The sequence below is a fragment of the Balaenoptera ricei genome, chromosome X (assembly GCF_028023285.1).
Source record: "Balaenoptera ricei isolate mBalRic1 chromosome X, mBalRic1.hap2, whole genome shotgun sequence".
Taxonomy (NCBI): domain Eukaryota; kingdom Metazoa; phylum Chordata; class Mammalia; order Artiodactyla; family Balaenopteridae; genus Balaenoptera; species Balaenoptera ricei.
In genome coordinates, this window is record NC_082660.1 from 41522657 (window position 1) to 41594745 (window position 72089).

A 72089-nucleotide genomic window follows, 5' to 3' on the forward strand; every position below is an offset into this window, starting at 1 on the left:
TAGTTGTGGCTCATGGGCTCTAGAGTGCAGGCTCAGTAGCTGTGGTGCACGGGTTTTTAGTTGCTCCGCGGCATGTGGGATCTTCCCAGACCAGGGCTTGAACCCGTGTCCCGTGCATTGGCAGGCGGATTCTTAACCACTGCGCCACCAGGGAAGCCCTGGAATAATTTTAGACTGACAAAAAGTTCCCAAATTGTATACAGAGTTCCTCCATCCAACTTCCCCTAACGTTAACATCTTACATAACCATAGTACAATTGCTGCAGCTAAGAAATTAACATTGATAAAATACTACATACTGATCTAATAGACCTTATTGGAATTTCAACAGTTGTCCCACTGAGAAAGAGAAACGTGGACCACTGTAGCTGGGAACTGGCCTGGCATCGTCAGGCCTTCCTCTTGGTGTTGCTCAGAGCTGGCCTGGGTCTCACAGCTGGGCCTTTGTGTTCTCCTTGAACCTAAACAATTTCTCAGATCACTAACGCTAAACAAGGCCACTCTGTGACCACGATGAATCAAGACAAAAGAAGTCTACTAAGGTCTGAACACAAACAATGACATGAACATTGTTTAAACAAAAATGACCAAACATCCCCCTATCCTGGCTACTGTGAGTGACTGCTGCTTTCCTAACTATGGCATTACCCTGCTTCATTCCTCCTGCTTTATAGATAAGATTTATTGAGATGTGCAATCATGGATTTACCCCTCTTCCTGATAGCATTCAATCTAGAGCAAAGCCCTGCTTCCTTGAACCCTCCCTCAAATCACCTAAAGAGCCCCAATCTTCTACGCAGTCCTTTCTAACCCCCTCTTACTGAGACACCTCATGTTGCTCCATGATGTGCACTCTCCCTTGTTTTGATGAGCAATAACTCCATCTTGTCCAACTACAGCAGTGTTGCTGGTGAGTTTGGGCTGGTGGGTATCAACACCACTGATATCCTTTTTCTGCTCCAGGATCCAACTGAAGACCCCACATTGTATGTGGTTCTCACGTCTCCTTAGTCTCCTCTGATCTGTGACAATTCCTTAGTCTTTCTTGGTCTCTCATGGCTAGTGGTAGGTTGTCCCTCAATATGTCTGATGTTATCTCATGATTCAATTGAGGTTTTGCCTTTGGGGCAAGAATACCACCAAAGTGATGCGGTGCCCTTCTCAGTGCATCATATCAGAGGGTACCTGATGTCTATGTGACTTATGACTAGTGACGTTGACCTTGATCACTTGGTAGAAGTTATGTCTGCCAGGTGTCTTCAGCATAAATTTACTATTTTTCCCTTTGTAATTATGAGTGTGTTGTGGCGAGATAACTTTCAGATGATGCAAACATCCTGCTTCTCATACTATGATCTACTAGTTTTAGCCTCACTGGTGATACTTGCCTGCAAGAATTATTACTGTAGTGTCTGCCAAGTGGTGATTTTCCATTCCCATCATTTCTTCTACATTTAGTAATTAGAATTCTACCATAAGGAAGAGCTCTTGCCTCCTCCATTTATTTACTTATCTGTTTATTTATTTATATCAGTATGGTCTCGTAAGAATTGATTTTATTCTATGTGTTATCACTATCATTATTTATTTGATACACAAATTGTCCCAAATTTGCCTCCTGGGAGCCCCTTCCTTTCTGGCAACACAAGAGTATTCCAGGCTCATCTTGTACTTTCCCTGTCTAGTCTTGGAACCAGCCATTTCTCCAAAGAGCTCTGGTTTCTTTTACTGAAGAAACCAAGACCCAGGCACTAGGTACTGGGGTGTCACTGCTTATAGACCCTCTCAGAGACAGAGCTAAGAAATATATTTCTGTACACTCGCATCTTAGTGATGTGAGTGGTGGGATGGAAACATACATCCGGATGAGTTGATGAGCTCCAAGACTGACTAAGTCCACCAGTGTGCACCCGGACAAACTTCTCTTTTGAGCACGAAGTGCTATTTGGGCATTTTGCCGATTGGTTCTGATGTCTGTCTGCCATTGAGGACCGTTTGTGAGCACTGACTGCTATTTGAGCATTGTGCATATATATGAGAAATCCTTAGAGAGTGTCATACAGAGTGAAGTAAGTCAGAAAGAGAAAAGCAAATATCGTATAATAACGCATATATGTGGAATCTAGAAAAATGGTATAGATGATCTTAGTTGCAAAGCAGAAATAGAGACACAGACGTAGAGAACAAATGTATGGATACCGAGGGGGGAAGGGGTGGGGTGGGAGGAATTGGGAGACTGGGATTGACACATATACATTATTGGTACCATGTATAAAATAGACAACTGAGCGGAACATGCTGTATAGCACAGGGAACTCACTTAGTGCCCTGTGGTAACCTAAATGCGAGGGAAGTCCAAAGGGAGGGGATATCTGTATGTGTATGGCTGAATCATTTTGCTGTACAGTAGAAACTAACACAGCGTTGTAAAGCAGCTATACTCCAATAAAAATTAAAAACAAAAAAAAAGAAAGCCTGAGTTCATAGTGATACCTCCAGTTCCAGTCTAACATCACAGACTTCAAAATTGGAAGGAACACAAAATTCCCTCTTTCTTGACTTGTAACTCCTTTCTCGAGCCATGAGAAGCCCGTCTCTCACCATCCACAACATATTTACTTACTTGCTCAAAACTTAAAGTCGTTTCGGAATTGCTAACCCAGATCCTCATGAGAAAAATATTTACTAACTAGAGCACAGATTTTGTGGATGGTTCTTTTTTTCCTCTCTCTTTTAAAATTGAGGTAAAATTCACATACCATAAAATTAACCGTTTTAAAGCGTGTGTACACTTCTTGTTGTTTTTCGTCTTATACTATGTAGTCAAAAGGCTTAGTTTCCAAGTTACTTAAGTTAGTTCCTCTGTGTAGTTATTTTATTCATTTGTAATACAGTTGGGTCCATCTGTTATTCTTTGTATTTCATTTTAGTTCAACCCACCTCCTGGTTGATCTTAACTATTTATTTGTGGGTTGTGTGAGGTATTCCCATGGTTCTAAGAGTCAGAGTTATACAGAAAGGCATGCTCAGAAAAGTTTCACTCCCTCCTCATCCGTGCTGCCCCACTCCCATTCCTCTCTTCTTTCCACCGCATTGACACCCACCCCCTGTAGGGAACCAATCTCCTTAGCTTCTGGTTTATTCTTTAGATCTATGTATCTATATACCCACACATGCATATACACACACACATACGTATGTGTGTATGTGTGTGTGTATATCTTTTTTTGCATCACAGGTGAACGGATACATAAGTGTTTTCTTATATCTTCTTCTTTCTTACATGAAAGGTAGCATCCTATAAATACCCTTGTGCGCTTTTTTTTTTCCCTCATGTCATACTATATCTTGCAAATCATCCCATATCAGTTCCTAGAGACCTTCCTTATTCATTTGTAGAACTGCATAGCACTCCTTTGTGTGGATGTGCTGCAGTTTATTCAACCACTCTCCCACGTACGGGCACTGAAGTTGTTTTCTGTATTTGCAATGACAAACAACGCTGCAATCAATAACTTTGACGTACTAATTTTGGTGAGAGGGGCTGGCACAGGATCTGAAAGCAGACGAGTCTGCTTCCAGAGCCGCTGCTCTCTCTGCGCTGCCACAGACAGCTCAGGCCTGAGACGATGCCCTGCTCACCCTAGTGGACTGGGGGTACTCCCTCTCCTTGTCTGCTTCTACAAAGAGCTCCAATGGGCGGGCCACTGGTTGCTCAGCTCCCCTTTGCTGGCCTATTCCTCTCATTTGCCTTCTTGGAGGGTCATTGCATCTGCAAATTCAGGGCCCTCAGCCTGGGTGTTGACCATCCCGCACAGCCCGCAGATGCAACCATTTTTTAAAAATGACACGAAGAGCTGCGGACCCATCTGACTATACTTGTGTGCACGTGAGCTCAGCCGTGCCAATATATGTGAGCAACAGGCCTGAAGTGGGCAGGAAAGCCACATCACCACGCACGGGCAGCGAGCTGTGAGCTTTCAATGGGCCAAGAGGGATACACGAACCCCTCGGATACTAAGCGCGGGTGGACTTCCCAAGGATCCCAACGTTACCTGCTCAAGGAGGATTCCCTCCTGAGCCTGGTGGAGACCTAGGCTGTGGAGGCGAGTCTAGTGGCTGCCCGGCTGCCATTCATGATCAACCCGGAGTCTGGAGAAGCGGGAGGGAAGAAAAATGGCCCCAGTCAGACTGTCCGGCAGCCTGCGGCACCCTGGTGGTTCCTTCGGTCTGGAGCAGAGCCTTGGGGCAGAGATCAGCGTCCCTCCGAAGAGGCTGCAGCACTCACCTTGGCTGTGTGAGGAGCCCCTTCGGCCAGGAAACCCTCTGTTCTTGCCCTACATTTACCATGAAATATAGAACGCCCGTATGTGCCAGGCTCTTGAGAAACAGTGTATTATTTAAATAGGATAATAACCCTGCAAGGGTAAATCTTTTTCTCATCTTTTTATGAGTGAGGCTCAGAGAGACTCAGAGAGGTCAAGCAGCTTGCCCAAGGTTACACAGTAACCAGCAGAGTCATGATTTGAAGCCAGGTCTGGCTGATTCCAGGGCTCTAGACCTTTTCAAAATGAATGCAAATCCAACAAAGTATTTATTTTAGCTCTAGAGGAAACATTCAGGCTCATGCAATCACTTATAGGCAGAAGTTAGATGCTACAGGGGAGGACTAGGAAAGCAGGAGACCTCAAAATGGTCACTTTGAGCAGATCGCTTGAATCAGTTTCCTTGTTTGAAAAGTAGGACTTGCCCGCAGGGCTGTGGGGACGCCGAGCTGATAGCTGAAGCCAGTGGAGCCTGTTCTCCTATGTCAGTCCCTTTGCCATGATGGTTATTAAATATTTTATACCACCTCTGGCTCCACAGCTACTCCCCTTGCTTGTGGAGATCAAGTGAGACCCCAGTAAACCCCAAGAGCCCTCTACACAGAGGTTAATTAGTATTCTCAGGCACCCAGGGCTGGCTTCGTGGGCATCAACATACAGTCGTACGGGGCCTGCACTCAGGTTAACACTCTGCTGGCCCCATCTTGCAATTCTCAGTGACAGGAGGCCCCGCGTTTTCCTTTTGCAGGGGGTCCCACAAATTATGCAGCCGGTCCTGCAGGCAAAAAGACAGTGGCTGGCAAAACGCAGAAAAAATAATGCCTCCAATCAGATTGCAGGGGGCTGAGAACATAGTACGATGATTTTGTTCTGGCTAAGTCTCTTGAGTGTTGACTCACTTGTCTCCTGGCTCTTGAGGGGAAAGAGCTGTTCTCGAGGACGTGGCTGCGGCTTGCATATGTTCAGCACGGTGTCTTTGTCCGTTTGGGCTGCTATGACAATACCACAGACTGGGTGACTTATAAGCAGCAATTATTTCTCCCAGTTCCGGTGGTTAGGAAGTCCAAGATCATGGGGCTGGCAGACTCAGTGTCTGGTGAGAGCAAGCTTCTTGGTTCATAGCCAGGACCTTCTTGCTGTGTCCTCACATGGCGGAAGGAGTGAGGGAGCTGTCTGGGGTCTCTTTTATGAGGGCATTCATGAGGGCTCCACCCCCATGACCTCCAAATACCATCACATTGGGGGTTAAGATCTCAACCTATGAATTTTTGCGGGGGACACAAAAAAATCAGTCCAGAGCACATGGTGTATGAAAAGCACAGAACAAAAAGGATTGAAGAACACATCATTGTTCTCAGCAAGAATATTTTCCGAGCACGTGCTCTGTGCCTAGCCCTGTGCTGGCTGCTACGGGGAGTACAGAGAACTCTGTGCCACCAGCATCTTCAGGGAGCTCCCAGCTGGATGGGAAGGAGGAGCACAGATGTCTCTGGAATACCCTTGAGGTTAGCCTCAAATGGGTGCGGGCCTGGGGTTCAGGGGTACAGAGGTAGGATTCAGAAAAGGCTCGCTGGGAGCTGGGCTGTCAGCAAAAGCTTTGGGTCAGGGTAGGACTCAGGGTCTTAAATGATGCCCAGGACTTAGTCAGTGGAGGAACGGAACCGTGCAAGCCCCAGCCCTGGTTATGGACACATAACACACTCTTTCCTGGCGGGTCTGGCTTTTGAATCCATCACAATAGACTGGAGTTGCGGAGCATTGCAAGTTGGGTTCTCTGGAAGCAGACACTAAGAGTTCGGGGTATGTGTTTGTTTCCTGTGGCTACTGTAACAAATGACTCCACAGTGCGGACTTAAAACAATAGAAATTTATCCTCTCCGAGTTCTGAAGGCCAGAAGTCTAAGATCAGTTTCACTGGGCTAAAAAAGCAAGGTGTTGGGAAGGGTGGTCAATCCTCACTCTCCAGACCAAGCCAGGAAGCAACTGTCTCAAAGACTCTCAGGCAGCCCAAGCCTGCCCTCCCAGAAGCTCGGCCCGGCATCCTCACTGTTACGGTTGCCCCAGACATAGTGCCTGGAGCAGTCAAAAGGGAACTCCCAACCGCACCGCAGGGTACCACAGAACAGGACTTTTCTTGGCTTCTCTTTAAATGTGAGTGAAGGGACCAGAATTGGGCAGGACAGAGGCTGAAGGGGAAGGCAAGAGGAGTCTGGACTCGTAGTAGGAGTTCTGGAACTATCCCAGCAAGTCACTCTTCCTCCCTGGGCCTCAGTTTCCCCGTCTGCGGCGTGAAGCCTATTAAGCCAGGCATTCTGACCTTAAAGGTGGTGATTCAGAGGTAGAAAAGAGGAGGCCGACTGAGAGGTCCCTGGGGGGTGGAGGGCTGGCAGGGAGGCTGGGCAAAGGTCCAAGGAAGCCCCACTAATGTTTGAGGGGCCCGGGCAGGAGTATACACGGAGACCCACATACCACGTGGCTAAACATTTTAAAGATATAAAGCAAACTGCTGAATAAAATATATTCCGTTGGCTGACCTTGAAAAAATATTTTTAGAATGACCTGTAAGGCCATGTTTGAATGAAAATTCTCAGACTCTTTAGAGTCCTGCCCTGGAGGCCACGGTGTGGAGAGAGCTGGCCCTGGTCCCCGGCTGTGGCTACAATGAGAATCTTCTAACTCACAGACCTTCGGCTCCAGGGAGCAGAACTGGCTAAGTGCCCTGCGCTGTGCTTTGAAATCCATCTTTGCGGTTGGGCTGAGGCCACGCTTCCCATGGGCTGTTCCCTGCCACAGGAATATAAGGGCTCTCCATTCTTGCGAAGCTCCTCTGACGGCTGGCTTTGCCTCGAGGTCGCCCTGACGGTCTCGCTGAACCTTCTTTCGGTTGCGCAGATGGCAGTCTGGGATGCCCCAAGCTGACCTTCTTGCCCTCACTTGGGGGAGGGAGGGGTCAACCTTACAGCGCGGCCTGATGGCTCTCCCAGCCGTCTCCGGCTCCCTCCTCCTTTCCCTCCCCCCAGGCATCTTCCTTAATATTGATACAATCCTTGCCCATTTAATCCCGTCTTGACACCTGGTTCTCAGAGGACCTAGACAAACACATTGGCCCCCAGCCCAGCCCTCTTCTCTTCTTACCCTGGCTCCTTCCCACACCATGAAGTGCCTCTCTGGACACTTCTGGGACAGAAGGGCCTTCTGTCCACGTGTCCCCTTGTCCTGCAGTCTCCTCACCCTGTGGCAGTGTGGGGAGCGTGGCAGGAGGGCTATAGGGCAGGGGTACAGTCTTCCTTCCGTGCCAGCCTTTTGACCTCCACGGCTCTGTCACATTTGCCCTGGCCGTGCATGCTTCTGGAACATTCTTTGTAACCACCTGGGCTGGGGGGAGAGAGCACGTGTCCCTGGCCCTTCATATCTCTGTCTTTTTGCACTAACTCAAGAGTCTGGCGGAGAAGAGAGAAAAATGAGGCTCAAAGAGGCCGAGTGAGTGTCCACATCTGGTTCTTCCGATGCCCACCCTTGGGCTCTTCCACGATGACCCAGCCGGCGGGGGCAATCATGCCACCCGATGACATGACTGCCCTCTGATGGTTGGCATGTTCCTTTCTCCCTGGGAAACAAAGGTACCTTTCTCCCAGTGTCTAAAAGGGAGCAGCTTCTTTCAACCGTGCAGCAAGCGAGCGGGCAGCGGAAGGTCCAAGGATGTGGTCCCCGGAGGCCAGCAAGGCTCCAGCCCCTCAGAACTTATCATTATACTTGCAGTCTGGGTAGCGGTAGGCAAATCTGGGGTCACAGGTTCTCAGGGGCCTCAAGATGTCCTTCAGCCGGCTGGCGGCTTGGAGGACCTCGGGGTCTGGCCGGGTTGCCTCCCCACAGCGAGCGAGCTCGGCGTCTATCTCCTCCTGCACCGGGGACGGGAACTTGGCCCGGAGAAGTGGGGGCAGCACCTGGCCACACACCAGTACCAGGTTCTGCTTCTCAGGGATGGTGTCGCAGGAGGGCAGCTCGGTCTGGCAGCCAGAGACCAGGCAGCTGAAGATGTCTTTATTCTCTCCTGCCCTGGAGGCCGCTTGGCTGCCTACAAGAGACATGGAAGACATCACACACCCTACAACCTGTTCTCCTTGCGGGGAGGCGTCACTAATGAGAATTGCTGGGCAAAGTGGTTCAGACTCCTAGCATCTCCTGTCACCAGGAGATTTAGGGCTCAGGGACACGATGGCCCCCGTTGAGAACCTGGGGGGAACTCTCTCGGCTACAATAAGGTGAGGCCTGGGACTTCCCTGGTGGTCCAGTGGTTAAGACTCCGTGCTTCCACTGCAGGGGGCGCGGGTTTGATCCCTCATCGGGGAACTAAGATCCTGCATGCCACGTGGCGTGCCCAAAAAATTAAAAAAAAAAAAAAAAAAAAGATGAGGCCTGGGGATGGAAAACGCACTTCTTCCTACCAGAACTTGGGCTTCTAATTGTAAGGCTCCCATGCATATCGTGATTCTCCCATTATTATGACTGAATTAGGGAACTCAGGAAATCCCCAGCGCCGGTTTCATGTGCCCTCTTTAAATACAAAGTCGGGAGAAAGAACAGGTAATCCAGAATATGCCTTCAACGGGTTGTAGTGGGACTGATATTCAGTGGTTCACATATCCCGAATATTCTGGAATCAGCCCCACTTCTTCTCATTTGATTCTTCTTTTTTTTTTTTTTTTTTTTTTTTTATTTATTTATTTATTTATTTATTTATTTTTTTGGCTGTATTGGGTCTTCGGTTCGTGCGAGGGCTTTCTCTAGTTGCGGCAAGCGGGGGCCACTCTTCATCGCGGTGCGGGGACCGCTCTTCATCGCGGTGCGCGGGCCTTTCACTATCGCGGCCCCTCCCGTTGCGGGGCACAGGCTCCAGACGCGCAGGCTCAGTAGTTGTGGCTCACGGGCCCAGCTGCTCCGTGGCATGTGGGATCTTCCCAGACCAGGGCTCGAACCCGTGTCCCCTGCATTAGCAGGCAGATTCTCAACCACTGCGCCACCAGGGAAGCCCTCATTTGATTCTTCTTAATAAAGGCAAATCAGGAAATGAGTAAGCGTGGTTTAATTGGTCTATCTTTGTAGGCCTTCTCATATAAACAAAATCAGAAATTGGAAATTAAAATCCTCTGTCCTACTATTGGGCTCAGAATATCTAGTCACCATCACAGACTGCGATGTTCAAAGCATCTGATGAGAAAGGCTCTGAGGGGGAGATGGATCCAGGGGCTTGTATGTGTGTGAGCAGGGGCGGGGCAGGTCCCCGCGCCACACAGACCCAGTCGGACAACGGCAGTGCCCTCAGAGGGTGAAGCTGGGGCCATAGCACAGTGCAAATCTCCTCCTCCTGCACTGACAAGGTCAAGTCCGGTTCCCCTTTGGAGCTGGAGCAGAGACTTAAAACGGGGAGAGGGACTCTCTCCCGTCCCAAACTTGAGCTGCTCTCACTATGACACAGGGAGACCCCACCCCCGGGCCCTGTCACCCCTCCCTAGCGCCTGTCACCCTGCCTTCCCCTCTGACAGCTGCTCAGCCAGGCCCATGCTGGGTACCTTCCTGCCTGTCGATGACGCCCAGTGCGCTGGCATCCCGGATGAACAGATGCCCGTTGTTGAAGATGCCAAACATGTCCACATCCACGTGGGTGAAGTAGAAGAAGTAGTTCAAATCGTTGCTCCTCAGAGACTCCAGGACACCCAGGAGCTGGTAGGCCAGGTCGGCCGCCTGGTCTGCGGGTGCACCATAGAATTCCTGCAGTGGGCTGGTGCTGGTACTGACCAGAAATCTGCCGCAGGAGCCCAGGTACTTGGGCAGTGGCCATCCCTCGGCGCCCGGGAAGATCTGCCAAGCGAGAGGAGGAGGCATTAGAGGATTAGAGAGAAAAACCTCCTGAGACAGTTCCCTCCCTCCCTTTCTCCCCCTCCCTCTCCCCCTCCCTCCCTCTCTCTCTCTCTCTCCCCCTCCCTCCCTCCATCCCTCCCTCCCTCTCTCTCTCTCTCATTTTCTCTCTCCCTCTCTCCCCCTCCATCCCTCCCTCCCTCTCTCTCTCTCTCTCTCTCATTTTCTTTCTCCCCCTCCCTCCCTCCATCCCTCCCTCCCTCTCTCTCTCTCTCTCATTCTCTCTCTCTCTCTCCCCAAGAGCAGACAGAAAGATCAGCCTTACTCAGGTACCCAACGTCTCAAGACACGTTAGCAAAGCATCCCTTAACCTTGTTTATACCTTTTGGAACATGGCAATACCTTGCTCCCCCCGTCCCTCCCCCCACCACTTTTTTATTCCATTGTTGATGGAGGGATTCAGAAAAGGGAGCTCTTCTTTCCATATTGTAGATTGCATTTCAACAAAGTTGCCCCAAGCGAGGTAAGAGAATGCCGATGCCTTTGCTACAATTTTAGAGGGTATTCAGGCTTCAGGGGAATGTGTTTATTTGAAGAGTTGTAGAGTTGAAAAAATATGACTAGCATTTCAGATTTCACAGATATCACGGCTTAGGAAGAGACTATGGGGGAAAAAAAAGAGGGTCAACTTAAGGTTGATTTAAAGAAAATATTTAAAAAAATAACAGTGCAGGCAGTAGGTTCTGGGATAGGGCAAAAATTATGAAGGTGACCCTTGGGTGACTCAAGTTTTGGGAACTGCTGCACTGGCCCTGGGCGTGGCCCTGGGCGAATCTGCCTGGCTGGGGTAATTACACACTCACAGAGACTCCCCAACTGACTGGAACGTTCTGACAGCCTAACTCTGGTCTAGGCAAGCACACAGCTCTACCCAGTTTCCCCTGTCTCCTTGTAAGAGCTCCAGGAGTTTTGGATTAATATATACACACTACTATATGTAAAATAGATAACCAACAAGGACCTACTGTACAGCACAGGAAACTCTACTCAATATTTTGTAATAACCTATAAGGGAAAAGGATCTGAAAAGAATATATATATATATATATATATATATATATATATAAAACTGAACCACTTTGCTGTATACTTGAAACTAACACAATGTTGTAAATTAACTATATCTCAATTTAAAAAAAAAGAGTGGAGGGACTATCCTAGCTTTTTTTTTTTTTTGACTATTTATTGAGGCAGCTATATCTGGAATGGTGTTTCTTTATGGGAGAAATGACAGAAACTATAAATATTAACACTTTTTTTCCCCTCATTTTCCTTCTTAAAAGAACAAAGTCATCCCCCTTTCTGATGATTTTCTGTGGACTTCTGCCATTTTAACCCACTCGCCATGCTGTGAAGAACCTTTTCTTGTCCCCCCCCCTGCCCACTGGGACCTCTCCACTGTGTGCCATGGAGAGAGGCCCCCGGCTCCCTGGCGATGTCTAAATGTGCGGGCACGAGTCATCCCTGGGTTGGGGGCAGATCGACGCCATGCCCTTCCTGGGCAGAGCTCAGGGTGGATGGAGAGTTCCAGCCCAGACCTCTCAGGAGCCAGGGCTGGAAGTAGCCAGGTCACCTGCCTTGGCCACTAAGTGTAGGACAATTGGAGAAGAAGGCCTCTGAGTGTGCAGGGCAACCAGCAATTCCTTCTTCTCCTCTAGGATTTCAAATGCCAACGTTAGTAGGCAGATTTTAGCAGGAAGAGCGTGGACCCTGAAGTCAGACAGCTCTGGGTTTGGGTTCCACCGCTGACACTGGCTAAGGGACTGTGGCCCAGTCACTTCACAGCTCTGAGCTCCACTTACCTCATCTGGAAGAGGGGACAATAATAATATTCCCGTGGGGTTGTCGAGTTGTGAGCATTAAATGAGATAATGATGTAAAACATTTAACACAGTGCCTGGCACATAGCTAGTGCTCAAGAAATGAGTTGTTATTATGTACTTAGCCATCCTGCCTTTGGCCAGTAATATATCATTAATATATTATATATAAAAATAATATGTAATTATATATTATATAATATCTCATAAATAATTTCAATACTATAAATAATTAGAATTAAATATATTATAAATAATTAGAACAAAATAATATATTATAAATAATATTAAAATAATAATTATACTATAAATAATATAATTATAAATAATTATATGTATATTTATTTATAAAGAAACATCATATAATAACTAATATAATTATTAATTAGAATTATTACTATTAACACAATACTATAAATAATTAAAATATAATCTCGATATAATTATTATAGTTATTAAAGTCGATACAATATAATTATAATATAATATAATTAATAACAACGCTAATTATTATTAACTGCTGTGGGGCTGCCTCCTCCTCCACCCCCTCCTCTTCCTGCACCTTCTCCTTCTCCTCTTTCTCCTCCCTCTCTTCCTCTCCCGCCTCCCCTTATTCCTCTTCCTCCTGCTTCTCCTCCTCTCTCTTCCACCCTCCTTTTTCTGCTCCTCCCTCTCACTTCCTAGTTTCCTTTGTGCCCATTAAGTAAGCGTCCTGACTCTTGGGATCCGGGAGAAATGGGTGTGATGGGGCCCCGCGAGTTAGCTGACTTGTTAAGGGGCTGTCTCTACCACTGGAGTGGAAGCTGCATGAAGGCAGGGGCCAGCGCGCCTGTCTCGTGGACCAGTGTTCCAGAACATCCTTACCTATTTGACCATCCCCTTTTTGATGGACATTTAGGTGACTTCCATTTTTTTCTCCTTTCCAAGCACAGCTGCAGAGCACCTCTCCGGGTGGGTCATTCTTTGTTTTTTTCCCCACCTCCTGAGCTTGCTCAGCTCATATCGTACTGATCTTTGAGACACCTGGTCAAAGCTGCCCTCCTCCACAAAGCCCTTCCGGGCTGCCTCTGGCCGCGAAAGTGGCCATTCCCCGCCGCCCCTCCTCCCCAGCTCCCACACCTCTTTCCTCTGCAGTAACCACAGCACTTCCCCACTGCAGAAGCCAACACATATTTACTGAATGCCACAAAGGTGCTAACGTGGGCTGGTGGCCCCAAGGTGTGCAGTGATGGCAGAGAGAGCTCAACCCAGGGCCTGCTCCCTCGGAGCCGGAAGTGAACCCGCTCCCTGGACGGGCTTTCCCGGGGTGGGGGTGGGGGGGGGTCCCTGCATACCTGTAGGAGGATGGGATGGGCGTTGACAGCTAGCGTGTAGAGGAGACGCAGCTTGTCGCGGTCCGTGAAGTGGTCCATGAAGATGCTGCCAGCGTCGGCCACCTCCGCATAGCGCCGGACCACGCGATCCAGGAGTCGCTGTGACGGGCAGCGCAGGAGGGGGCTGGGCAGGCCCTGCAGCGGGTGGGAGAGATTCCGGGAGGCGGAAAGCGTGCTGAGTGCTCGTGGGCGATGGCAGGCCCGGCACGGGCAGGCCCTGCTATTGGGGGAGATCGCGGGGTTGCGGGCGACCAAGTAGGCCCTGAGGGGGTCGGGGGGGGGGGTTATGGAGCACAGTACCCCTGGGGGGCGTGGTGGGAGGGGCCTGAGCAGGCTATGTGGGGGAGGGCGGGAGTCGAGAAGGGACTGAGCGGTCCTGGGGTCAGGGTAGGCGGGCACTGGGCAGGCAGTAGCAGCTGGAGCCTTGGAGACCCTGTGTCTCCACCCGCATTTTGCAACTGAGGAACTGGAAGTCTGCAGAGTGTAGGTAAGTGTTGGGAGGGCTGGATTCAGGATTTGAACCTGATATGAGCTGCATGTTTGCCCTCCCCCCACCCCACCCCATTCATATGTTGAAACCCTAATCCCCAATGTGATGGTATTAGGAGGTGGGGCCTTTGGGAGGTCACTAGGTCATGAGAGATTGAGTTCCCCAAGTCACACATACCTAGTATTTGTACTAAGGCAGTACACCAGGTGAGAAGTAGGTAGGTGGAGCCAGACAGGACCTGCATCCTTATCTTTACTGGGGTTGTAACCCTGTAGCTGGGTGAGCTCAGCGCACTCATTCATTCGTTCACCCACCAACGTTTGCAGGGAGTCTACCAAAGACCAGACTGTATTTGAGGCACTGCAGATGCAAAGGGGACCACAATCGACACTGCCCTCCCAGGCCTGTCGGGCGGGGGAGACCATCAAATGCCCAGCAGTTACGACGTGGTGCAGAGGGAGCTATGACTGGTGTGAGGTCAGGGAGCTATGGGAGCCCACAGGAGCAGGGCCACACCAGAACTTTTGGAGGCGCTGGCACCTCCAAAATCCTTTGCCTTCATGGGCCCCTTCCTCCATAAAAAATATTAAAAATGATATTTTACAACTGCATTGGTACAAAAACAAATACCTTAATATTATATATTCAAACATGTTCTTGGATCTAAAAGATCGATTTTTTTCTTCTGATTTTAAAAGAAATCAAAACATATTTGTGGGCCCCTCAAAGGCTTCTTGGAAGACAGTGAAGTCTAAGCGGAGGCCTGAAGCAAGGGTAGAGTGAGCGTGCAAAGAGGGTGGGAGGGTATCTGTGCAGAGGGAACAAGCTGTACAAAAACCTTAGTGACGCACATGACTGCCCAGAATAAAGATTCCATTCTCAGCTTCCTTTGCAGCTAGGTGTGGTAACGTGACTAAGTGCTGGTCAATGAGATATAAGTAGAAATTTCTGAGAAAGGTCCTTAAAGGGAGCGGGTGTATCCTTCTTTACTCCTTCTTCCTTCCTGACTGGAATGTGGAAGTGATGGCTGGTGCTTGGGCAGCCATCTTGGACCAGGGCATGCTAAGGGTTGTGGAGCAGAAAAATGAAAGTAGCCTGGATCCCTGACAATCACAGAGTCACTATATCAGCCCTGGACAGCTATGTATCAGTTTCTTTTATATAAAAGAAAAGTATATTTTGATCTTGCTTAAGCCACTGTTACTTGGATTTTTTTGTCACATGCAGCTGAACCAAATCCTAAATATCACAGAAGAAAAGAATGGAGGCAGGAAGGTCAGTTAAGAAGATGCAATGGTCCAGGTGTGAGATGAGAGAATGAAAAGATATGAGGGTAGTAGAATCTACAAGTCTTGGTGATTGGCTGAATGGGGGAGGGGGGCCAAGGAAAAAGGAGGTGTCAGAGCTAGTACCCAACATGAGTGTGGACACCAGAGGTATCATTTGTGGAGGTGATTTTAAAACATGTTCACAAACTCCTTGACACTCCTCCCATCGAGGGTGGAGTCTAATTCACCTCCCCTGGAGTATGGAGTGGCTTTGGTGACTCACTTCTAGTGACTGGAATGCTTACGGGAGTGATGCTGTATGAATTCTGAGCCTTGGCCATAAAAGGAGATACAGCTTCTACTTGGCTCTCTCTTGTACCCAGCCACCGTGCTGTAAAGAAACCCAGGCTACATGGAGGGAAAGCAAGACCCTTAGCTCTCACCCAGCTGAGTGCCTAGTTGACAGCCAACCCCCAACTTGCCAGACACACGACTCGGCCATTTTGGGAATGGGTCCTCCGGTGCTGTATTGAACCACCCCAGCTGATGCCATGTGGAGCCTCCTACCAAGCCCTGCCCAAATTGAATATTTGTGAGCAAAACTGATGATTCCTGTTGTTTTAAGCCCCTAGTTTTGAAGTGGTTTGTTACTCAGCGATAAATAACTGGTATATTTGCTGAGGAGGTTCTGGGCCATCTCTAGAACTATAGCCGGAAGAGGCTCTAAACCCATCTTGTACCCCAATCTCCCTTTATGGTGGAGGCAGCTGCTTCCCAAGGTCCCACTCACAGAGTGGGGCTGCACCTACTCCTGTTTGGTTTGTGCTGGCCAAGTGCAAGCCCACAGTGATATTGGCCAATGGCAAACGGAATTAGGAAACCAAACGTGTCCAATAAAATAATGATTCATTATTTTATTGGAAATACACACTTTCTGGGGCTTGCCCATTGCTTTGGAGTTTCCAAATCACTACTCCCTTCTCTATACATGGGCAATAGGGCTAACTCACCATTTTCCAATGAAAGGCAAAAGGAAAACCAAACACTGGCCTTCTGTTGCCCCTCCCCCTCTCATGCCCGGTTTCCTCATCCTTGCATTTCCTGTCTGGTGCCAGACCTAGGGAACCAGCCAGTGGGTCAAGGTCTTCACGGTGTGGTGCAAGTGACCGGGCTTTTGCTCTGCTGCACTGTCACCTCACAGGGGGCTTCAGTGCAGGGTGGTACTGAGAGCAATTGTCACGCCTCTCCACCTCAATCTCCAATAGTTTATAAAACAGTCAATGAAATGTAATGGGTACATCATTGTGATGGTCAGTTTTATGTGTCAACTTGGCTAGGCTATGGTGCCCTGTTCAATCAAACACTAATCTAGGTGTTGCTGTGAAGGTATTTTGTAGAGGTGGTTAACATCTACAGTCAGTTGACTTTAAGTAAAGGAGATTATCTTTGATAATGTGGATGGGCCCAATCCAAGAAGTTGAAAGGCCTTAAGAGCAAAACTGAGGTTTCCCTGAGGAGGAAGAAATTCCACCTGTGCACTATAACATCAGGTCCTGCACAAGGTTCTGCAGCCTGCTGGCCTGTCCTATGGATTTTGGACTTGCCAGTCCCCCAATCTCATAAGCCAATTCCTTGAAATAAATCTGTTTTTTATATATATATATATATGCATATATATATGCACACATATATATCATATAATATTATATGTTATATATAATTATATTATAGTGTATATTATTATTTTATATAAAATTTATTATATTAACATTTATACTATATTTATTAATATTGGTTAATAAATTAATAATATTGCATATTTTGTGTAATATATTATCATAACACAATATGTACATTACATATATATACTATATACACACACATACACTGGTGCCAAGGGAAAAGCACTTGTTCTGTGCGGAAACAACAGCAACTGAGATGGAAATCTAGATTTGCTTTCACTTTTGAAGCTTCTAGTGTAATCTGAGTACACGAGAAGTAACTTCCCCAATGAGCTGTTTGACCTTCGGTTGGCTTTTATCCACATCCTGTCATGTGTTTGCTCAAAAAAAATCACCAGCAATCAGCGGTGTCCCCATTTAAAGGGTTCTTACCGGGACAGAAGCATGAAAGTTAAATTGTCTAGACAAATGATTCTGTGACTCTGATGGAGAAAGCCGTGCTTGTTGTTCCTCCGTAGAAGCCAGAGATAAGAGAGTTCAAGAGAGCAGGAGGGGGCTTTCCTCAGAGCAGACCACAACTTAGAAGATGTGGATCTTCAATAACCTACCCAGAATTGCCCTAGTCCTTCTCAAGTTCCATGCCATGGGTGAGATCTGCCCAGCTTGAGGGTCCCGTTGGAAGTGGAAGATGGCAGCAGGGGGACAACATCTCGGTTGGGGTTTGACCGCCTGCCATCACAGAACGTGGGGCACACGCAGCCCATTCCCAGTGGTCCTGTGTGTTGGTGAATTCCGCAGGGCGGCAAGGGAGCTGCATGTGGAGGGCTGACGCAGAAGCCTCTGTGGTGATCACTATTTGAAACCATGGTTGGCAGGACACAGTTGGGGAAAGGAGGGTAACATTTTCTGGAAGTTCTAAGTTTCAGGCCATATGGCGAGCCTTTCACAGACATTATCCCGGCATACACAGGGACTTTTAGCTTTTAGTTTTCTCTTGCCCTGTGACTCTCCTGGAAATTTAAAGTGATTGATTTTAAAAAAGCTTAAACAGTTTGTGGAAAATGCAGTGACATTAAATTTCGCAGCTCGTGCTGGCCAATGCAAATGGTAGACTGCATTATCAAGTGATCTAGTAAAATGCTCCCATTTTCCGGATGAGAATACTAAGGTAGGGACCAGGAAAGGGAGGTGGCTTGTTAAAGATCATGCTGCTTATTGGTGCACATTATCCTCAAGTTCATTTTCCATATTAATGATCCCACTTGGTTCTGGATGACTTTTAGCTGTTTCTGCAAAGCAAATGCTACTCGAAAGGCAAAGATTTATGAAGTAACCTAAATGTCCATCAACAGATGAATGGATAAAGAAGTGGTATATATATATATACATACACACACACACACACACACACACACACACACACACACACACACAGAGAGACAATGGATTACTGCTCAGCCATAAAAAAGAAAGAAATTTTGCCATTTGCAGCAACATGGATGAACTTGGAGGGCATTATGCTAGTGAAATAAGTCAAACAGAGAAAGACAAATATTATATGATTTATCACTTATATGTGGAATCTAAAAAAACACAACAAACTAGTGAATATAACAAAAAAGGAGACTCACAGATATAGAGAACAAACTAGCAGTTACCAGTGGGGAGAGGGAAGGAGGGAGGGGCAATATAGGGGTAGGGGATTAAGAGGTACAAACTATTAGGTATAAAATAAGCTACAAGGGTACATTGCACACCACAGGGAATATAGCCTATATTATTTAAGAAAAGCAAAGCAAAGATTTACCACCACTGAATACACTTTTTCTGATGGAAATAAATGTGTAGAAGAAAGAACACTAGCTGCTCTTAGAAAGAGAAATCTAAGACAAGAAGTTGACTTTCCTTTAAGATTGGAAGTCAGCAAGCTGAGGTCACAGTGCTAACTGAAGGCACGGTTTGGTTCAGGAATCTGACCTTCTTTCCAAGGACATATCCAACTAATGGAGAGCTTCATGCTGAAATGAGAATTAATTTTCACTTCTCAGATAGAATCTGTTCTTTTGTTCTAAGGCTTTAAAGAACATAAAAACTAGGCAAATAAAAATTATGTTTGCAAATTATGGCACACCTCTAAAGAGAGCAGATGTGCTAACTCCAGTAACTTTATTCCCTTCCTTACCCTTTCCAAGGGCTACCACCATCTTCCCCATCAGCGGATCAGGACACAGGCGGTGCCCACACTGACTGTAGAGAATGGTTAGCCCGTGTACTTTTTTCCATGCACCGAGAGGATAGACGTTTCCAAAGTTGGCCATCGTGGGCGTGTTCATTGTGAGATATTCAAATACTATGGAACTGTACAGTGTGAAAGTAAAAAAAAAAAGTTCATGTTGCTGCCCACAGAGGCCACCATTGTTCTATGTGGGGATGTACGAATACACACACGTAGTGATGCCAGAAGAAAAAAAAGATTGGAAGTTAGCTTTTCCACTAAGAAGGTTGCCCTGGCCAGCTCAATTTGGAAAGCTGAGGGAAATCTTGAACAAATGAGTTTTTACTTTTAGTGAATTTACTTTTATCAAGCTCTCCTAGCACCCAGGGAGAAGAGAAAGTTCTAGTGCTAATAAACCTGTGAGTTGTCTTTCTGGTTGCACACCTCAACACTTTTCATATGATTTAGTTGTTAAATATGCTTGTGAAGCAGGGTTTAGGTTAATTATGTATCCTAGTTAATCAGTGTGTCCAGGGTTTAGGTTAATTATGTGTCCTAGTTAATCAATGTGTCCTAATTAGAACAATGACAATTCAGTAACTGTATCCGTTGTGGATAATTAACCCAAAAGTTCCCAAATATTTCTTCAAGCTGCATTGTATTCAAAACCATGAAAATCCCTGTTTGGTTTATGTTATTAAGAGAAACAGCTCACGGTTCTTTTCCAACTTCAGTAGATGGATTTTTTCCCCCCTCTTTTATTAAAGTTCTGTTTTGTTTTTTTTTTTTAATCTGAAACCCAGACTCAGTGTGGTTTGTTAACTTTTCATTCTACAAATGCTGGCCACCACAGTGATTATTTTGGAGAAACCATCTGGATGATTTTCAAAGTTCAGACATCCAAAAATGTCCTCATAAATCTCAGTCTTTTATGTTACTTTATGACGCAGCTAATCTCAGCCGCTGTTACGAGGTACCATAAGATACTGTAGCCTTATGACAGGCCCCTTGCCCCACTGGGAAGTTTCTCTCTGGTACCGTTCGCCTCGGCTGAGCAATTTAGGTTCCCTGCAACTTAGTCTCTGATGGAAAGTTAGTCACAAAGGGTAGAAGCAAGGACAGGAAGTCAGCCAAGAGTGGGTCCAGAATTTGGAGTTTGCCTTGGATCATCTCAGAGTGGATAACATACCCTGCAGCGTTGACTAGATGTTAAAACAACATTAAATCAAAAACTAAACAGATTTGGTTGGGCGGGGTGAGGGATATAAAATGTCTCCCTCGCACCGGAAGGCCTGTCTCTGACAGAGCTCCCATTTCCACATGAAACAGAGCCTCTAGCTCTGTGACATCCTTTCTTTGGGCGGGGTTTCTGTTTGTTTAGATTCTTGATACTCCGCAGAGTTTCTGGGTTGAGCCCTGATAGAATGTTCGAGAAGTTCTGTTTAAATCGATGGGGAGGTCTCCCAGGAGAGAAGTACTGAAGATCCCCCGTGAACGGGTGGAGTTATGTGGTTTATCCTTTCTCCTGCCTCTACCAGCGCCTCCTGGTGGATCTTCTTCACGTCTAACCTCTCCAGGCCACTGCCTGCCTCCATTCCATCTTGGAATCCACTGGCCTGGGGTGGGGTCTTTGCCTGGATAGGTGGGCAGCCTTCACCCCCCCCGCCCCAGCTGCAAAGGTGAAAAATTGGATTCAATACCAACTTCGAGAGGCAGTATGACAAAGTAGTTACAAGCCTGTCCTTTGGAGGCAAGCTACCTGGGTTCAAATCCCAGCTCTGTCACTTAACAACAGCCTGACCTGGGGCAAGCTCTTCAATTGATCGGTGCCTTAGTTTCCTCGTGTGTAACTGAGGGATAATAACGAAGGGGAGACTCTGTGACTTATCTTCTAAACCTGGATAGTTTTGAGAGTGAAAGGGATGATATTAATAATTAAATCAGGACAGCTGGCATATGCTGGAACTGTCTCAAGCAAACTTGAATGTATGGTTACCCTAATAATTGTGGTACCCACCTCATCAGGGTGTTGGGAGGGTCAAATCTGCGGGAAAAGTGTCTGGTACATTGTTGGGGAGGCTAGTAAAGTAGTCTTATTCAGGCTTCAGAGGTGGCGCTAGGCCAGCAGGGGTGGCGCCGGCACACACTGTAAACCGTTAGATAAGACAGGGAGTAAGTCACGGGACTTCTTGCACCTTGAGGACCTGGCCAGCCCCCAGGGATCAAGAACATTCCAAGACTTACGAGTTAAGACCAAGGCATTTACGACAACAACCAGAGCTACAGACTTGCACGTAGGCTGATTGTTATCACCGTGTGGCCTGGTGCTAAAAGCTGGGCTCCTTCGAGTGACAAACGGAAGTCTCACCCGTGGGGTCGACGCACCACCGGGGACCTTCCCAACTGTGACTCCAGATTGCTGTTCAAGGCACTTCCCAGTGCTTCTTGGATCTGGATGTAGGTGCTTCCCCAATTCGGTGATGTATGAACCTCTGTCTTTACTATTCTTTCTTAGTTAGTTATACTATTCTTAATTAGTATACTGTAATCTTTGTTAATTCAATAAACTCTCTCTAAATTCTTGTTTAACTGAGTGTAGAGTGATTATTTTGCCAACGAATCCTACGAACCTTGAAACCTAAAGTAAGGCTTTCGGCAAAACATACATGGGAAGGGCTCTATGAGTATTTGCTATTATTTGCCCTAAAGCTAGCACCTTTCCCAATTTTCCCACTTCTGTAAGTGATCTTACTATTCTCCTAGTCTTCCAGGTTAGAATATCTGGAGCTGTTTTCAACTTCCTTATCTTAATGGCTGATCTCTCTCGTCTTTGATTCCCTGTGTCAAGTTGTGCTGTCATCATTGTGATCTCTAGCATTGTGTTGTGTCCGTTTGTGTCATCAGTCACCTCTCCCCCAGCTTGTGCTCCCTCTGGGCTTAGCTGACCTGGAGGTGTGCCTTTAGGCAAGTCCCTTTCCCTTTCTGAGGCCGTTTCCTCATCTCTCACGTGGGCATTATGGTAGATGGTTGGTTTACACCAGGTATGTCACTCGGTTGCCCGGCTCTAGCTGGCTCTCTGGACATTGTAGGTACCTGATACTACTTTCCTGGATGCACGATAAACAACTCACTGTGCTTTACACACTGTGGAGTGCTTTGTGAACACAAGGTAGTGTTGTCAGTTCCAAGGGTCAATGGGGGTCAATGGTAATATGCCCCCTCCCCAAATTTCACAATAAAATGGATCTCTGAGTAGGAAACAAGGTTGCCTTTGGAGGATCAAACAAGTGTACTCCCCATCATGACTATGTTGACCCAGGACTGTCTTTAAATTTGGAAAAAAACAGTTGGGAACCCCAGGAAACCCTAGTCAGGGAGCTCAGTAACTTCAGAGAGAAGGGTTGGGGAATGAGTGTTATCGTCTTGTCCCCTATTTGGAGTGGCCAGGTAGACATAGGGGTTGGTAAGACTGGGCACCCAGACAGGAAAATCCGAGGGTCAGGAGTTGGCTTTGGGGTCTGGGGAAAAGGGCACCCAGCCCGTGGTCTCCAGCAGCCCGTGGGCAGGTGGCCAGGCCACTGAGGATCGCTTGGTTGACTTCCCTCTCGGATCAGCGCTCACCCAACAGGCTTCTGACTACGACTTGTCTTCCACTGAGGAACCCTCCTTAGTGGTGGAGCCAGGATTTGAACCCAGGCCTGAGTCCCAGGCCAGACTGTACTGCTTTCTTGCATTGAAACTCAGCCTCTCCTCCCTACTTTCTTCACCAGTAGCTGTGTTTTGGGGGGCCCTGTCCTACTTTTGTTACACAGCTTCGCTGACCTCACTCCCTTGCCCATCCACCCTGCATACCACTTTTAGGTCCCATTTGTGGAAAGATCCACAGTCTTCAAATCACTTTTCTTTAGAAATGTAAATTCTCAGACTCTGCCTCAGACCTGCACAGTCAGAAGCTCTGGGGCTGCGACTCAGCAATTCCAGTGTTAACCAGCCCTCCAGGGAATTCTGATGCCCGCTCAAGTGTGAGAACCACTGTCTTATAGAATAAAATTTAGCCCCCCACCCCCCTGCCCCAGTCCTACTATTGCAACATCTATCCACTGCTCTCGACCCATACTATAATCAGGGGGCATGACACTTGCCACTTCCCACAATTACATCTTATTCTCATTTTCATGGCTTTGCCCAGGACACTCTTCTTTTATTCCCTGGAAGATATGCCCTGGTCAGGGCTACCTCCCCTTTTCTACCTGTGCCCCTTACTGTCAAACCTTTAGAAGCCAGAGGCTCACTTGGTGGCGATCCTGGCCCCTTCTTCCATGGGGTAGTCAACATCTTGGGTGACCCTGCTGGTGGAAGTGGCAGCTAGCTTTCTCCTCCTATTGGAGTCTATCTCTTTCTTCCCACCTCGTCCGTCATCCATCTTCCTCCATTCAGGGGCCCCAGAGGCTTTGCCATTGAAGCATTTGTGGGCTGCTCCAAGATTTTCACTGCGGCAGATGAAATAATCATTGTGGCAGGTAATTCAGCTGACAGTTGGGACAGGCAGGGCAGCTGACACAGAGTAAGACACGTTATTTCATGGTCTGTCATTTTGATTCAGGTATGCCAAGGTTGGTCATAATTCTCCACTGGGCCATTTCATTTTATAGGCTGCTGTTTTTTTTTTTTTTCTCTCTTTGTTTCTTTTTAAATCAAAAGACAGGAAGCCAAGTGCTTCTGACAACTCATTTGTGCATGCAAAGTTGCAGAAACTTCCAATGAAACTCAGTAGCTTCTGCAAAGGTCCTGTGGTCCAGGAGGCTCAGAACGAATCCTGATTGTCAGGAAAACCTTCAAACCAGCCCCGAGTTTGCCTGGGGGGAGGGACTACCAGGCTTCTTTTTATCCCCACCCCCTCTCTTGAGGTTGTACCACCTGTATCAGTCACGGTTCAATCAGAGAAGCAGAATCACTAGATTTTTTTCAAAAACAGGATTTGAACTCATACAATTGTACAAGCAGGTTAAGTAGTCTCTGTAAGGCTGTTGATCTCCCATACGATGCTGGAGCTTGAAGTCCATAGGCAGGCAGTTGAGAAGGGAAGACAGATGCAAAATGGGGGAAGATCAAGGACAACATGGAACCCACAAGCACAAGATGGAGCTCATGACAATGGACTGAAGCCCATGTCAGTTCTTATTGCCTCTGAGCGTGATGGTGTGGAGACCTGCAGAAGCTGGGGCCCTTTGGCATGAAGCTAACCCTAGCCTGGGAACCAGAGAAGCTGAAGGAGGAGCCAAGGGGAAGGCAGAGCAGACATGCAATACCGTGTGTGAGCCACAAAATGGCCACTGTTGCCCTTCCGCCCTCCCAAACTCCCAACAGAATCTCTCTGTGGCCTTCTCTAACCGGAAACGTAAGGGAAGGGAAGTCTGGGAAATGTAGTTCAGCCTGGTCACGTTGACACATTCCAAACCTACCACATCACCTTTGGCTCCTTTGCTTCTCTCTTGGTGACTTTTCTGCAACCTGACTGAAGTATCTCACTGGACCCCAACCACCCTAAGTATGTATTTGGGGAGTGGCGGTTTGTCGTTCTGAGGAAAGGCTGGATAGAGGCGCAGGCTCGGATAGGCAGCTCTGGGCCAGGGTTGTGGGTGAGGAGCTCTCTGTCAGATGGCTGTCGCCAACCCCAACCCCTATTTCCCCCACCTTTAGTGCCCTCACTCCCCTGCACCCTGGGTATCTTCACAGGGTACCGTCTACCAGGTCCTTTCTGGGATGGAGGGTAGGGTTAGGAGAGAGAGGAAAGCAGCCACTTCCTAGAGAATGGGTATGAGAAAGTAGAACAAGAGGCTCTGGAGAGAGAGGCTGCAAAGCCCAGAATGGCCAGAGCTGAGTGTTTATCCTGACAAGGAAGGACCAACTAAGGTCGGTCACTAGACTCAATGGTTCTTTGGACTGCATTGCAGGGAGAACCAAAAGGAATTTGGGGAGTCTTCCCCCAGCTCAAATATACTGTCGTAACCACTCATGTGGGTTAGGAAACTTGTCAAACTCCCCCGAGGCAAGGATATCTCATAGGTTGTGAAGATTAACTGTGACAAATGTGTATGAAATGCACCTGGCCCATAGAAAGTAGTCAGTATGTGGTAGTTTTGAAAAGGAAACTTGTCTCAAGAATATAATATAAAGTTCAGGCAAAGATGTTGCAGAAAGATGGTCATCAAAGTATTATTTATAATAATGACATCAAATGATATAAACACTAGTCAATAACATTATGGTATACCCATGTGATGAAATGGGGCTTATAAAGAACTTTAATGATATGGGGAATAGTATGTGATATAACATTAAGCCATAGAGAAATATGCAACATGAAACATACAACTTATTTTTTCTTAAGTTAAATCTGACTAGAAAAAAGACTAGAAGTAAAAACACCAGTGTGTTAACGGTGATTGCCTCCGGGTGGTGGCTTATAAGCAATTTTTCCCCCTACTTCCTTTAGAGTTTTTAAAAAATATACTTTATAAATTTTTATAATAAGTATATGTTATTTAATAATAAAAAGAAGGGAATTCCCTGGTGGTCCAGTGGTTAGGACTTGGTGCTTTCACTGCCAGGTCCCGGGTTCAATCCCTGGTTGGGGAACTAAGATCCCACAAGCCGCGAGGCATGCCCACCCCCCCCCCCCCAAAAAAAAGTTAAACATTGAACTGGGAAGGGAAAGATCTGTTTTTTGAGAGTGTCGCAGGTGGCCAGGTTGAGGATGTGTCTGAGAAAGGAAAAGTGCGAGGCAAGGAGACAATTGATGGGAAGAGTTGAGGGTGCTGCGTAGGAGAAGGACTTGGTTGGAGGTGTTCTCTGTGCACAGCCAGGAGGTCTGTGTCAAGGGAAGGAGGTCTGTCATGGGGGAACTCTTGCAGGAAAAAGTGCTCAGGCAATATGATGGCCTCCTGAGCTGTGAGGGCTTGAGGTATTAAGGTGAAACAGTCAGCTAAAAGGGGAAGCCCTAGATTGTTCACCACTGAGTAATGGGCAGGACTTCAAGGAGGACAGAGAGATCAGATGGACCCAAGAATGATGAATATCAAGAATGAGGTAAGCCCCATGACTGTAGATGTCTGATCCTATAAAAATCAGATAGCTTCACATATAGGGTTCTTTAGACCCAGAACTGTGAGGAAAGGACTATAGTTTTAGGGTGAAAAGAAGGTGCCAATCTCAAGATGCTAGAAGGCAGTTATATTGGTTGGTTAATTAAAAAGTCATTTGTAGGGAATTCCCTGGTGGTCCAGTGGTTAGGACTCGGCGCTTTCACTGCTGGAGCCCGGGTTCAATCCCTAGCCGGGGAAGTAATATCCCACAAGCCGTGCGGAGTGGCCAAAAAAAAAAAAAAAAGAAGAAAAAAGTCATTTATATTCTAGGGGCACCCCCCAAAAACAATGGCATATATACTGTCCACTGTCTTGTCCCCAGAACTGGAAAGTGCCACAGGTAAATAACCACCTACTGAATCTGAATACATGATGTTGTACAGAAAGTCTCCACCACAGCCAATGCCATTTGGGAGGCCCTAGATGCCGGGTTAGCCTGAATCACTGACCTTCCCAGAAGCCTCTTGGTCGGAGGCAGTGCTTACCTAGAGAAAGTGGTGGAGGGGCAATTGGTTCTTGCTTTTCACCTTTCCTTTTGGTGTCTTATCTTCCCTTTGAGGTGCTGTGCTCAGAAGTGCTTGGGCCAGCTTACCAGGCAAGCCCTTGGAGGAATCACCCCTCCTCCTCCTGAGCAAGAGACCCCCCCCCCCCCCCCATCTATTTCTTCCTCCCCTGCCCTGGGTCAAAATGCCTCAGCCGTCTCTCTTCCAAGATAACTATGGAGAGATCAAGCTCTGGAGAAGCTAATGGATAACTGTGTCACCATCCCTCTCACCCAAATTAGGTAGACATTTCTGGTATCAAGAGTCATATTCCAAGGATTAGAAACCATGGGACTTTCAAGCTTGTTAACACCTGAGTCATGCCAGTAAAGATGCTCTCTTGGGGAAAGACGGGACTTTCAAAGACTCTGAAATCTGACAGCCTCCAGAGATGACCGGAGAGTTAGCACAGATGTGGATCAAGAGTCACCCTGAAGCCATGAATAGTGAGTGGTGAATGATGTCCTCTTCATTCACTCATTCGATCACTCCTTCATTTCCCAAAGATTTACGAAGTGTCTACACCATGTCAGACATGTGCGAGGGAAGACATTGATGAATAAGATGCAGTGCCTCCCCTCAAGTAGCTCCCTGTCTGGTTGGAGAGTCAAAAACAGAAAGAGAGAGGGAGGAGAGAGAGGGAGAGAGAGCAGAGAAAGGGAGAGAGAGAGGAAGGAAGAAAGAAAGGAAGGAAAGAAAGAAAGGAAGGAAAGAAAGAAAGAAGGAAGGAAGGAGGAAGGGAGGGAGGAGGGAAGGAAGGAGAGAAGGAAAGAAAGAAAAAGAAAGAAAGGAAGGAAAGAAAGAAAGAAAACAATGCCATGTACTCTATAGAAAGTGCTTTTCTGGTCTGCTGTAAGTGTGTTATTAAGTCAGATTCTCCTCTGGCTCTCATGCCAGGCTTGATTCCTTTCATATGTGCTGGGCTGAAAGCCACAGGTATTCCCCACACTTTCTTCAGCCTTGAAATAGTATCCAAAATGCCAAAGCCTTTTAGAATGAGGTGAGAGTTTCAAAAGCAAGAAAGATGGCTTTCATAGCTATATTGAGGATTTGCATATATGAATGCAATAGCACCACTTCTTTTCTCTCCTGGACAGTAGATCATTTTGAGATTTCTAGTGCTGGCCATAACAGAGTAACTGGTATCAGGCTTACCCTTCTGATGCAAATAGCTATAAACCCACACAAAACATATAAAACAACTGTTTGTGGGCATTGGACCACCACCCACATAGGGCAACAATCCTTGAGAGAAAGGATGTGCATGAGCTGAGCCCCATATTCACACTGTCTTTTCCCCCAAGGACATTTTCCAAGCTGCAGTGCAGGGTCTTGCTGGGTAGAGGAAACAGCAGTTAGGATTTGGGGCTGCCTGAGTAGCTGGGATTTGGAGGGCAGGGTCCTATAAAGGAAAAGCCACAGAGAAGGAGAGCCCAAAACATATGTGAAAGTTTCCCTCAGATCTTTGGCCAACTCCTAAGCTGCATAAGAGCAGGGTGGGACTCTAGAGCCCTAGCAGAGAACCACGTTAGAAGGCTATATCACTGAGCAGAGATTTCAGAGGCCACATAGCACTGGAGAGATGGGAGTCTGGGCTAGACATCTTAGTGAGCACCCTGGGCTTGTGATTGGACCTCAGAAAGTCCACATTCCAGTGGTAAGGCTCATGTCCTACCAGCAAGGACCATGTCCTGGGAGTAAGGGCAAAACTGAAAGAGACCTGCACTAACAAAGTCTTAATCCCAGCCTCAACAGGATTAAGGCAGTGGTTCTAGACTGGGGGCAATTTTGCTCCCCAGAGGACATTTTGGACAACATCTGGAAACAGTTTGGGTTGTCACAGTTGGAGGTTGTAATGCTACTGGCATCTAGTGGGTGAGGGCTGGGGCATGCTGCTAAGCGTCTTAACAAATGCACAGGACAGCCCCCATCCCAATCCCCTAACAAAGAATGATCCAGCCGCAAATGTCAATAGTCACGAGACTGAGAAACCCTGGATTTAGGTGAGCCATTTCGTTGGCTGCTAGAGCAAAGCTCAACCGTCTTTAGGAGAAGATAATGTAATTTCAGACCTCTACCATGTGTTATCCTTAAAATCCAGCATACAGTTAAAAATTACCAAAAAATGTGCAGAAGCAAGAAAAAACTAATTGATAATCAAGAAAAAAGAAAACAACCAACAAAAGCAGAAGTAGAATCAGAGATAATTTGGATTTTAGAATTAGCAAGTATAGAATTCAAAGTAATTGTGATTAAGATTTCAAGAGAATAGAAGAAAAGACAGGCAAAATTAATGAAAGGGAGAGAATTTCAACAGAGAATTGGAATCCACACAAAAAATTAAGTTGACATTTAGAAATACAAAATGCAATATCTGAAATTAAGAAGTTACTACTGGATTTAACACCAAACTGGGCACAGCAGAACATAAGATTAATGAGCTATGTATGAGAGAGAATACATGAAAGCTTCTAGAAGTAAACAGGGGGATACCTTTGTGACCATGGGATAATCGGGATATTTAAAAGAAAATAATTAATAAACTGGACTTCATTGAAATTAAGAATGTCAGTTTATCAAAAGATACCATTAAGACAGTGAAAGGGCAAGCCATGGGCTGGGAGAAGATATTTGTAATACATATATTCAACAAAGAACTCATATCCAGAATATAAATGAAACTTTTACAAATCAGTGAGACAGACAACCCAATAAAAAATGGACAAACAGGTTATGCCAGCACTTTACAAAAGATAAAATCAAAACAGCCAATAAATATATGAAAAGGGCCCTTATATTGTAAATTATGAGAAAAATACAAATTCAAACCACACAATGAGATATTGCTAGACACCCACCAAGATGACTAAAATGAAAGACTAAATATCAAGTGTTGATGAAAATGTGGAACAACAGAACCCTCTCTTCTGTTGCTTATAGGAGGAAATCAGTACAACTACTTTGGAAAACTGTTTGGCAGTATTGACTAAATCTGTCCATAAGTACAGTTATGACCTAGAAACTTCACTTCTGCATGCTTACGTTCACCAACTGACATAAATAAGAATGTTTGTTCATCAATGGTAGGATGAATAAATTGTGACATCATCATACACATCAGTGGAATATTCTACTGCAATGAAAAAACAAACTACTGATCATGCAACAACATGGTTAAATAGCATAACATGTTGAGGACATACTGTGTGATTCCATTTAAATGCAGTTCAAAACCAAGTAAAAGTAATTTATGGTGATTTAGGTCGAAATGGTGGTTACCATTGGGAGGGGGTGAGGTGATCAACTCTTCCAGCTTGCCTGGGACTGAGGGGTTTCCCAGGATGTGGGACTTTCAGTGCTAAAACAAGGATAGTCTCAAGAAAATCAGATGGTTGGTCACCCTAGAGGCGGTCTTTTTAGGGAGGGCACATGAAAGAGCCTTCTGAAGGGCCGGAAATGTTCAGTATCTTGATGTGGATGGTGGTTACATGAATGAATACATGTATAAAAATTTATCTAGCTCTGCATGTTAGATTTGTGCATTTAAGTATGTAACTTATACTTTGAAAAACTTTGAAAAGAACTCTATTTTACAAAGAATAGAGTGAAAAGAAACTAAAGACGTTTTGAGTAGGGCCATGGGGAGAATCTTGGTGGGTAACAAAATGAAGGCCCAATTTTCATTCTTAATGTTTGCTTGTCTTCTTTGACAGGTATTGGGAGTTTGATCTGAAAAGGGTGGAGCAAAACGGTGGTGAACAGGTATGGGAAGCCAGAACGCGTAAAGGAAGCTTCCATTGTTTGGAATGAGTTTTCCCACCTGGAAGATTCACAGAGACCTTGCAAACAATATCACTGAATCTTGGGCAGTGAAAGCAGAGAACAGAAAAGGCATGAAAATCCATTTCTGATATTCAAAGGAGCAAAAGGGTAGATTTTACAAATTACTGGATCATAGGAAATATTCTAAGACAGGGTATTAATAGGATGATTTGTGCACCTCTAGAAGAGGAAGTGATATCTTTAGTTACTGAGGATTCATTTAACTGAATCATTCTAGACTAACTTTTTTTCTTTGACATGGTTATTTGATTTTTAACCATAGAAATGCAATAGACTTAGAATATATAGACTTTAGTGAGGAATTCAATGGTAAGTCTTAATGATAACTCTTTTTTTTTTTTTGGTCTGGATTGGGTCTCCATTGCTGTGCGCGGGCTTTTCTCTAGTTTCAGTGAGCGGGGGCTACTCTTCATTGCAGTGCGCAGGCTTCTCATTGCGGTGGCTTCTCTTGTGGAGCACGGGTTCTAAGCGCGCGGGCTTCAGTAGCTGTGGCATGTGGGCTCAGTAGTTGTGGATCGAGGGCTCTAGAGCGCAGACTCAGTAGTTGTGGCACACGGGCTTAGTTGCTCCGTGGCATGTGGGATCTTCCTGGCCCAGGGATCAAACCGTGTCCCCTGCATTGGCAGGCGGATTCTTAACCACTAGGAAGTGGTTATCAGGGAAGTCCCTCATGATAACTCTTAAAGGAGGTGGTGAATTAAGATTTTGATGGCATAGAAAATTAAGATGATTAGTAATTGGTTAACAGAGTTTACCTAACAGTGAATAGATTCATCCACATAGAGTAAGAAGGCTTTCTTTTTGGCCCTGTTCTATTTAATATTTTTATTAATGACTAGGACCTAGATAAAAGTCGTGTTCATCAAAATTGAAGGTGATATGTAGTTGGGTTGGTAGTGACTCTAAGTAACACAATCAAGGTGACAGGCTGGAGTAATGGATTTAATCTGAGAAGATCATATTTAACGGGATAAATAAAAGGTTCTGTTCTTGAAAACTAAAATCTAGCTGCAGAAGGGGTTTTGGCTGACACAACTTTTCACACGTACCAGTAGGAGGGGAATGACCAAGATAGCAAAGAGAATTGGGAATGTTTAGATTGGGAAACCAGGATTTAGGAGGTGAATGTATGGGAGGGGGAAGTGTTACATTTAACTCCAAGGAGTAGAAATAACTTAATAGTTGAAATGAGTGAAAGCTACAAGAAGACAGATTTGAGATGCACTTCCTAATGATCCGTTTGATTCAAAGAAGGAACAGGTTGTTTCTGAAGGTAGTGAGTTTCCTGTCACTGTATGGTAAGACAAAGGATGCAAATAGTTTGAGAATTTGAATTGGTGGGCTTTCGAGGTTCTGTCAACTCCAAGAATCTATGACATATGTGTGGTTCAGTGGGTAGAAATCTATTTTGATCTTTAACAAATTGACCTATTGCTCTGTGGTCTGCTGTCTCATGTTAGGACCAAATTGACATGCAGCTCCCCATTTTTATGTCTTTTTGTCTTATTCTTCCCCGTTAATGACCAAATTTGTATTGATAGCTGCCTGACACAACACTGGATTGGTTTTCAGTTATCCTCTGAGCAGTGATTTGGCAAAGCAAATCACAGACTGGGGATACGTAGAGTTTTTAATCATTGTTATTTTCTTTTTTGTGTGTGTGTGTGTTAGTTTCTGCTTTATAACAAAGCGACATTGTTATTTTCTTGATACGATTACTATTTCAGTTTTTTGCTCTGTGGTTCAAAAGATAATGTTTTTAAATGCCAGGTTTGGTAGGTTTTGGGGCTTCCCTGTTTTATTATTGTTTATGTCTGATTTTATTGCCTTTTAATCAGAGAAAAAAAGCCTTCGGTATTTCTACTTTTTAAAATGTATTGAATGTTTTTGTGGCCTAATAAACAGTTTTTAGAATGTGATCAATATATCAATTATTTCTATCATTAATTTTTTCAAGTGAATATCTTTATAGACATATATACCATATAGTTTAACCTCTGCTTACTGCATATTACATGGACACACGTAGAGGCGTAGCCAAACCCCATGACTCCGAGCCAAGTCACGCTATAGCAAAAGCATTTGTCCCAGAGTACATCACAATAGGGATAGCGAGAGAGCAAGGAAAGAAATCATAGAACAAAGGATGGCTTGATTTATTTAAGAAGGCGCTTGGTTGGTTAACATCTAAATTCAGGGGAAAGTGGAGAGTCCTGTGAAGACAAAGTCTGCTCGGGATGGTCCATCTTGGTGACTGCCCAGGCTTCAGTAATGCTTTGGCTGGGAGCTGCCTCTCTTCTGCATTTGAGACTCATTGGGAAGGAACCACTGGCAACTCATCTCATGTATACCTTCCCTGAGACTTCTCTTGCCTCCTTTTTCTTTTCCAACTTGTCTGTGTCAAGGCTGGGGAAACCTTTCATTGCCTCCTTTTCACTCGTGAGATCCACCAAGAATAATTTAGGAGTCATTTTCGAGGACAGGCTGGGTGATCTATGAGTCATTTTTCTATGAGCCTATGATACAATGGAGACCTGGAGATTAATAATTTAGTCACTGCCCTCTTCCAAAGAATCCCTTTGCCACAAATGCTGAGGCGACGAAGTCTCGGTGGTTTTAACTCTAAACATATCCCGTGATTCAAAGTCTTATTTGTTGCAACTCTCAACGATTATATGATGGAAAGGAGAAAGTGGACTATGGGTGGGTGGGTTGGCTCCAGAAACTCGCATGGGCAACAAAAGAGAAGCACCGTTACTACATCCCCACGGTCGCGGAGAACAAAGTCTCGTGATCTCATAGTCACAAAGGGGCCCTGCTTTCCGAAGACCGTTCAGCCAGAGAGTGTGCACTGATTTCCTGGGAATATTGCTCTGTGTGAGGGCACTTTTAGTTGCTTAACTTTCCTCTTCCATTTCAGCTTTGATTTCCATTTCAGTTAGATAAGTATGAAAATGGTACATCTACCCATCAGCTGTTTTCCTTTCGGCATCAATATAGCCATGTAATTAAAAAAAAAAAATGAATGCAACTTTTTGGAAGGGTCTTTGACCTGGTAGTTTGTGAAGGATTAAAATATTTATAGTCTGAAAACTAGCTGTGACTTCAATATAAAATTTCCATCTTCATTCAAACACTTTATCATAACCTGTCTTGTATCAGAACTAATCAAATATGGTCTGTCTCCCCCACTGGGGTGTCATCTCTCAGAGCGCAGGGACCTTGTCTTGACAGCCTTATACCCTCCTAGGGCATAGCATATGTCCTGCAAATACCCCTTAAATATTTTTGAATTAAATTCAAACCAAAGGGGAATTTGATTATTCGTTTAGCAGTTACCTCTAAAACTATATTCTGATTAAATGGTTAGCGTGCATTTTGGTTACTTTGCTTATTTCCCTTATTGTATTTATGTGAATGAGACCAAGGAAGTAAAATTGCCAGGCATCCTGGTTTAAACAAAGCTCCCTGAACACTCTATACCACCATCTAGTGGGAGGAAAATCTCCATGGTCAGCAAGCCTGTTCCCACTTGAGGAAGAAACAGGATCTGTGTATAGAACAATGTCAATAGCAGCTGGCAGTTGAGGGGATGGGAGGGGTTCTATTTGTGGGCTAGTAATTTAGGCTGTGAGATATTCCCATCAGAACAATGCAGCTTTTAGAGGAGAAAAGTCATGGTTTTATTAGGGTAAGTGTTCACACACACACACACACACACATGCACACACACTGCATTGTTTCACCCTCTTGCTGACTCCTGGTCCTGTCCCACTTCCTTGGCGGCCCTTTGCTACAGTGTATTGCCTGTGGCTCAAGAGAGTGTCCTTAATACAAAGCTGCACTTGGCCCTGCAAAAGGGGAGCCATGGTCTGGCTGGCTCAGCTTCTGATGGTGATCACTGGGGCTTCTCATCCAAGTTGACTTTCTTTATTCATAGGCAGGACCGACAGTCAACGTTCTGAGGCCCCTGCACCAGTCTGATCCCTCCTTCCTTCAACTTTCTTTTATTTTTTTTTGATTGTTTCTCCTTCCTTCCCTGCCTGGCCAGTTCTCTGAGCCAACCTGTGAGCTCCGTGTGGCCCCTTTTGCCTCTTCCAGGCACACATCAGCACATCCACACTCAAATACGCACACTTGAGGGCCCTGGCCTCGATCCCTGTTGGAAAGTGGCTCTTGAGAAAATCAGAGAAAGCTCACTTAAGCCACTCGCCAGAGAGGATCCCCAGGGCTGGCCCAGCTGGTAGGCGGAGTTGACATCGGGCCATTTGTTATGAGTTGAAGGATGAGGCGACTCTGCGTACCATCCAGCCTACAATCTCTCTCCACTTGGATCCTGAAACTCCCATATGAAAAGAGAAATATCATAATTTCCGAATTAAAAATCAGGACTTCATGGCTGACAAGTGATCAGAAAAACAGGGCAGAGCTATTTGGCCAAATCTGGAATGAATCTTCACTCAAATAGATCCCACCTCACAGTTCAGCTGAAATCACGGCGGAGGCTGCTTGCTTGGAACACTGTTGAGAAGGATTCTGGGGCCACATCTGGGTTTCGTCGGGGAATAATGCAGGGATGTATTAGGAAGGTCTGAGATAGTCATGGGATGGGCTAGTGGGAGCATTACAAATATTGGCTTTACACACAAATGGGTTCTCGGAGGGCTACCAGTGAAATGCTATTAGCTGTTGTTAACATGCTTACATGAATTAAATTATTAGATCAGCTGCCTGTCACCTCTCAGGGCTTTAAGGGAATGGAGTCACAGGATTGATGAAGTTTTTTTTTAATGACTTATTCTTCCCTTTTTTTTTTATTAAGGTAAAATTTACATCACACAGAATTCACCATTTGGACCATTTTAAGGTGAACAATTCAGTGGCTTTTAGTACACGCACAAGGTTGTACAACTATCACCATTATCTAATTCCAGAATTTTTTCATCACCCCAAAAGATACCCTGTCTCCATTAAACAGTCACTCTTAATTCTCCCCTCCCCTCAGCCCCTGGCAACCACTCATCTGCCTTTTGTCTCTGTGGATTTGCCTATCCTGGATATTTCCTATAAATGGAATCACACAATATTTGTCCTTTTGCATCTGGCTTCTTTCACTCAGCACAATGTTTTCAAGGTTCATCCATGTTGTAGCATGTATCATTTCTTTTAATGGCTCAATAGTATTCCACTGTATAAATATAACGCATTATGTGTGTTCATTCATCAGTTGATGGACATTTGGGATTTTCACCTTTTGGCTATTATGAATAATAATGCTATAAACATTGACATACAAGTTTTTGTTTGAGCACTTGTTTTCATCTCTCTTGATTGGATGGGTGACTTTTTTTTCTCCCCACCTTTGGTGATGATGGGTCCATTTGAAAGCATTTGACAGGTGAGTTTTGCTAAGAAGAAAAGAGCAGGAGTTTGGGTACTGCCTGGATAAGGTCTGGGAGGGAAAGGATACAGAGCACGTTGTGCTTGCTGTGGGATCCTAAGGGCAAAGGGTCTCTGGAAAGGACAGGAGAGTGAAGAGACGGTGCCATAATTGGATGGCAGTGACCTTGAGCTTGGTGGATGAAAGAAGCATGGGTTTGTCCAGAGTTTATAAAATGGCTGCTGATATTTTTCTGGATTTTATAAGGAAAGGAAAACTCTCTGGTGGGGATGAAAAGATGGGCTAAGAGAGCCCCCCCTCAAAAAAATGAGAAGAAAGAAAATGGTTATGACTTTGGCTGTGTCTAAACAAGGTGCTGTTAATGGATGCCTTTTTAGCAGAAAAAAGGAAAAGGAGGACCCTCAAGATGGTGGAAGAGTAAGACGCGGAGATCACCTTCCTCCCCACAAATACATCAGAAATACATCTACATGTGGAACAACTCCTACAGAACACCTACTGAACGCTGGCAGAAGACCTCAGACCTCCCAAAAGGCAAGAAACTCCTCACGTACTTGGGTAGGGCAAAAGAAAAAAGAAAAAACAGAGACAAAAGAATAGGGACGGGACCTGCACCAGTGGGAGGGAGCCGTGAAGGAGGAGAGGTTTCCACGCACTAGGAAGCCCCTTCGCGGGCGGAGACTGCGGGTGGCGGAGGGGGGAAGCTTCGGAGCCATGGAGGAGAGCGCAGCCACAGGGATGCGGAGGGCAAAGCGAAGAGATTCCCGCACAGAGGCTCGGTGCCAACCAGCACTCACCCGCCCGAGAGGCTTGTTTGCTCACCCGCCGGGGCGGGCGGGGCTGGGAGCTGAGGCTCGGGCTTTGGTCGGATCCCAGGGAGAGGGCTGGGGTTGGCGGCGTGAACACAGTCTGAAGGGGCTAGTGCACCACAGCTAGCCGGGAGGGAGTCCGGGAAAAGTCTGGAGCTGCCGAAGAGGCCAGAGACTTTTTCTTGCCTCTTTGTTTCCTGGTGCGCGAGGAGAGGGGATTCAGGGCGCCGCTTAAACGAGCTCCAGAGATGGGCGCGAGCCGCGGCTATCAGCACGGGCCCCAGAGACGGGCATGAGACGCTAAGGCTGCTGCTGCTGCCACCAAGAAGCCTGTGTGCGAGCACAGGTCACTCTCCACACCTCCCCTCCTGGGAGCTGGTGCAACCCGCCACTGCCAAGGTCCCGTGATCCAGGGACACTTACCCGGGAGAACACACAGCGCGCCTCAGGCTGGTGCAACGTCATGCTGGCCTCTGCTGCCGCAGGCTCACCCTGCATTCCAATTATAACTACAATACCCCTCCCTTCCCCCGGCCTGAATGAGCAAGAGCCCCCTAATCAGCTGCTGCTTTAACCCCGTCCTGTCTGGGCAGGAACAGATGCCTGAGGGCGACCTACACGCAGAGGCGGGGCCAAAACCAAAGCTGAACCCCAGGAGCTGGGCAAACAAAGAAGAGAAAGGGAAACTTCTCCATGCAGCCTCAGGAGCAGCAGATTAAATTCCACAATCAATCTGATGTACCTGCATCTGTGGAATACCTGACTAGACAACGAATCATCCCAAAATTGAGGCGGTGGACTTTGGGAGCAACTGTAGACTTGGGGTTTGCTGTCTGTGACTGATTTGTTTCTGATTTTTAAATTTATCTTAGTTTAGTGTTTAGTGCTTGTTATCATTGGTGGATTTGTTTATTGGATTCGTTGCTCTCTTCTTTTTTTATTATTATTTTTATTTTAATAATTTTTTTAATTAAAAAAATTTTTTTAATTTATTATTATTATTTTTTTCTTTCTTTTTTTCTTGTTTTTCTTCTGAGCTGTGTGGCTGACAAGGTCTTGGTACTCCGGCCTTGTGTCAGGCATGAGCCTCTGAGGTGGGAGAGCCGAGTTCAGGACATTGGACCACCAGAGACCTCCCGGCCCCATGTAATATCAGTCGGCAAGAGCTCTACCAGAGATCTCCATCTCAACGCTAAGACCCAGCTCCACCCAACAGCCAGCAAGCTCCAGTGCTGGATGCCCCATGCCCAACAACTAGCAAGACAGGAACACAACCCCACCCATTAGCAGAGAGGTTGCCTAAAATCATAACAAGGTCACAGACACCCCAAAACACACCAATGGACATGGTCCTGCCCACCAGAAAGACAAGTTCCAGTGTCACCCACCAGAACACAGGCACCAGTCCCCTCCACCAGGAAGCCTACACAAGCCACCGAACCAACCTCACCCACTGGGGCAGACACCAAAAACAATGGGAAGTACAAAACTGCAGCCTGCGAAAAGCAGACCCCAAACACAGTAAGTTAAACAAAATGAGAAGACAGATATACACAGCAGATGAAGGAGCAAGGTAAAAAACCACCAGACCAAACAAATGAAGAGGAAATAGGCAGTCTACCTGAAAAAGAATTCAGAGTAATGATAGTAAAGATGAGCCAAAATCTTGGAAATAGAATAAAGAAAATACAAGAAACGTTTAACAAGGAACTAGAAGAACTAAAGAGCAAACAAACAGTGATGAACAACACAATAAATGAAATTAAAAATTCTCTAGAAGGGATCAATAGCAGAATAACTGAGGCAGAAGGATGGATAAGTGACCTGGAAGATAAAACAGTGGAAATAACTACAGCAGAGCACAATAAAGAAAAAAGAATGAAAAGAATTGAGGACAGTCTCGGAGACCTCTGGGGCAATATTAAATGCACCAACATTCGAATTATAGGGGTCCCAGAAGAAGAAGAGAAAAAGAAACGGTCTGAGAAAATATTTGAAGAGATTATAGTTGAAAATTTCCCTAACATGAGAAAGGAAATAGTCAATCAAGTCCAGGAAGCCCAGAGAGTCCCATACAGGATAAACCCAAGGAGAAAAATGCCAAGACACATATTAATCAAACTATCAAAAATTAAATACAAAGAAAAAATATTAAAAGCAGCAAGGGAAAAACAACAAATAACATACAAGGGAATCTCCATAAGGTTAACAGCTGATCTTTCAGCAGAAACTCTGCAAGCCAGAAGGGAGTGGCGGGACATATTTAAAGTGATGAAAGGGAAAAACCTACAACCAAGATTACTCTACCCAGCAAGGATCTCATTCAGATTCGATGAAGAAATTAAAACCTTTACAGAAAGCAAAAGTTAAGAGATTTCAGTACCACCAAACCAGCTTTACAACAAATGCTAAAGGAACTTCTCTAGTCAGGAAACACAAGAGAAGGAGAAGACGTAGAAAAACAAACCCAAAACAATTAGGAAAATGGTAATAGGAACATACATATCGATAATTAGCTTAAATGTAAATGGATTAAATGCTCCAACCAAAAGACATAGACTGGGTGAACAGATACAAAAACAAGACCTGTATATATGCTGTCTACAAGAGACCCACTTCAGACCTAGGGACACATACAGACTGAAAATAAGGGGATAGAAAAAGATACTTCATGCAAATGGAAATCAAAGAAAGCTGGAGTAACAATTCTCATATCACACAGAATAGACGTTAAAATAGAGACTATTACAAGAGGCAAAGAAGGACACTACATAATGATCAAGGGATTAATCCAAGAAGAAGATATAACAATTGTAAATATTTATGCATCCAACATAGGAGCACCTCAACACATAAGGCAATGGCTAACGGCCATAAAAGGAGAAATCAACAGTAACACAGTCATAATAGGAGACTTTAACACCCCACTTTCACCAATGGACAGATCATCCAAAATGAAAATAAATAAGGAAACACAAGCTGTAAATGATACATTAAACAAGATGGACTTAATTGATATTTATAGGACATTCCATCCAAAAACAACAGAATACTCTTTCTTCTCAAGTGCTCATGGAACATTCTTCAGGAGAGATCATATCTTGGGTCACAAATGAAGCCTTGGGAAATTTAAGGAAATTGAAATCGTTTCAAGTATCTTTTCGGACCAGAACGCTATGAGACTAGATATCAATTACAGGAAAAAATCTGTAAGAAATACAAACACATGGAGGCTAAACATACACTACTTAATAACCAAGAGATCACTGAAGAAATCAAAGAGGAAATCAAAAAATACCTAGAAACAAATGACAATGAAACCACAATGACCCAAAACCTATGGGAAGCTACAAAAGCAGTTCTAAGAGGGAAGTTTATAGCAATACAATCCTGCCTCAAGAAAGAAGAAACATCTCAAATAAACAACCTAATTTTACACCTAAAGCAATTAGAGAAAGAAGAACAAAAAAATCCCAAAGTTAGCAGAAGGAAAGAAATCATAAAGATCAGATCAGAAATAAATGAAAAAGAAACGAATGAAACAATAGCAAAGATCAATAAAACTAAAAGCTGGTTCTTTGAGAAGATAAACAAAATTGATAAACCATTAGCCAGACTCATCAAGAAAAAAAGGGAGAAGACTCAAATCAATAGAATTAGAAATGAAAAAGGAGAAGTAACAACGACACTGCAGAAATACAAAGGATCATGAGAGATTACTACAAGTAACTATATGGCAATAAAATGGACAACCTGGAAGAAATGGACAAATTCTTAGAAAAGCACAATGTTCTGAGACTGAACCAGAAAGAAATATAAAATATAAACAGAGCAATCACAAGCACTGAAATTGAAACTGTGATTAAAAATCTTCCAACAAACAAAAACCCAGGACCAGATGGCTCCACAGGTGAATTCTATCAAACATTTAGAGAAGAGCTAACACATATCCTTCTCAAACTCCTCCAGAATAGAGCAGAGGGAGGAACACTCCCAAACTCATTCTACGAGGCCACCATCACCCTGATACCAAAACCAGACGAAGATGTCACAAAAAAAGAAAACTACAGGTCAATATCACTGATGAACATAAGTGCAAAATTCCTCAACAAAATACTAGCAAAGAGAATCCAACAGCACATTAAAAGGATCATACACCATGATCAAGTGGGGTTTATCCCAGGAATGCAAGGATTCTTCAATATACAGAAATCAATCAATGTGATACACCATATTAACAAATGGAAGGAGAAAAACCATTTGATAATCTCAATAGATGCAGAAAAAGCTTTTGACAAAATTCAACACTCATGTATGATTAAAAAAAAAAAGGTTCTGAAGAACCTATGGGCAGAACAGGAATAAAGACACAGACGTAGAGAATGGACTTGAGGACACGGGGAGGGGGAAGGGTAAGCTGGGACAAAGTGAGAGAGTGGCATGGACATATATACACTACCAAATGTAAAATAGAAAGCTAGTGGGAAGCAACTGCATAGCACAGGGAGATCAGCTCGGTGCTTTGTGACCACCTAGAAGGGGGGGATAGGAAGGGTGGGAGGGAGACGCAAGTGGGAGGGGATATGGAGATATATGTATACATATAGCAGATTCACTTTGTTATACAGCAGAAACTAACACAACATTGTAAAGCAATTATACTCTAATAAAGATGTTAAAAAAAGAAAAGGAAAGCTTTTTTAGCTGTATGTTAATGCACGTTGACAAAATTGGTAGAGCAAGTTTTAGCACAAGAAATTGAAGAAGGGGACCCACTTATTACAACAACACTGACATACTTCTATGGTGATGGACTTTTTCTAAAATATCTTCATATCTATAAGCTCACTAGGATGAATGAATCCGGTAAAGCAGGCACTATTTGCTGCCTTTTGAGAAACAGGGAATCAAGGCACCCAGCACAGTGTCTGGTGATAGTAGGCATTCAATTAGGATTTCTTATCTAAGTGAAGTAGAGTCATGTGAAATCAAAGAATATCAGAACTGGGAGGGCCTTTGAGATCATCCAGACACCTCCCCCCAGCACAGTTTTGGAGGAGGAATGTCAGAGCAGAGTGGGGAAGTCCTAGACTTAAATGCAAGGTCAACTGGTCAGTGAGTGAAGGATCCAAGTCAATAGTCTGTCCTTTGTCCCCATACAGGCTGTTATCATAACATCCACTACAACACTTTGTGGTGGTTTGTGTTCTTGTTTGTCCTCACCATTGGGCCACATGATCCTGGGGGGCAGAGCTTGTGTCTGATTCATCTTTGTCGCATGGATGAACAGGAACTAGAAGCTCTCTGCTCTTCCTGGGTCTCTGAGCTCCTTCGTGTTCTGCCACAGCTGTTAGTGGCAGAGTTAGGACTCAACCACAGTTTCCAGACCCCAGGGATCTTTTGCCCCTACCACAACGTCTATACTCATCAAGGTAGGTGGCATTAGATGTACTGGGCAGGTTGCTTTGGACTTCCTAGGCCTCCTGGGATAATCCCCACTGTATTATGGAAGTGTCTAGAAAATGAGGGAAAGAAGGAGTCTTCCTTAGTTCAAAGCCCAAGGCCAGTTTAGCCACTTTCTGTGAATCTCAAGTGTATCTTGTGCACCAGGATGTTCTGTCCTTTGGTACATTTGCTAGGTCCCAGGTGGAGGTAGTTTGGGGCCGGTGCCTTAGGGGAACTGTGCCTGTCAGCGTGGGACCAGACAGCAATGGGGGCAGGAAGAAGTGATGGGATTTTCACGGGGTTCTGAAACAAACCCTTGCGTATCTTGTTTTGCTCTTCCTGGGGCCTTCTATTTGTTCCTGAGCACATATTTGAGGCAAAGCAGAGGAGGTCTCATATTGGTCCTTCCCATGCCTCAGTATTAGTTGTGGTCAGCCTGAGAATGGCAGATGGTGGGTACCCAGGCTCTGTCTGCAGGCACAGAAAGAGAGGCACAGGGGCATTACACCTAGGGTGTGTACCATGGTGTGGGCTTTGATATCTATCCTCTGTCTTCCGGTTCTGCCCAGTGTTGAGCAGCTCCCATAAGCTTCTTTCCACCTGAGCCTCCACTTCCCTTTTCCCACACCAACTCCAAGACCCTTAGGTTGGGTCGTGCCACCACCTCCCCAACCTGGCAATAGTTTGACTTCCTCTGGCTTATTTTCTCCCCACTCCATGCCAGTGAGATTCATAAAGTGCAGAGTACAAAAGGACAACATTGGAAAGCTCAGTATCAGATGATGGCCATGTCACCAGCAGCTCGATTCCTGTTGATTTCAAAGCAGTTTCCACACGACTTTAGAGTAAAGCCACATGGTCTTGCCACGTGGTCGAGATATGCAGGGACCAGTGACTGCTTCATTCTGGGTTGCTCATCTCGAAGAGACCAAGGGGAAGGTCTGTTTGTTAGGGTCAGAAGTTACCCAGGCAGCCTTATGTGCCCCTATGAAGGGGCTAGTGGCCTGGGGAATTCAAGAAACAGACTTGGCGTGCCCCTGAGGGATGCCAAAGCCTCCAGCCTCATCATGACAGGGAGATTGAGGTGAGCCTCTCCTCTCCCATCTTTGCTGAAGGTGAGCGGCTCCTCAATCCTTTGAGGCGGCATCTTCTGTCCCAGGGGGCCAGCTGGATGTGTGTGGAGTTACATGACTGTGCTGGTTCGGATGAAAAACACGATACCAGTGGCGATAGTGCAGGAGGGGACCAATGCAGGATAAGATGGCACTGGCAACGTGCTGAAGTTCTGAAGGCAGCCTACCCGTGGGAGTGGGTGGGAGCTCTCAGATGGGAGGAGGGAGCTGTGTTATCAGAGTCTGCTTTTGCAGTGACTCAGGTTTGGTTCTTCTTTATGGTGGGAGATCAAAGAGGAAGCCGATTTTCAAAGTGGGGTCTCTGGATCATGAAACGGGATGCGTATGTATGGGAGCTTCTAAGAACGGTCACTGTTTAGGGGTTGGCAAACATTGTGGTGAGGGGGGGAAGGCTGGTGAGGGTCATCCGTCCTTCAGACCAGAGGTGGAAGCTAGGAACTGTTTCCCAAAGAGTCGCTGGGGGTCATATCAGAGAGAACGGAGAATGACAATGGGAAGGGTCCCTATAACTAAACCTGTTTAGTTCCTGTCTTGTCACAAGCCATGCTGTTTCATGACATTGTTTTGTCCCACTTTAGACAGACTACAATTCCTTTTGCCCAGACTGAGATGTGAGCTGGGAATGGATTCTGCCCCCTCTCCCCACCCCCACGGCCAGTACTCTCACCTGCACCAGGTCCGGTGTGAGGCGCTTGGCCTGCAGCCATTTCTGGAACCTCCCTGTTTTCCGCAGGACGCGCTCAATGCTGCAGGTCTTTGGGGCAGCTGCGGAGGCACAGATTCTCCTGTCCGAGATCTCGTTTTGGTGTTTGCTGACCAGCCTTGAGATCTCCACGGGGCGCCAGGTTTTGAAATCATCCGAGTAATTTACAGGGTAAGAAGGCAAGTCGTCGGGAGACAGTCCAAGGTGTGAGGCCAGCCAGTTGTCAAACCTGGAAGAATAGCCCTTTGGGGATCAGCCTGGGAGCTGGAGAGAGGGAGCAGGGACTAAGCAGGGACCAGCCACACTGCCAGGGCCAGCAGAGCCCGGGGACAGGGAGATGGGGGAAAGCATCTGTTCTGATCCATTTCTTCTCCTTAGACTGGGAAGCTCCAAGCTCTTCCTGTGAGAGGACTATTTGTGTTTCCTCAAGCTTAGGGAAGTGTATATGTGATGTCAGAAAAGGTGAGGGATCTGCATACCAAAACCAAACTTTTATCTTCTTCATCCAAATGGCACAGAAGGACTAGCCATGGCTTTCTGAACTTCTACTCCACGTGAAGGCAGCAGCTTTACACATGCTGGTACCTTTGATTCTCCTAATACCCCATCCCCACTTTACAGATGTGGAAACTGAGGCTTGCGGAGCTTAAGTGCCTTGCAAGGTCAGATAATATGTTGCTAAGCAGGGATGCAAACTCAGGGCTGTCTGTCAGAAAAACCCATGATCTTTCTCCTTCGCTACACTGGTTCTAGCAGCGGCCCACTCTGTGAACAACGGCTGGGTCTTGAAACCACAGTTCTTGAAGAGGCTTCTGGTCCTGCACTGGGGAGGGCACTGTCTCTTCATATCCAACCCCCAAAAGCCCCATCAATTTTGCTTTCAGTCCACAGATGAGTACCAACCAAGTGTCAGGGAACAGTGGCTGCTAAAGGGTCACCAAATTCAAAGCTATGTGGGATCCAGGAGGTGTGTGATTCCACACAATGGAATCCTCCCCAGGGGAGAGGCACTGGCCTATTACCATCTGCTGATTTTCTAGGCACCACCTTGACCCTTTTCTCCAGTCATTCCTCCAGCTGTGTGCCGACAGTTCCATCAGGGAAGAATGTTCAATCTCCTTCTGACTAATGTATGAAAAATTCCTAAGAAAATGTGTCTCTTCATTATTATTAATAATTGAGGGTTATACTGCAAATGAAAATTAGGCTTATATGTTATATATTGAACTTCTTTTTTTAAAAAATTATTTTATTGTAGTATAGTTGATTTACAATGTTGTGTTAATTTCTACTGTACAGCAAAGTGATTCGGTTATACGTATATATACATTCTTTTCCATATTCTTTTCTATTATGGTTCATCACAGGATATTGAATATAGTTCCCTGTGCTATACACTAGGACCTTGTTGTTTTTAATTTAATTTCAATAAGAATCTTTAAATTCTTATTATTGCACATTACTGGGCAACCTCATGATAATGAGTTTTGGAGGAACTAGCTCCAAACCCTACGTTGTATTGTTTTCTCACCTATACGATACAGTTACCCTCTTAGGGTAACTAAGACTCTTAGACTGAAAGCTTTTCAAAGAAGGTGCTCTAAGGAACTGTCAGTAAGTGCCTTCTGTAATGCAGGACCATTCAAACTGCAGTGGAAGTAGGCACAAAGAATTCCATTCAAGGACATCGCCACAGATCTGTTTAAGAAGACCAGACAACGAAAACTTGCAAGGAATCAACTCTATTGGAATTTTTAGGACAACCATGGGAAATGATCCTCCCCACTGGGAGAATAAGGAAGGGCCTAGGCCCCCGAGGCAGGCCTGTTTCCTGTAGCTACTCTTGTTCATGCGGGTTCAAACCACCCCTCCCCAAGGGCCTGTGACTAAGGATTTACAACTAGGTGGCTCTCTTAGATAACAATAACAGCGATACACATTTATGAATCACTTTAGCGGTCACTTTGTTGAACACTTTATGTGCATTAAGTCAGTTAAACCTTTCAACAAACCTATGAGGTCAGCACTGCTATTACCATGCAGATGAGGAAACTGAGGCACAGAGAAGTTCAGTGATTTGCTCCAAGTCACACAGCCAGGAACTGGAGGAAGTAGCCTTCATGGCTCCAGAGCTTGTACTCTAAACCACTTTGCTGCTACTTAGTCTTCTATCATCTATTTTATGAATTTGCGCTTGGTAACAGATGGGTAACATTATTAGGAGTTATAGCTAGCAGGGTCCTTAAAGATGATTTTGTCCCTGTCCCCCTTCCATTTTATATATATATATATATATTTTTTTTTTTTAAATTCTTTTCCAGATTCTTCTTTTTCCTTATAGATTATTAGTTCCCTGCGCTATACAGTAGGTCCTTGTTGGTTATCTATATTTTTTAACTTCTTCGTTGGAGTATAATTGCTTTACAATGGTGTGTTAGTTTGTGCTTTATAACAAAGTGAATCAGCTATACATATACATATATCCCCATATCTCCTCCCTCTTGTGTCTCCCTCCCTCCCACCCTCCCTATCCCACCCCTCTAGGTGGTCACAAAGCACCGAGCTGATCTCCCTGTGCTATGCGGCTGCTTCCCACTAGCTATCTATTTTACATTTGGTAGTGTATATATGTCCATGCCACTCTCTCACTTTGTCAATTATATTTTGAGGATGAGAAAATTGAAGATGACTTATCTGAAGAATCATAGAAAATTAGTGGCAGGGGAGGACAGATCTCAGGGGGCTTTGTCTCCCGGTTTGTGGGGATGGCATGGGGAGGGATGCCCTACCCTGTGGGATAACCTCATTGTCCTCTTTTTCTGTCCCCACCTTCTGAGGAGGCTCTACCGAGAGGACAGCACTGACTTGGCAAGTGACTGTCATGGATCCCGGTGCATGTCCAGCCATGGCTTGAGGTGTCCCATGAGGACCAATTGAGGACAAATAAACAGGTTTACAGGCCACACTTCTCCCCCTTTCCAAATGGTAATAACTTTAGGATGCTGAATGGGAAAAAAATGAATATTCTTACCGCTTTGATTACCTACTTTATTGAACTGAAGAATGTCAGTGAGAAAATGGGCCCTGCTGTTTATTCACTAAAATGTTAATATCCTAGAATTTGGAAAACCACAAAATAGAGGCAGAGTTCTAATCTTCCTTCTGAACTGACATCATGGGTATGTTTGTAGTGAATCTGACCGAGTTCCTCACTGGGTTGAAAGATGGAAAAGCAAGATCATAGTTTCCCAGAGCTGGAAAGAAGAATAAATGTCATGTGGTCCCATCCCTGCAAGCCCCTCAACATGGAGAGCAGGCTGGGGGTGTAGGGGAGAGTGACAACATTGGGACAAGAATGTATACTTCTTGTGCTTGCATACAGTCAAACACTAAGTTTGTAGCCACGCCTTCCTAAATATTTCATGCCTCTCTTCCCTCTTCTCCATCCCTCAGCTCTGCACAGGACACTTAAAACATCCAGCATCTTGCCAAAGCTCTCAGGATACAGTTCATACTTAGAGCAGTTCACAATGCTCTTCCTAAGCCCATCTCCTGCTGCTCTCCTTACAAGCTTGCTTTGGTCTCACCAAACCACTGACCATCCTTGGCTAAGCCGTACTGTTTTGGGCCTCTGGGCCTCCACTCACCTTGTTATATGCTGATCCCTTTATCTGAGACAGTTTCTCTTTCTTCCCTGGATAATCCCTACCCAACCCATTAAAACCCAGACAGGTATCATCTCTTCTGATTCTCACTCCCTCATCCCCCCCAGTCTGAGACAGGTTCCCTCCCACATGCTCCCATGACATCCTGTGTAGGACATTTTGTATAGTCCTCACACTCTGCTTTAATCATTGGTTCATGTCTCTGTCTTCCTTCAGGGCCAGGACTGGGCCTCCTTCAACTTTGTAACTAAGTGCCTAGCAGAGTGCTTGGTTCCAAGTTAGTACCCAATAATTTTAGTTGGATGGATGGATGGATGGTTGGGTGGGTATTTGAATGAACAGATGGTTAAATGAGTAGAGGAATACATGGAGGGCTGGATGAATGGGATGCACAGAGTGGAGGTTGGGTGGATGAATGGGTGAATGGATGGATGGATGGATGTGTGTATGGATGATTGAATGTGTAGATGGATATTTTTGCCCTAAGCTCTGGGGCCCTGAAGCTCCCAAGACCTCTGAATTCATTTGAGGAAGTGAGTTAAAGCAGTAATTACTATCACCTTCTGATGTGAAGGAGAAAGACAAGGGCAAGGGAGAAGGGAAGGCAAAATAAAACTTAATGATTTACTTATTTTGCTGTGAGTCCTCCACCACTCAGAAGTATTTAAACATTCTTTAAGACTGTGGGAATGGGGGGTGAGGATGTAAGGCCATGTGGGTACAGTAAGGAAGGCAAGGTAAGACGTCCATCCTCGTAAGAGCCGAGGAATCCTTAGGGGTGATTCTGATCAGAAATACTGCCATTAAGTACCCCATACCCCACACTTTCACCTTACCTGTTACTTGCACATATGCAAATACTGATCAATCAGATCCTGGTAGAACTTGCCAGTTGGGGTGGTCACTTTTAGGATTTTATATATAGGGATATATTCAGTAGGAAGAATATGTAAATCAGGTTGACTCATTTTTCTAGCTTCCCTTAACTTTTTCATTCATGATTTGAAAGTCAACATATAATGCATGGAAAACTGGTACTGAAAACATTCTAATGGTCAAAGATCATTGGTTGTGTATGGGAAGCATCAGATTCATCATTACCATTCTTGCCAAAGAAAAGATAGGGAAAGAAGGAAAGGTGACATCCTTCCACCAACCATGTGTCTTCAGCCTACCCAGCCAGCCCGGGGAGCTCACCCTCTGTTTGTTGTTGAACAACAAGCATTGTCCAATCCTTAATGAGGACCAGGACTGGAGTACTAATGCTTGCCTGGCTATAGCATTTCAGCCTGATATCTGAAAGTTTTGGATGGGCTTTCTCCTAAGGTAGCATTATGATCAGTTTTAAAAGTGGAGAAATGTTTGGAGATGAACAAAAACAAGATGAGCAAACACACCATTGGAAAGAGAGGCAAAGGATGTGAACTTGTAGACAATTTAGCAAAGAAGAAATACAAATGGGCAAGAAGCCTGCAAAAAGGGCTCAACTGAGAAGAAATCCATAATAAAAATAATAGTAATAGTAAACATTTCTGAGTGTGCAAAAAGTAAGCTCTATAGGTAGAAGTCTCCATTTGGAGATATATATATATATATATATATATATATATATATATATATATATATATCTCAAAATCCTAAAAATTCACTGTATTTTTTGACCCAGAAATTTCACCTTTAGGAATTTGTTACAGGAATTAATCATTGATGTGCATAAAAATCTAGCCACAGGGATGTTCAACATAGCACTGTTTATAATAATGAAAAGTGAAAAAAAAAACCTAGTTATCCCACAATAGTTGATTAGTTAAATAAATTATGGTTGATTGATGCAATCGAATACCACGAAACCACTAAAAATAAAATTGTGGAGAAGAATAGTTAATGTGGAAAGGTGTTCCGATACATGATTAAGTAAAAGTTTCCAAAAGAGTATGCATAGTATGATCACATTTTTGTTGAAAAAATTTTAATCCATACTTAGAAAAAAGGTGGTAAGGATCATATACCAAAATGTTAACTAAACGCTGATCTCTTGGTGAGGAATTGTCTGTGATTTTTATTTTGTGTTTTCTTTAATCAATATTTCCTGAAAATTCTAAAATAAAGACACATCACTTTTAAAATAAGGAAAATACTATTTACAATGTAGAGAAAAGGACTATAAACAAGTCCACGTTCCCAGAGCCACTCACTACCTCTCGCTGCTTCCTTGCGCTGAGGATGTGATTTCTCAACGTGAAGCATTCCAAACCTCAACCTGCCCCGCCTGGTGTTTTCCTGCTTGGATCTGCACACTTCCCTTTCAGGCGGGCGCACGTGGAAAATGAATTCTGAGGGAGCTGAAGTAATATCCTGAACTCAGCTGGAACACAAACCTATTTGGGGAAATGCTTCCTGAATTTGGTCATTACCTGACTGATGAGAAAAACCTCATTTCTTTCCACTTGAAGAGTCGACTGTAATATTCATACACTCTTGTTTACTTATCTGGAGGAGGATATGAATCTGGAGCTCTTCCTCAGTTCAATCCCTTAATTTCCCTCGCTCCTATCTTAAAATATGCCCATATTCTCACTGCCTTCTTTCTCCAAGGAATCAGTCCCACTCCCCCTGTGTTTTTGGTCCTCTCCATCCCATTTCTTAGGTGGGAAATTTTGAGTTCATTTCCAACATCTTCATTTCCTGTCACATCGAGTTGATCAACAAAATGATTCTCTAGCTGAACTGACTTGCATCCTTCCTGCCCTGCTTTGTTCCCAATGATCTTCCTCTTGGACTAGGAGAACTGGTCTGGCAGCCCCTGCCAGCATCACCAGGCCGTTCTGCACACTGCTTTCCAGAAGATCTTTCCAAAATACAGGCCTCATCTTGTCCCCACCCTACTCAACATCCTCACCATTGCCTGCAGTAGAGCTTCCCCAATTGGAGGTCTTTCAACTTTTTAACATTCAAAATGCCTTAAAAAATGGTCTAATAGGACATGTACACACTACTATATATAAAACAGATAACTAATAAGGACCTACTGTATAGCACAGGGAACTCAATGCTCTGTAATGGCCTATATGGGAAAAGAATCTAAAAAAGAGTGGATATATGTATATGTATAACTGATTCACTTTGCTGGACACCTGAAACTAACACAACATTGTACATCAACTATACTCCAATAAAAATTTTTTAAAAATGGTCTAATAGGAAACGTTCACATCCACTCCCTATAATATCTACCATCTCACAAAAGAAGTTCAACATTTTTGTTGGTATTTTCTATTTGTTATTTCTGTTTAGTAACTTGGTTGAAGACTCAAATACATCTTTGGTTAATACAGATTGGAAATAAAATTATTGTAAATGAATGCCTTCTGCTTGGTCTTCAAATCTTACAAGCCAGAGGCAGGACCTTGGGGGAAGGCACAAGAGAAGAGGCCTATTACAAATGTTCTATTGAAAAGGGTGGAGACCACTGGCTCACAGGTTAAGTCCCAATTCCTTGGTATGGCATTCAAGGCCCCTGGCCCCATCTGACCCTTCCAACCTCCTCCTGCTGCCATGCTTCCACACGTGCCACATGCTCCAGCCACTAAGACTTCTCACCTCTTCCCACACCTCTGGGCCTTTGCTCAAGCTGATCCTTCTAACTTAAGCCCCTCTCCTCCCGCTAAATTTCAAGGTCTTGCTCAGAACACCTTCCCCTGGAGAAGGCTTTCTCCAGTCCCCATTTGGAATTAATATCCTCTCCCTGGAGCTCCCCAAGGTCCTTTACACTTCACTTCTGGCCTGCATCGGATCAGGCCTTATTATTGTTATTTGTAACACCGTTCCCCTGTCCTGATACCCCGGAGGGCAATGACCAGAGTTATAGCAATGCCATTACAGCACGTGCTGGGTCTTGGCCATAGTAAAGGCCAAGTAAAGGCCAATACATTGACCATGTGTTGACAGGCCTGAATTCCAGAGTGTGGTACTATTCTTTGGTGAGAGCCAGGTGCATTGAGATTTACTAAACTTAGGTTTTCCTCTGACCAAGGCAACATCTCACAGCAGAAAACTTGTTCAGAAACTTTGGAGCAAACTGCCTCGGTTTGAATTCCAGATCTGCCACTTATTAGGCGGTGACCTTGGGCAAGTCACTGAACCTTGCTAGGTCTCAGTTCACTATCTGAATCATGAGTGCAAAACACTAACTCCCAGGATTGTTGTGAGGAGAAAATAAAAACAGCTTTAAATTGTCTGTCACATAGTAAGCTTTCTATAAATTTTATTTCCTTCCCACTATGAGAAATGAACTTGGTAAACTCAATAGTCCCAGGCTACTCCATTCCTAGAAAACTTTAAAACTTTAAGCTCCCACTTCCAAAGGAAACTTTGGACTTAGCATTTAGAGCTGGAATTTGGCTTCACACCTTACCCCCTTCCCATCCCAACTTTAACTCATTCCCCCTATGATTAAATGGCTTTGCTTCAGCTCCCACCCATAAATTCATAAATTACATCCTGACTTGATTTCAAGAAGCTCCTGGACATCATGACATGAAGGGAACAGAACGTTGCCCCTCAGAGTTATCTGATTGAGATTCTGACCTTATTTCTTCTTTAAAGAACTTCTTGCAAATAGATGTCCCGATGCAGGCATTACATTTATCAAGACCGAGGAAAGTCCTTCCAAAATTGTAGCTGGTTCTGACTCGGGGCACCAGAGAAGGAGAGGGAGAAGCCGGCGAGGAGACAGAGTAGCTCAGGCCTGAGACCCACAGCAGCAGGGCTGGCCAGCCCGGGTGGAGGGCTGCAGCCTCAGGCCCCAGCCGCGGCTCCATCATGGGCTCGGGACTCCAGCTGCAGCCCTCGGCTGCCCACTTAGGGCTGTGCAGAGGCAGGTCTTGGCAAAAGAGAGAGGGCTGGCTTCAGGGCGCTGACCCCATCCCAGCTTCCCAGGTTTCTGTTTGAGGATGTTAAGGGGCTTGGGGCTAACGAGGATGGGGAGGAGGTGAGGAAGTCCATGGAGGATGCTGATAACACCGTTTCCAGAGTTACTCTTCCTCTGCCCCGGGGCGGCTGCTGCAGCCTGGGGAGGGGCTGACTAGCAGATTTCGGGAAGGACAATGGCCAGGGCCTCCCTGTGCAGTCCTTTTGACAAACACAGGATATCCTGGCTGGGCAGGAAAGGTCCATGCAGGATGCATGTCCGACCTGGTTTCCACCTGGGAGTGTCAAAGGATCCTGAAGGTCTCCGCCCTCCACTGTTTTAATTCTGGGTGTATCTGTCCCTATGGATCACACACACACAGACACACGCACACCAACCCCTCCCCGGCCCCCTGCGGTGGATAATTTGGCCTGCCCCTTAACCAGCCATATTTGGCTGTGAAATAACTAGAAGTCATTTTGCCGGCCATTAAGGGGCACATCTGATACTGATTTGAAAGGTGCACCCTTTTTACTGCTTAGGGAACAGACAAACGCAAGTGAGTCTATGCTTCAGCCCCTCTTGCCAATCTGAGAAGAAAGGAGGGGAAAGGACCCGGTGGCCTCTGGCACGATGAGGGGAACACCAGAAAGATCCTTCTGCCTGCACCCAGCTGTGTCTGTCCTTTTCCCCCTTGCCTGAAAGTCCCTCTTCCTTTACTGCCCGACCTCCCTTCTCAGTGGCCGGCCTGACTTGGTGGGATATGACTGCCCCAGGATGGCCTTCCTCCTGACATCAAGAAAAGGTCCATAGCATGGAGCAGATGGCAGTACTAATTAAGGAATATGTAGAGAGGACCAAATCAGGGAAGGCAGGCTTGGGTTGGGAGAAGGAAAGAAAGCTGGGCGTGGCCTCAGGAGAATTGGGGAGTTTTGCTAAAGATTGATGGGAAGAGCAGGGTAAGGGCGGTTCTCTGACGGTTAAGCATGTGCTTATTAGCTAACTGTATATCCTCCTCAGTGAAATGTCATGCTTTTTTTGTTTTTTATCGTGGAGTTGTGAGAATTCTTTATATATTCTAGATACTAGTTCTGTGTTGGTTATGTGGCTTGCAAATATTTTCTCCCAGGTGGTAACTTGTCTTTCATCTTCTTAGCAGGGTCTTTTTTTTTTTTTTAAAGTATTTGTTTATTTATTTATTTATGGCTGTGTTGGGTCTTCGTTTCTGTGCGAGGGCTTTCTCTAATTGCGGCAAGCGGGGGCCACTCTTCATCGCGGTGCGCGGGCCTCTCACTGTCGCGGCCTCTCTTGTTGCGGAGCACAGGCTCCAGACGCGCAGGCTCAGTAGTTGTGGCTCACGGGCCCAGGTGCTCCGCGGCACGTGGGATCTTCCCAGACCAGGGATCGAACCCGTGTCCCCTGCATTGGCAGGCAGGTTCTCAACCACTGTGCCACCAGGGAAGCCCAGCAGGGTCTTTTGCATTGATAAAAAGTACAGAAATATTGAAAAAAGGTACAGGGCTAAGTACAGATCCCTGGGGAAAGTGCTGCAAATGGTGTTCCAGATTCAATGTGATTTAACAAAATATATATTGTACTTACTGTTACCTCAAGGTTTTATTTTAGGCCCTGCAGGTGGTCTCAGCAGCAGGGGAGCTAAGAGCCCAGGCAGGTTGCTCATGGACAGTACAGCAGGACGGTGTAGGAAGGGCACTGACTAAAGTTACTAACTGTCCCAGTTTGCCAGGGCTGTTGATGTTAGTCCTGGAATCTCAGGTAACCCCTTAATCTTGGGAAAACTTGAATGATTGGTCACCCATATGAGGACCTGATAGACCTCCCATAAGAGTTGTATGAGGTGAGATCTCAGGTGTGCCATTTGGCTATTAGGTTGAAGGACAACATTAAAGGTTGGAGGGCTTGAGAGACACCTTGGAGGCAGACCTGTAGATCACACACACACACACACACACAGGTTTTTTTAAAACTTAGTTAACTTTAACTTTTTCTCCTGTCATTAAATATTCTTCCATGAGACCATTTATAAGTACTGCATTCCATTATATAGATGTAGTACGATTTATTTAACAAATCCCTTATTTTTGACACTTTGGTTGCTGACGGGTAGGATTTTGACAGCTGAAACTCCTGAAAATGATGAAAAACAGATTTTTTTCCTCACTTCCAAAATGCCATGAATTGTAAGATCCACCATCAATTTAAATAGCAGCTTTTTAGAGGAAAAATATAAGAAACACTATATCAAGTATCCATTAAAAAGTGCTCTAAATGATCCCTATAACTTTAAATATATGCTACTTCCCTTTTTTGAATCATGACCAAATTTTGGATGTGTTTTTCACATTCAGAGTCTGAACGTATACTGAGTTGCTCATTTCAGGGGACTTGCTGCTTTTCATAATGTTCTTATGATTCTTAGTCTCTTTGGTACCTTTAATTTAGTGATATGACAAGTATAGCAGGTAAGATTTTCAGTCTATACGTTCAGATGTGAAGACATACAACTTTACATTTTATAATTCAACCTAATTTTTATTTTGAGCCTTCCGTTCTGGATTGGTGGGAAGTCTTAGCATGGTTATTTCTTGAGTTCTTCCCTTCTCTTCTGGAATTTCATTGTGGTTCGGTGAGATTTACTCAACATTCAGCCACTGGGTGGAGATGTTTGGTACCACTGCCCGCCATGGGGCCTGTTATGATTAGTCCAAGTTGCTTCTTAATCCCTTCAAACTCTACTTGGGGCTCATGCTTCAGCCCGCAAGACTGCCCACCACGCCTTTAGATGAACCTTGAGTGTCACTTCCTTTCTGGGGTTTTGCCACTCCCCTACTCTTGTGTTCCTAGCCCACCAAGAGGCCATATTTACTTTCTAACTTGCCACATTCTCCCCCTGAGGAAATGAGAAAGGGACTAACAGTCTGTTTGAATTGGTAGGGGACGGGAGGGGCAGAAAGAGGAAAATACAAGGGTAAAAAAACACAGGTTACTGTCTTCAAATGCTTTTCTGCCACACAAAGTATATCAGGTTTTGCTTGCATGACTTATTTGGTTGGAACCATAGTTTCACTTTTTCCCGTAATTGAGTAATTTGTCACTAGAAGTTAAAGAGCTTCCTTAAAAGTCAACCAGCCCCTGTGACAGATTTTTCAGAACCTGGCAACAATTCTTCATGATGTATACTCCACCAGGGCAGAGACTTTTTACCTCTTTTGCCTCAGACCTCCAGAGGAGTTTATAGCATATGCTGCCTCATTTTAAGTAAAAATTAGGGATCCAAGTTAATATACAGCTGCAATGACAATTAGATGAACTAATCCCTTCTACACATTGCAAAATTCTCAGTTGCAGGCAGCAAGGAGCCTTTTATGACTTCTTCTTTAATTCTGAGGCTGACAGTTTTCTTGTGACTTTGAGTATAAGGGGCTTCCTAATTTCAGAAACATTGAAGATTAAAAAGAATGTGTGGCTCAGCACTGAAGAAATCTGCAAGGCGGCCGACTGCCAGGAGGAGGAACAATAAAAGCAGTATTTTGATTTGTTTGCTCCCAGGGGTGGGACGCATGGGCAAATGGTGAGGCATAAATGAAGGACCCCACTGAAGGGGCCTTGGCTAGCAGGCCAATGGTTTGGAGTGGCAGGGAAGGTCAGTGTGAATGGTGTGGGATGGATTAATGTGTGAAGGACACTGGGCATGACATGGAGTCGGTTTGAAGAAATGGTGCCCAAGGCCAAGGACATGGCAGTAGGAATGAAAGCAAAGGGATAAATGTGAGGGGTAATAAGAAGCATGGCCTCCATGACTTGGAAACTGAGTCAATGAAGAGAATAAGGGAGAAGCAAAAATCCACGGAAACTCAGAGTTTTCAAATCTGGATGTCTAGGAAAATATAATACCATTGATAGGTGCCGAGAACGAGGAAGAAGAGCTGGTGTTGGAAGAAGACAAAAATCCTGGTATTGGATCTGTGAATTTAAAACATTAACTGCTAACATAGGTCTTATTAATTGATCTCCATGGATATGATTGCTTTAGAATATCAGAATGTGTCCAACTAAACTATTACCCAGTTCTCATATTTCCATCTTGGTGATAAGGCTATAGCCTTAGATTTTGATAAATATCTTACTGAAATCTGGTACTATATCATCAGCGTTCTCCTGATGTGTGTATGCCAGACTAATAATGTAAAAAACAGTAAGTGAGATGAGCTATCATGGGATTTTCTTGGTGAACCCCTACTGGCCCTTACTGATCTCCACTGCCCGTTGTAAGTGCTCACAAACAGTAGTTTTGCTCAGTAGTCCAGTCTAGACTTTCTAGAGGTCATCTTAAAAAAAAACCCTAGTATATCTGAACATCTTCAGTCTTCTGGCATCTCCCTTATTCGATATTGTAGCAGCTGTGGAGGTGCGCTGCTCTATCTCCTTTCATGAAAGAAGGTGTGGATCAACCGTGAAGAGTGCAGCTAGCTGATGCTCCCCAACTGTTTGCACTTCAGGATCCAGCTCAGCTTTTGAGCTGAGGCCACACTGTTCCTGGGCAGCCCCTAGCCAATGACTGAGCATAGTGGAAGTAGTAAGGTTTGGCCATCCCTGCCCATCAGAATTCCTTTAATGAGGAATCTGTGGTCCAGGGCTCCCTGCTGGGTTGGCTGAGGCTTTGTCAGATCTGCATCTTGGTTTGAGGTGCTCCCTGCCCCAAACTGCTTCCTCTCCCCAGGCATCTACAAATCAATAAACCTCTTGCACTCCTAACTGCAACTCAAGAGTCTGATTCCTGGAGGGCCCAAATGACACAAACATGATTCTTCTATGCTCTCCTGACATTGGTCCTAGGATCAAATGTCTAAGTTTTTTTTTGGAGGGGGGCTGAGAAATAATTTGTTTAACATGAAGTCCCAAGGAAGAGATCTCATAATTCCCTCAGCTCTCTTGGGCTTTGATTCTTTCTCAAAAATATTAACCCCACTCTTTAATATTTAAAAATTGTTCCCCTTGATATAAAAGGTGGCAACCTGATAGGATTCAGCTTTCTCTCTGTCCGCACCATCTTATTCAAGGGGGTAGATCTATTCTTTTGTGGTTCTTCTTTAGATGAGCATGGTTAAAAAAATTTGCCCTTAGCATGTTTACCATCTCTAGTTCCTCACTTTAAAATTTTCCTGACCAGGACTTCAAAATCTCTAATAATACCTTACAATGTGGAGACTTCTGTAGTTTTATAAAGCACTTTCACATTTATTATTTTTATTCACTTTCACATATTATTCTTATTCACATTTATTATTCCACTAGATTCTTATAAGAAACTTGTGAAGGAGGAGGATGCAAAGCTAATAATTGTGAAGGAGGAGGATGCAAAGCTAATAATTATTATTATAGATGAGGAAACTGAGGTTTAGAGATGTTTAATGGACAACAAATGTCACACAGCTAGTATGCACCAGACCTGAGGCTTGAACTCAGCTCCTCTGAAGCATAACACAGGGCACCATCTACTCTACCACAATGCCTCTCAAGATGTGGCGTGAGTTTGTACTGGTGGTTTCATGGAGTCTACTTTGCATCCCCAGATGTGCAGAAGTGGCTCTGGGTTCTCAGAAGGCTTTCCACATATTTTGGCAACATACCCAAGGAACATGGCATCCTTCTGAATCAGTCACATGGAACTAACCTGTGCCCTCTTTGCTCTGCTCATCAGGGACCAACACATGAATTGCTGGTGCCTGTGAAGATCTGTATGTTGTCATGAAGTGCCAGCAACTTCAGATGTCCAGGACTCACCTAGGAGAGGTTGCCAGCCATTGGGCTTCTTGGTACTGTTTCTCTTCCTCCTTAACCCTGTGTTATTTTTCTCTATTCACCATCACCCTTGTGATGCTGGGTTTGATTTCTCTCTGCTTTCTTCCTCTCTTTTTTTTTTAAAACATCTTTATCGGAGTATAATTGCTTTACAATGGTGTGTTAGTTTCTGCTTTATAACAAAGTGAATCAGCTATATATATATACCTATATCCCCATATCTCCTCCCTCTTGCGTCTCCCTCCCACCCTCCCTATCCGACCCCTCTAGGTGGTCACAAAGCACTGAGCTGATCTCCCTGTGCCATATGTCTGCTTCACACTCGCTGTCTATTTTACATTTGGTGGTTTATATAAGTCCATGCCACTCTCTCACTTCATCCCACTTTACCCTTCCCCCGCCCCATGTCCTCAAGTCCATTCTCTACGTCTGCGTCTTTATTCCTGTCCTGCCCCTAGGTTCTTCAGACCATTTTTTCTTTTTTTTTAGATTCCACATATACCTGTTAGCATACGGTATTTGTTTATCACTTTCTGACTTACTTCACGCTGTATGACAGACTCTATGTCCATCCGCCTCACTACAAATAACTCAATTTCATTTCTTTTTATGGCTGAGTAATATTCCATTGTATATATGTGCCACACCTTCTTTATCCATTCAACTGTCGATGGGCACTTAGGTTGCTTCCATGTCCTGGCTATTGTAAATAGAGCTGCAATGAACATTGTGGTACATGACTCTTTTTGAATTATGGTTTTCTCAGGGTATATGCCCAGTAGTGGGATTGCTGGGTCATATGGTAGTTCCATTTTTAGTTTTTTAAGGAACCTGCAAACTGTGCTCCATAGGGGCTGTATCAATTTACATTCCCACCAACAGTGCAAGAGTGTTCCCTTTTCTCCACACCCTCTCCAGCATTTATTGTTTGTAGATTTTTCGATGATGGCCATTCTGACTGGTGTGAGGTGATACCTCATTGTAGCTTTGATTTGCATTTCTCTAATGATTAGTGATGTTGAGCATTCTTTCATGTGTTTGTTGGCAATCTGTATATCTTCTTTTTTTTTTTTTTTTAAAGTAGACTTTTTTTTTCTTTTTTTTAAACCTAGCCATATACATTTGGGTTTTCTTAACACTTTAATTTTCCTTCCCATTTAAATTTATTTATTTATGTATTTTTGGCTGTGTTGGGTCTTCGTTTCTGTGCGAGGACTTTCTCCAGTTGCGGCAAGCGGGGGCCACTCTTCATCGCGGTGCGCGGGCCCCTCACCATCGCGGCCCCTCTTGTTGCGGAGCACAGGCTCCAGACGCGCAAGCTCAGCAGTTGTGGCTCATGGGCCTAATCGCTCCGCGGCACGTGGGATCTTCCCAGACCAAGGCCCGAACCCGTGTCCCCTGCATTAGCAGGCAGACTCTCAACCACTGCGCCACCAGGGAAGCCCCTGTATATCTTCTTTGGAGAAATGTCTATTTAGGTCTTCTGCCCATTTTTGGATTGGGTTGCTTGTTTTTTTGTTATTGAGCTGCATGAGCTGCTTGTAAAGTTTGGAGGTTAATCCTTTGTCAGTTGCTTCATTTGCAAATACTTTCTCCCATTCTGAGGGTTGTCTTTTCGTCTTGTTTATGGTTTCCTTTGCTGTGCAAAAGCTTTGAAGTTTCATTAGGTCCCATTTGTTTATTTTTGTTTTTACTTCCCTTTCTCTAGGAGGTGGGTCAAAAAGGATCTTGCTGTGATTTATGTCATAGAGTGTTCTGCCTATGTTTTCCTCTAAGAGTTTTATGGTGTCTGACTTACATTTAGGTCGTTAATCCATTTTGAGTTTATTTTTGTGTATGGTATTAGGGAGTGTTCTAATTTCATTCTTTTACATGTAGCTGTCCAGTTTTCCCAGCACCACTTATTGAAGAGGCTGTCTTTTCTCCGTTGTATATTCTTGCCTCCTTTACCAGAAATAAGGTGACCATATGTGCGTGGGTTTATCTCTGGGCTTTCTATCCTGTTCCATGGATCTATATTTCTGTTTTTGTGCCAATACCATACTGTCTTGATTACTGTAGCTTTGTAGTATAGTCTGAAGTCCAGGAGCCTGATTCCTCCAGCTCCGTTTTTCTCTCTCAAGGTTGCTTTGGCTATTCGGGGTCTTTTGTGTTTCCATACAAACTGTGAAATTTTTTGTTCTAGTTCTGTGAAAAATGCCAGTGGTAGTTTGATAGGGAATCTGTAGATTGCTTTGGGTAGTATAGTCATTTTCACAATGTGATTCTTCAAATCCAAGAACATGGTATATTTCTCCATCTGTTGGTATCATCTTTAATTTCTTTCATCAGTGTCTTATAGTTTTCTGCATACAAGTCTTTTGCCTCCTTAGGTAGGTTTATTCCTAGGCATTTTATTCTTTTCATTGCAATGGTAAACAGCAGTGTTTTCTTAATTTCTCTTTCAGATTTTTCATCATTAGTGTATAGGAATGCAAGACATTTCTGTGCATTATTTTGTATCCTGCTATTTTACAAAATTCATTGATTAGCTCCCGTATTTTTCTGGTAGTGTCTTTAGGATTCTCTATGTATAGTATCATGTCATCTGCAAACAGTGACAGCTTTACTTCTTCTTTTCCGATTTGGATTCCTTTTATTTCTTTTTCTTCTCTGATTGCTGTGGCTAAAATTTCCAGATCTATGTTGAATAATAGTGGTGAGAGTGGGCAACCTTGTCTTGTTCCTGATCTTAGAGGAAATGGTTTCAGTTTTTCACCATTGAGAACGATGTTGGCTGTGGGTTTGTCATATATGGCCTTTATTATGTTGAGGTAAGTTCCCTCTATGCCTACTTTCTGGAGGGTTTTTGTCATAAATGGGTGTTGAATTTTGTAGAAAGCTTTTTCTGCATCTATTGAGATGATCATATGGTTTTTCTCCTTCCATTTGTTAATATGGTGTCTCACGTTGATTGATTTGCGTATATTGAAGAATCCTTGCATTCCTGGGATAAACCCCACTTGATCATGGTGTATGATCCTTTTAATGGGCTATTGGATTCTGTTCGCTAGTATTTTGTTGATGATTTTGCATCTAGGTTCATCAGTGATATTGGCCTGTAGTTTTCTTTCTTTGTGACATCTTTGTCTGGTTTTGGTATCAGGGTGATGGTGGCCTTGTAGAATGAGTTTGGGAGTGTTCCTCCCTCTGCTATATTTTGGAAGAGTTTGAGAAGGATAGGCATTAGCTCTTCTCTAAATGTTTGATAGAATTCGCCTGTGAAGCCATCTGGTCCTGGGCTTTTGTTTGTTGGAAGGTTTTTAATCACAGTTTCAATTTCAGTGCTTGTGGTTGGTCTGTTCATATTTTCTATTTCTTCCCGGTTCAGTCTCAGAAGGTTGTGCTTTTCTAAGAATTTGTCCATTTCTTCCAGGTTGTCCATTTTATTGGCATATAGTTGCTTGTAGTAATCTCTCATGATCCTTTGTGTTTGTGCAGTGTCAGTTGTTACTTCTCCTTTTCCATTTCTAATTCTATTGATTTGAATCTTCTCCCTTTTTTTCTTGATGAGTCTGGCTAATGGTTTATCAATTTTTTTTACCTTCTCAAAGAACCAGCTTTTAGTTTTATTGATCTTTGCTATTGTTTCCTTCATTTCTTTTTCATTTATTTCTGTTCTGATCTTTATGATTTCTTTCCTTCTGCTAACTTTGGGGTTTTTTTGTTCTTCTTTCTCTAATTGCTTTAAGTGTAAGGTTAGGTTGTTTATTTGAGATGTTTCTTGTTTCCTGAGGTAGGATTGTATTGCTATAAACTTCCCTCTCAGAACTGCTTTTGTAGCTTCCCATAGGTTTTTGGTCGTCGTGTTTTCATTGTCATTTTTTTCTAGGTATTTTTTGATTTCCTCTTTGATTTCTTCAGTGATCTCTTGGTTATTAAGTAGTGTATGTTTAGCCTCCATGTGTTTGTATTTTTTATGGATTTTTCCCTGTGATTGATATCTAGTCTCATAGCGTTCTGGTCGGAAAAGATACTTGATATGATTTCAATTTTCTTAAATTCCCCAAGGCTTGATTTGTGACCCAAAATATGATCTCTCCTGAAGAATGTTCCATGAGCACTTGAGAAGAAAGAGTATTCTGTTGTTTTTGGATGGAATGTCCTATAAATATCAATTAAGTCCATCTTGTTTAATGTATCATTTACAGCTTGTGTTTCCTTATTTATTTTCATTTTGGATGATCTGTCCCTTGGTGCAACTGGGGTGTTACGTCCCCTACTATGATTGTGTTACTGTCGATTTCTCCTTTTATGGCTGTTAGCATTTGCCTTATGTATTGAGGTGCTCCTATGTTGGGTGCATAAATACTTACAATTGTTATATCTTCTCCTTGGTTTGATGCCCTGATCATTATGCAGTGTCCTTCTTTGTCTCTTGTAATAGTCTTTATTTTAAAGTCCATTTTGTCTGATATGAGAATTGCTACTCCAGCTTTCTTTTGATTTCCATTTGCATCGAATATCTTTTTCCATCCCCTTATTTTCAGTCTGTATGTGTCCCTAGGTCTCAAGTGGGTCTCTTGTAGACAGCATATATACGGCTCTTGTTCTTGGATCCATTCAGCCAGTCTATGTCTTTTGGTTGGAGCATTTAATCCATTTAAATTTAAGTTAATTACTGATATGTATGTTCCTTTTACCATTTTCTTAATTGTTTTGGGTCTGTTTTTCTACGTCTTTTCCTTCTCTTGTGTTTCCTGCCTAGAGAAGTTCCTTTAGCATTTGTTGTAAAGCTGGTTTGGTGGTGCTGAATTCTCTTAGCTTTCGCTTGTCTGTAAAGGTTTTAATTTCTCTGTCAAATCTGAATGAGATTCTTGCTGGGTAGAGTAATCTTGGTTGTAGGTTTTTCTCCTTCATCTCTTTAAATATGTCCTGCCACTCCTTTCTGGCTTGCAGAGTTTCTGCTGAAAGATCAGCTGTTAACCTTATGGGTATTCCCTTGTGTGTTATTTGTTGTTTTTCCCTTGCTGCTTTTAATATTTTTTCTTTGTATTTAATTTTTGATAGTTTGATTAATATGTGTCTTGGTGTGTTTCTCCTTGGATTTATCCTGTATGCGACTCTCTGCCCTTCCTGGACTTGATTAACAATTTCCTTTCCCATATTAGGGAACTTTTCAACTATAATCTCTTCAAATATTTTCTCAGTCCCTTTCTTTTTCTCTTCTTCTTCTGAGACCCCTATAATTTGAATGTTGGTGCATTTAATGTTGTCCCAGAGGTCTCTGAGACTGTCCTCAATTCTTTTCATTCTTTTTTCTTTATTCTGCTCTGCAGTAGTCATTTCCACTATATTTTTTCTAGGTCACTTATCCATTCTTCTGCCTCAGTTATTCTGCTATTGATTCCTTTTACTGAATTTTAAATTTCATTTATTGTGTTGTTCATCATTGTTTGTTTGGTTTTTATTTTTTCTAGGTCCTTGTTAAACGTTTCTTGTATTTTCTTTATTCTATTTCTAAGATTTTGGATCACTGTTACTATCATTACTCTGAATTCTTTTTCAGGTAGAGTGCCTATTTCCTCTTCATTTGTTTGGTCTGGTGGGTTTTTACCTTGCTCCTTCATTTGCTGCGTGTTTCTCTGTCTTCTCATTTTGCTTAACCTAGTGTGTTTGGGGTCTCCTTTTCGCAGCCTGCAGGTTCATAGTTCCTGTTGTTTTTCGTGTCTGTCCCCAGTGGCTAAGGTTGGTTCAGTGGGTTGTGTAAGCTTCCTCGTAGAGGGGACTAGTTGCCTGTGTTCTGGTGGATGACGCTGGATCTTGTCTTTCTGGTGGGCAGGACTGCGTTTGTTGGTGTGTTTTGGGGTGTCTGTGGCCTTATTATGATTTTAGGCAGCCTCTCTGCTAATGGGTGTGGTTGTGTTCCTGTCTTGCTAGTTGTTTGGCATAGGGTGTCCAGCACTGTAGCTTGCTGGTCGTTGAGTGCAGCTGGGTCTTAGCATTGAGATGGAGATCTCTGGGAGAGCTTTCGCTGTTTGATATTATGTGGAGCTGGGAGGTCTCTGGTGGACCAATGTCCTGAACTCAGCTCTCCCACCTCAGAGGCACAGGCTTCACGCCTGGCCGGAGCACCAAGACTCTGTGAGCTACATGGCTCAGAAGAAAAGGGAGAAAAAAAGAAAGAAAGCAAGCAAGCAAGAAAGAAAACAAAATAAAATAAAGTTATTAAAATAGAAAATAATTATTAAAAATAAAAAAAAATAAAAAATAATACGAAAAAGAAGAAAAAAAAGAAAGAAAAAAAGAAGAGAGCAACCAAACCAAAAGACAAATCCACCAATGATAACAAGTGCTAAAAACTATTTGAAAGAAAACTGGAAAAAAACGGACAGAGAGAACCCTAGGACAAATGGTAAAAGCAAAGCTATACAGCCAAAATCACACAAAGAAGCATACACATACACAGTCACAAAAAGAGAAAAAGGGGAAAAAAATATATGTCGTTGCTCCCGAAGTCCACCTCCTCAATTTGGGATGATTCGTTGTCTACTCAGGTATTCCACAGATGCAGGGTACATCAAGTTGATTGTGGAGATTTAATCCGCTGCTCCTGAGGCTGCTGGGAGAAATTTCCCTTTCTCTTCTTTATTCACACAGCTCCCGGGGTTCAGCTTTGGATTTGGACCCACCTCTGTGTTTAGGTTGCCTGAGGGTGTCTGTTCTTCGCTCAGACAGGACGGGGTTAAAGGAGCAGCTGATTGGGGGCTCTGGCTCACTCAGGCCGGGGGTAGGGAGGGGTACGGATGCGGGGCGAGCCTGCGGTGGCAGAGGCTGGAGTGACGTTGCACCAGCCTGAGGTGCACCGTGTGTTCTCCTGGGGAAGTTGTCCCTGGATCACGGGAGCCTGGCAGTAGCGGGCTGCACAGGCTCCTGGGAGGGGAGGTGTGGAGAGTGACCTGTGGTTTCTCACAGGCTTCTTGGTGGCGGCAGCAGCAGCCTTAGCGTCTCATGTCCGTCTCTGGGGTCTGCGCTGATAGCCGCAGCTCGCACCCGTCTCTGGAGCTCGTTTAGGCAGTGTTCTGAATCCCCTCTCCTCGCGGACCCCGTAACAATGGTCTCTTGCCTCTTCGGCAGCTCCAGACTTTTTCCCGGACTCCTTCCCGGCTAGCCGTGGCGCACTAGCCCCTTCAGGCTGTGTTCCCGCCACCAACTCCAGTCCTCTCCCTGGGATCCGACCTCCGAAGCCCGAGCCTCAGCTTCCAGCCCCCTCCCGCCCCAGCAGGTGAGCAGACAAGCCTCTCCGGCTGGTGAGTGCTGGTCGGCACCGATCCTCTGTGTGGGAATCTCTCCGCTTTGCCCTCCGCACCCCTGTTGCTGTGCTCTCCTCCGTGGCTCCGAAGCTCCTCCCTCCGCCACCCACAGTCTCCGCCCGCAAAGGGGCTTCCTAGTGTGTGGAAACCTTTCCTCCTTCACAGTTCCCTCCCACTGGTGCAGGTTCCATCCCTATTCTTTTGTCTCTGTTTTTTCTTTTTTCTTTTGCCCTACCCAGGTACGTGGGGAGAGTCTTGCCTTTTGGGAGGTCTGAGGTCTTCTGCCAGCGTTCAGTAGGTGTTCTGTAGGAGTTGTTCCACATGTAGATGTATTTCTGATGTATTTGTGGGGAGGAAGGTGATCTCCATGTCTTACTCTTCTGCTGTCTTGAAGGTCTCTCCTCTCTGCTTTCTTATTCTAGCTTCCCTTTTGGATATTTTTCTTCCATCTTGCAAAAAAAACAAAAACAAACAAACAAAACCAAAAAAACACCCCTACTTCCTCTCCAGTAAATTAGCTCCTAGAAGATGGTTCTCAAACCCTGCCACCTCTCCTGAAACCAGGAGACTAGTTATTTTTCATCTTTTGTTATCCCAATGGTCAGTGGCTCAGGCAGGAAGGCAAATGTAGATATGCCCATCAGGCTATCGGACACCTTCTTACATTGCCCGTAACACTTGAGTAGCAAAAGAAATGTTTATCTTTTATGGCTTCTGTGAAAGCTCTGCCCTGAACACCTCATGAAGCTGACCTTTTGAAACTTAGGCTGCTGCAGAGCTCTGGACACTTTCTGCCGCTCAGTGTGTCCTTTGATGCTGGACATTTGGTTCCTCCCCTGACAGAGAGGAAAGAGAAGGAACACTTGAAGGAGCCTAGGTTACTTTTTCAAATATTGTGTCCTTTTATTTTTTAAATAATAAAAGCAGTACATCTTCTTCATAGAAAACTTGGTAGATGAAAAAAAATTAAAGTGAACATTAATGGTTCTGGGTATGAACTTTAATAGTTTTTTTCAGTGCATTTATACCATACTTGCTTTTTAACTTAAAAATACACTGAAATAATTTTCTGTGTCATTATTTTTCCTAAAGGGGAATTTTTCATGGATGTATAATATGTGCCATAATTAATTGAACCAGTCCCTATTATTAAGACATCTGCTAAAAATTATTCAGGATTTAATTTCTCAAGTGGCAAAGTTTCAAAACAAACATTTTGGTTTTATTCCTGAAATCTTGGAAGGTATATCAGATAGGATATCTGTAACTGCAAATAACAGAATATTCCTACTGATATTTGTCTAAATACTACAAAATCTATTATCTCATGTATGAAGTCCAGAGATTTAGTGGGCTCCAGCAGCTCAAATACATCATCAAAGAGACAGGATCTTCAGTGGTTAGGACTCCGTGCTTTCACTGCCAAGGGCACGGGTTCAATCCCTGGTCAGGGAACTAAAATAATAATTAATAATAATAATAATAATAATAATAATAAAAGAGACAGGATCTTGCCATCTCTCCACTTTGCACGTTAAGTCAGTCAGTTTTCCCTCCAGGCTGGCTCCCCTGTTCATAAATTGGTGGCTGCACTTTGGGGCCTCACATTCAGACATGTCAACTCCTAGTGGAAGAAGAGGAGACATCTCTTTTCTTGGAGGAAGAAACTGTTTCCCAGAAGTCTCTCTTCAGATCTCATTGGCTAGAACTGGATAAAATCCTACCCCATCACTGTGAAGAGGACTGAGATTACCATGTAGGAGTACATTGTCTTGCAGGGTGGACTGCTAAACCAAAACAAAGTGTGGTTAGGGAGGAAAAAAGTAGGGAAATGAATGCTGGCTAGTAGTGTCTTGGTTTGGGTTCCCCAGAGACGAACTCTGAAACAAGGATTTGAGGATTGAGAGCTGATCTCAGGAAATACTGGTAGGGGAGGAAGGAGCTAAGAGAGGGAAATGAAAGAAGCCAAGAAAGAGTACATTGCCAAGCCAGCTACCACTGTGGACAACTGGGGTTCAGTCCTGCTGGGGAATTCTGGGAGATAGTGGAGAGCACACACATTGGAGTTATTCCAACTGAGGGGCAGGGAGCTGGGGTATTACAGACCAACTCTCATCCGCCATTGGTTGAAGGCTTCTCTGGGGGATATTAACTCCATGGTATTTCCAGCCTGCCCCACATAGGCTGTCAATAGTCAGAGGAAGATCTCAGGCAGAGTGTTGCACTGTTTGAAGTTGGAAGCCATCAGTCAGGATGGGAATGAAGGAAGTACCAAGGGCAGGTGGGCTGAACATCCACAGTTTCCACCAAGGTGAGAAGCCGGCAGTGTGTCCTACCGTAGGCACCTAGGAAATTGCTTCGGGAAACACTTTCATCCTCCAATGTCGGGACTACTTAATACAGCAGGAAGAATCACAGAACTTTAGAGCTGAAAGTAATCGTAGCAATTATCTAGACTAGTTTAACCTCCTATGCCATTTTAACTGGGGCCAAAAGAGGTCAATTGATGAGCTTGGGGTCAACGAATGGCAGATCCTGGGGTAGGAATGCTGGCAGGACTAGTGTTTAGGGCACTGGCAGAGCAGGAGTATTAATTTTTTGGCAAGAATTTATTTCAGATATTGAAGTTGTTATTATGGAACCATTCAGAATTCTGTTATGCTTCCTTATATTTATTTTACAATTTGAGTTGAGTTTATTTTCAATTATAGTATATATGGGGTGGGGCATATAATATTTTTAAGGCTTCTTCTGAAGTTCCTGATCTAGACTTAAACCCAGGGATCTGGGTTCAGTCTAGTGAGCACCGCCCTACATACACCAGGCTGCTCCTCCCAAGGGAAGGGCTTTCACTGCTCTGCCCTGGGGCTGATGTCAACATCAGGCTCAAATGGGCTTGGGGCCACCTTGATCTTCTGAGAGTATTGTCCTCCAGATAGACTCAGCATCAAGAATTGAGCTGTTCCATAAAAAAAGAATGAAATGATGCCACTTGCAGCAACATGGATGGACCAGAGATTATCATATTAAGTGAAGTAAGTCAGAAAGAGAAAGACAAATACCATATGATATGCGGAATCTAAAATATGACACAAGTGAACTTATCTACGAAACAGAAACAGAATCAGAGACATAGAGAATAGACCTGTGGTTGCCAAGGGGGAGAGGGGGGTGGGGGAGGGATGGACTGAGAGTTTGGGGTTAGCAGGTGCAAACCATTATATATAGAATGGATAAACAGCAAGGTCTTACGGTACAGCACAGGGAACTATATTCAGTATCCTATGATAAAACATAATGAAAAAGAATATGAAAAAGAACGTATATATAATCACTTTGCTGTATGGCAGAAATTAATACAACATTGTAAATCAACTATACTTCAATAAAATAAATTATAAAAAAAAAGAATGGAGCTGCTAGTGGGAAGATACATGTGGATGAGCCTTGGTGTTTCTTGAATTGTGTTCCATGAGAAAACAAATCTGTAAGAATGCTCATAGGTTTTACAAGAATAAAGGCTTCTCTGGTTGTATAAATGTGGTTTTGCTGCTGTTGTGTTTAACTGCAGGGCTTTTTAGAGCTCTTAAAATGTCAAAATGTTCTATGAAATTCCAAGAGAAGGGAATAGTACTCAATGTTTCCTACAAGTTTTTGAACAAGGAACACTTTCTAGCAGAAACTTTCACAAGCTAGTGTCCCTCACATCCCCTCAGAAATGCTAAGATGATATCTACCTAACCAGTCTTCCTGTGAAAGTCTTAGGTTGCCTGATTCCTCTTATAGTATGGAAAGCTCTGGATGGGGAATTGAGGCCTGGGCTATGTTTTCTTTCCTAGCGGGACATGGTATTATTGATGCTGTCATAAAGTATATTTGTGCTTAGTTTTCCAGGAGTGGTTGAGGGTTTGTGTCAATCCAGCTGTAGTTGCTTACTCTGCCTGTCTTGTGATCAAAACCAGATGACTTGCACCAGACAAAATGTGAAATCAGATGAGCCACAGCAGTTATGTTCCAACCAGTGGAACAAACTTCAATGGCCCCTGAGGACCTGGGACTGGGGACAATCCTTCCGGTTTCTTTTTAATTGTGTTTCCTTACTGTCTTCTCTTGGAAAAGGCTTCTGTGGTCTGCATGAGATCAATCAGTTAGTGTCTTATATTTGCAAGGTCTTTTGCTCAGCAAAGAGATGAGAGCCAACAGGCAAACTCTTTGCACAGTTGCCAAGGATGGTTGAAATATGATCCTTAACAGCAGACCAGCAGGCTAGGATGGGCCCTCAGTGCTTTTCTTCAAAAGTCTTCTCATTCCCAAACCCTTTTCAAACTGTAGTTTCCTTTCCTTTCTTGTGAAACAGTCAAAAGAGGCAGCTTTTTGTTGTGGAGGAGCAAATCTGAGTTCTGTGCCTTGACTGTTTGTTGGAAGAGAAAGAGTTGGGGTGAATTGGGCTGCCCCAACCAGCTCCTCATAGGCCTGAACTAACAGATACACAAACTGTCTGGGGGTCCCCTGGCTAATGATCACAAGTACATGCTCCCAACATGGCTTATTATCATCTGTAGATTTGGCCAATACTATAGCTGGAAAAATCTTTGTACCCTGAGGCACTTCTGTTAGTCACGAGCATTAAACTTGGCAAAAAGATTCTACAACATGAGAGAAGGGATATGTGGCATTTCATGTGGTAGCTTTGGTTCTTTTTTTTTTTTTTTTTGATGTACAACATAATGATTTGACTTACATACGTCATGAAATGGTTACCACAATAGGTTTAGTGAACATCCATCATCTCATACACATACAAGTTTAAAGAAATAGAGAAAAAAAAACTTGATAGTTTCCTTCACTGTGTAAAAGCTTTTTAGTTTGATGCAGTCCCATTTGTTTATTTTTGCTTTTGTTTCTGTTGCCTGAGGAGACATATCCAAAAAAAATATTGCTAAGACCAATGTCAAAAAGCATATGTCTATGTTTCCTTTTAGAAGTTTTAGGATTTCAAGTGTTACATTTAAGTATTTAATCCAGTTTGAGTTTATTTTTGTATATTGTGTGAAAAAGTAGTCCAGTTTGGTTCATGCAGCCGTTCTACCATTTATTGAAAAGACTGTCTTTCCCCCATTGTATATTTTTGCCTCTTTTGTTGTAGATTAATTGCCCATGTAAGTTTGAGTTCAATTCTGGGCTCTCTATTCTGTTCCATTGATCTATGTGTCTGTTTTTGTGCCAGTACTATACTGTTTTGATTACTGTAGCTTTGTAGTATAGTTTGAAACCAGGGAGCATGATACCTCCAGCTTTGTTATTTTTTCCCAGGATTGCTTTGGCTATTCAGGGTGTTTTGTGTTTCCATACAGATTTTAGAATTATTTGTTCCAGTCCTGTGAAAAATGACAGTGGTATTTTGATAGAGATTTTATTGAATCTGTAGATTGCCTTGGGTAGTATGGTCATAGTAACAATATTAATTCTTCCAATCCATGAGCATGGTATATCTTCCCATCTGTTTGTGTCATCTTCAATTTCTTTCATCAGTGACTTATAGTTTTCCAAGTACAGGTCTTTTACCTCCTTAGTTGGATTTATTCCCAGGTATTTTATTCTTTTTGATGATTGTGAATGGGATTGGTTTTTAATTTCTATTTCTGATAGTTTGTTGTTGGTGTATAGAAACACAAAAGATTTCTACATATTAATTTTGTATCTTGCAATGTTACCAAATTCATTGAGTTCTAGTAGTTTTTTGGTCGTGTCTCTAGGATTTTCTGTGTATAGTATCATGTCATCTGCAAATAGTGACAGTTTACGTCTTCTTTTCTGATTCAAATGTCTTATTTCTTTTTCTCATTTGATTGCTGTGGCTAGGACTTCCAATACTATGCTGAATAAAAGTGATGAGAGTGGGCATCCTTGTCTTGTTCCTGATCTTAGAGGAAATGCTTTCAGCTTCTCACCATTGAGTATGATGTCAGCTGTGGGCTTGTCATATATGGCCTTTATTACATTGAGGTATGTTTTCTCTATACCCCCTTTGTTGAGAGTTTTGATCTTAAATGGATGTTGAATTCTGTCAAAAGCTTTTTTTTACATCTATTGAGATGACCATATGATTTTTATTCTTCAGTGTGTTAATGTGTGTATCACATTGATTGACTTGCAGATACTGAACCATCATTGCATCCCTGGAATAAATTTCACATGATCATGGTGTATGACCCTTTTAATGTATTGTTGAATTTGGTTTGCTAATATTTTGTTGAAGACTTTTGAAGCTATGTTCATCAGTGATATTG

At 44.1% G+C, this 72089-nt stretch overlaps 1 protein-coding gene across 1 annotated transcript; it reads right to left on the bottom strand.

Moving 5' to 3' along the window:
• Window positions 1–4536: 4536 nt before the first annotated feature.
• On the bottom strand, window positions 4537–52715 carry DIPK2B (divergent protein kinase domain 2B). Its single transcript, XM_059911313.1, has 5 exons — window positions 52363–52715; window positions 44075–44339; window positions 13396–13569; window positions 9896–10184; window positions 4537–8400 (listed from the first exon to the last, which is right to left on the bottom strand). The coding sequence occupies exons 1-5, from the start codon at window positions 52596–52598 to the stop codon at window positions 8060–8062; spliced, it is 1305 nt and encodes a 434-aa protein (XP_059767296.1). The 5' UTR covers window positions 52599–52715; the 3' UTR covers window positions 4537–8059.
• Between the last annotated feature and the right edge of the window lie 19374 nt (window positions 52716–72089).

Coding starts and splice junctions, on each gene's coding strand:
- DIPK2B (XM_059911313.1), bottom strand. CDS start 52,598: ATGATGGAGCCGCGGCTGGGGCCTGAGGCTGCAGCCCTCCACCCGGGC. Junction 44,340..52,362: donor TTCTTTAAAGAAGAAATAAG/GTCAGAATCTCA, acceptor CTATTCTTCCAG/GTTTGACAACTGGCTGGCCT. Junction 10,185..13,395: donor CCCATCCCATCCTCCTACAG/GTATGCAGGGAC, acceptor CTCGCTTGGCAG/ATCTTCCCGGGCGCCGAGGG.